This window comes from Zingiber officinale, chromosome 4B, assembly GCF_018446385.1.
Source record: "Zingiber officinale cultivar Zhangliang chromosome 4B, Zo_v1.1, whole genome shotgun sequence".
In the NCBI taxonomy this organism is placed as follows: domain Eukaryota; kingdom Viridiplantae; phylum Streptophyta; class Magnoliopsida; order Zingiberales; family Zingiberaceae; genus Zingiber; species Zingiber officinale.
The window spans coordinates 10,250,265-10,310,307 of NC_055993.1; the positions used below are offsets into that span (position 1 = coordinate 10,250,265).

The following is a 60,043-nucleotide window of genomic DNA, read 5'->3' on the forward strand; positions in this document are numbered from 1 at the left end:
CTGGGAGCCTGGACTGGGCTAAACCAGCCTCGACCAGGGCGCGAGCCTGAGGCGTCCTGCCTGCCCCGAGGGGTTCGGGCCCTCAAAGCCCGTCCGAGTGCCTGGAGTCTAGGCGCCCGAACCACAATCAACTTGTTGGCTTTTTGTTCGGGTCTTCCGCTTCGACTCCGCTCGCTTGGGTGATTTTGGTCATCCGGAATAGGGCTCACCTGAACCCATTTGTCGTTCTTCTCGATCAGTCTTCTGCTCTGGCTTCTCGTCCCTCGGAAATATCGTGCGCCTCCTTCTCATCTGCCAACATACTTTTCCGCAACGCCTCATCTCTCAAACGCACCGAGCCCGTCGACTCTTTCCCGTGCCATCCTTCTCGCTAGCTACATCTTTCGCTCGACTTCCTGTGCTCCTAAGTTCTTGCACACCTAGACACAAGGCATCAAAAGACAATAGGACCTAACTCTAACTTGGTTGATTAAATCAAAATTACTACGGGGTACTTACAATCTCCTCCTTTTTGATGTGAACAAACTAAGTTAAGTTAGTGTAACAAAAAAACAAATAATGGTAAGGTAACAAGTATAAATTTTGCAATTAAAAAAATGTACAAAAATCAACATGTTACCTTTTTTCTAGACTTAACCTCTACTTCTCCTCATTTGATCACATTAAAAATAAGGGTATACCATGAAAGTAACTTGAAATAAGTTTAAAACAAAGTCTAAAGGATAAAAAATAAGTGACTAGTATCTACAAAAATCAACAAGTTTAAATTTTAAAAATCTAGATTTTTACTATTTATAAACAATTTTTGAATAAATAATTTTAGAATTATGTTTAATTATTCAAAAATTTTGAAAATTTTTGCAACAGGTAAGCAGATATTTTCAAAGTTGTGATAAAATTTTCATGAAATTATGAATTATTGATTTATAATTTATCTTCTACAAAAAGTTAAATTTATAAAAAAAATATTTAAAAATGGTTTCCAAGCTCAAAAAAATCATGAAATTTTTTTGAAAGTGTAATAGAGCAAGTATTTTTACAGAAAAGTTATTTTTCAAAAATTGAATGAAAATCAAATTTTTAATATTTAAAATCTGATTTGTGTAGAAAAAATCATAGAAAACTAATACAGTGAAAAAAAAACTCAAATTTTTTTTCTTTGATCAATAACATAATAAGTGTAGGTGCAGCGGAGATCGACAAGAGGGGGGTGAATTGCTGTAAACAAAAAATAAAAACACCCTCCTCGGATTTCAACTCAGAACAAATGCAGTAGTAAAATAATAGAGACAGAAAATAAAAGCAGAAACAGAATTTTTAACCTGGTTACAACCAAGAGGGTTGTTAATCCAGAGCAGTGAAAAGCGCACTAAGAAAATTCTCCTTTGCTGAAGGCGGAGAAGCCTTTTACACTCTAATGGCTCAGAACTACTGCTAGGAAATGCTTACAGAGTTGAATGTAGAAGTTGTTGTGAATCCCTAGCTCCAGGGGCCTTTAAATAGCCTCTGGAAATCTGATCTCGAGGGTCCAAGGCGCCTCTAATAGGGGTCCAAGGCGCCTCCAAGAGGTGAGCGGATAAAACTTTATCCGCAGCTTGAAACGGTCACTTTGACCTGTTGAAGGTGCCTTCAAGCTGGAGGCGCCTCCAAGAGGCTTGGAGGTGCCTCCAAGCTGGCAGCTCCAATTCCAGCTTGCTTTCTCCAACTTCCGACGCTCCGTTCTTTTGGGTGATTGCGGCCAACCGGAATAGGGCTCACCCGAACCTAATTCCCGGCCTTCTCCTCGAGCAGCCTTCCGTCCCGGCTTAACGCCCCTCAAACGCCGCGCACGCTCTTCACGCCCACCGGAGTACTCTTCCGCAGCTCTCTCGTCCTTCGGATGCACCGAGCCCGTCGGCTCCCTTCCCGTGTCGTCCTTCTCGCTAGCTGCGTCTTCCTCTCGACTTCCTGTGCTCCTAAGCTCCTGCACACTCAGACACATAGATCAAACACAGCAGGACCTAACCAACTTGGTTGATCACATCAAAACTACCACGGGGTCCAACAATAAGAGTTTACAAAAAAATGAATTTTGCAAAAATTACTTTGAGAATTATTTTTAAATTTTAAAAAAATTGTTAAAAAATTCATAAAAATAATTTAAAAGTTAAAAAAATAAAATTTTTCTTACAGATAAGTAATGAAATTCTCTTTCTTAAAAAATTAAATTCTAATTACTTTCTCATAGAAATAATGCAAAGTAATTTATTTAATTAATTCTAAGTAAACAATAAAAAATTAAATTAATTAAAAGTATGACATGCATTAAAATTTAATTTAAGCACGATTTTGGAAATCAATATAGGTTCCTACAAACTAAATTAACCAAGAATTTTCTAGGAACATATTTTTTTGATAATTTTCTAATTTGACCCTTATTGTATCTAAATTGCCAATTTAATCCTTAATACTTTTTGAAATTTTAAATATCAATATTCGAACATGTAGAATTCTTTAGATTCTCTATTTCTATTTCTAATTTTTAGTTTGTCGAAGTCTTCTAATCGACAAGATGTTGCTAAGGTTCCTTTTAATTCATTAGTTTTTTACTAATTTTTTTATTATCTATTTCTAATTTATAGAAATTTTTTGATAAAATTTTAATAAATTTAAATAAATGATAAAGAGGTAGAGATCGTAACTGACTTACCTTGTTGATCTTTGATGCTCCCCCTGTAGAGCTGCTTTCTTCTGACGTTGCTCACCTTTCTTCAATGCCTTCGATGCTCATCTTAGATAAGCTCGCTTTGTCTTCTTCTTCTTGGTGACTTGCCATCAATGCAAGTTCCGCATGGGCTCCGATCTCTGACTCTAATGACTTTTTGTCCCACGTCGCCTTTAAGTTTTTGTGCTTTGTTTGGGTCAGCTTCTTGTCTTTTTCCTTGTTCTTTAATTTTGGACAGTTATCTTTGTCGTATCCTTCTTCATTGCAGTGGTAGCATTTACCCTTTTTTTCCTTCTTTTACCTTGCACTTGATTAAACTTATTAGCCTTAAATTTCTTTTTAAATTTCCTTACCATGAACGTTGTTTTGTCATCGTAAAGGGATGTTTCGGACTTTGCTTCATCCATTTTTGCCTTCGGGCAATGTTCTGCATCGTCTTCTTCTTTAGATCTGCATATCTAGATTCGTGAATTTCAAATGTCGAAAACAATTCTTCTAAATTACTTTCCTCTAAGTCCCTAGACCCTAGAGATGAAATATGCATCTACTAGAGTTGACCATTCAGGAGTTCTAGGAAATGCATTAAACGCATACCTTAGTAAATCTCGGTTGGTTATCTTTTCTTCGAGATTCATGAGTCCGATGATGAGTTCTATGATTCTCGAGTGGAGGTGTGCAATGGTTTTGCCTTCTTCTAACCGGAGGTGCTGATCTGGTTCCGGAGCAGGTCTTGTCTCGCGAGTTTTGCCTCCGAGATCCCTTCGTATAGTTCCAGAAATTTATCCAAGTGTTCTTTAGCTGACTCGTAGGTTTTGATCTGGTTGACTTCTTATGGCGGTAACACACTCAGTAGATGGAATTCTGCCTTACCATTTACTATGAAATCAACTTGCTCTTTTTTCATCCAATGATGTTCTTCTTTGCCCTTTGGTGCTATAAAATCATACTTTATTATAATTAATCATTCAAAATCTATTTGAAGAATATCTCTATCTTCTTTTTTTAGTTTGTAAAATCCCCATCGAACTTTGATGGATTGATGCTTGGTCCAACCATCATCTTCTGTGCTTCAGTCAGTAGTTAGTCCTTCTGAAGTTGTTGGACTCTGATACCACTTGTTGGTCTTTTACGACCGGCAAAAGGAGGGTGAATTTCCCTGCACGATAAAAACAAGAAATATCTTTCTCGATCTTTGAACTTGATTAAAATAAACACTTAAAAAAAGTTAAGAAGCTAATTAACAAAAAGAAAGTGTTGGTGCAATATCCCTCAGGTCAAGGGTGACCTGGTTAACCAAGTTGAGTCTTGGTTAGGGTTTAGATGTTTGACAATAAGACATCAATCGAAGAAGAGTCAAGTAGGTCAAGGTTGACCGGATACTTGACTGGGAAGTCCTAACTGGCATGTTAGGCAGAAGGAAGTCCTAGTGAGTGAAACTAGGCAGAAGGAAATCCTGGTGAGTGAAGCCAGGTGAAAGTCCTAGTGAGTGAAGCTAGGCAGAAGGAAATCCTGGTGAGTGAAGCCAGGTGAAAGTCCTAGTGAGTGAAGCTAGGCAGAAGGAAATCCTGGTGAGTGAAGCCAGGTGAAAGTCCTAGTGAGTGAAGCTAGGCAGAATGAAAACCCTAGTGAGTGAAACTAGGCAGAAGGAAATCCTGGTGAGTGAAGCCAGGTGAAAGTCCTAGTGAGTGAAGCTAGGCAGAAGGAAATCCTGGTGAGTGAAGCCAGGTGAAAGTCCTAGTGAGTGAAGCTAGGCAGAAGGAAATCCTGGTAAGTGAAGCCAGGTGAAAGTCCTAGTGAGTGAAGCTAGGCAGAATGAAAACCCTAGTGAGTGAAGCTAGGTGAAAGTCCTGGTGAGTGAAGCCAGGTGAAAGTCCTAGTGAGTGAAGCTAGGTGAAAGTCCTGGTGAGTGAAGCCAGGTGAAAGTCCTAGTGAGTGAAACTAGGCAGATGGAAAACCCTAGTGAGTGAAGCTAGGTGAAAGTCCTGGTGAGTGAAGCCAGGCAAGGAAGGAAATCCAGATGGATCAAGGATGATCGGACATCTGGTGTTGGGAAGTCCAAGTAGGTCAAAGGGATTGACTGGATACTTGGCAAGGAAGGAAATCCAGATGGATCAAGGATGATCGGACATCTGGTGTTGGGAAGTCCAAGTAGGTCAAAGGGATTGACTGGATACTTGGCAAGGAAGGAAGTCCAGATGGATCAAGGATGATCGGACATCTGGTGTTGGGAAGTCCAAGTAGGTCAAAGGGATTGACTGGATACTTGGCAAGGAAGGAAGTCCAGATGGGTCAAGGTTGACCAGACATCTAGTGGAAGTCCAAGTAGGTCAATGGAGTGACCGGATACTTGGCACGACGAGTAAAAGTCCAAGTGGGTCAAAGGGATTGACCGGACACTTGGTGGGGAGTCCTAGCAGGTCAAGGGAGTGACCAGATGCGAGGCATGATGTACCAACAGGTCAAGGTTGACCGGATGTTGGTGAGGGAGGTTTGGGACTTGGTTTTGGGCAAAAACCAAGTGCTGGATCGATCCGTGGATCGATCCAGGATGTGGATCGATCGATGGATCGATCCGGATCCAGGAGCTCGGATCGATCCGTGGATCGATCCAGAGGTCCCGATCGATCAGCGATCGATCGGGACGATCTGCTTCGCGCGATAGCGCTGGATCGATCCGTGGATCGATCCAGCGCTTTCGATCAGAAGCTCGGATCGATCCGTGGATCGATCAGCCGCTCGATCGATTCGGAACATTTGAATCGATCGGGATCCACCGTTGCGTCGGGTTTAAAGCCGCAGGCGGGCTTCGGCAGAACTTTAACGACAACTTCTCGATTCTCGCCAGCTCCTCCACGCTCACAAAGCTCGGATCGCCGGTTCTTGAAGGATCTTGGAAGCTCTCCAAGTCAAGAGGCGGATCAAAGCCAAGAAGAGAAGCTAGGGTTAGGGTTTGTACTCATTGTAAAGCTTGTAAGCTTCTATTTCTTGTACTCCTTCCCTTTCTTCTTGTATTGAGTCTTGTAGGGCTTCTCCGCCCTTGGTAGTTACCACAAAGGAGGTTTTATTTAGTGGAGGGTGTGTGCGTTGGTGTGGATCCTTGGATTAGTCACCTCTTGTGAGGTGGATACCAAGTAAAATCCTAGTGTTAGCGTTTTATGTTTGTTTCTGTATTTTCCGCTGCACATCCAAGAAGAAACAAGCAACGCCAAGCAACGAAGCGCACCAAGCGAACGCGACGAGCTATTCACCCCCCCTCTAGCTACTTTTGGTCCTAACAGAAAGAGGCACAGAGATTTACTTGGTTTGCAATTAGAGGATTGCTAATCCAAGACGTTGAAAGCTCATTATCAAATTTCTTTCCGGTGGAGAAGCCTCTTACAGTAGTTAAAGCACTAGATTAAGAAGCTAAACAGAATGAAAATTATTTACAAGTGTTGTGTTTAGCTACTAGGATCAGGGTTGTATTTATAGTCCTGATCCGGGCGCCTGGAAGGGTTCCAGGCACCTATGCGTGGATAAAACTTTATCCACGTCATAATGGATTGCAATAGCTTGCGACTCGATAAAGTTTCTAGTCTGGGCGCTTGGACCAGGTATGGGCGCTCGAATCGGGCAAAACCAACCTCAACCAGGGCGCGAACCTGGGGCGCCCTGGTTGCCCCGGGGTCCGGGCGCCTAGACCCCAATCAATTTCTAGTTGACTTTTCATCCAGGTATTCCGCTCCGGCTCCGCTAGCGTGAGTGATTTTAGCCATCTGGAATAGGGTTCACCCGAACCTATTTTTCAGCCTTTTCGAGCTCTCTTCTGCTCTGACTTCTCATCCCTCGAAAACGTGACGCGCCTTCTTCTAGTCCACCAGCATACTTTTCCGCAGCGCCTCATCCCTCGGACACACCGAACCCGTCAACTCTTTTCCGTGTCGTGCTTTTCGCTAACTGCGTCTTTGCTTGACTTCCTGTACTTCTAAATTTCTGCATACTTGGACATAAGACATCAAAACACAACAGGACCTAACTTTGACTTAGTGGATCACATCAAAATTACCACGGGGTACTTACAAATTTTTTATTATGAAAATAAATTTTGAAAGATTTAGGTGGCATTTGGTTATCTTTTAGGAATCAGAATGGAAATTAGAATCATAGTATTATGAAATGGGAATAAATATGAGCATGAATATCACTCTTAAAAATAATGTTCGGTTAGTTGAATATTTTCTATCAGAATGAACCTAATTTTTTTTTTTACCCTTAAAGAAAAATAAGAGAAAAAATTAGATATAAGAGAAAGTTGAATGTGAGAGAAAAATATGATGAGAGAAAAAGTATGATGTAAGAAAAAATATAATGAGAGAGAAAGTGTGATGGAAAAAAAAATGAAGAGTGGAAAAATATGATGAGAAAAATGGGGAAAGAGAGTGTGATAAGAGAGATTGAGGAGAGAGAAAGTACGATGAGAGAGAAAAAGTGTGATGGGAAAAAATGAAAAGAGAGAAAGTGTGATGAAAGAAAATGAAGAGAGAATGTGCGATGAGAGAGATTGAGAAAAGAGAAAGTATGATAAAAGTGAAAGCATGATGAGAGAGAAAGTGTGATAAAAAATAAGAAGAGAGTGCGTAATTGGAGAGAAAGTGTGATAAGAGAGAAAGTATAATGAAAGAGAATGAAGAAAGAGAAAATATGGTGGTATGGTGGCAACACCTCATGCACTTGCCACTAGACCGTCCCGAGTGAACTGAAAAAAGAGAAAATATGATGAGAGAAAATAAGGAAAGAGAGAGAATGATAGAGAAAGCGTGATGAGATAGAAAGAAGAAAGAGAAAGTATGATGATAGAGAAAGTGTAATGAGAGAATAAGGAAAGAGAAAGTATGATAAGAAAGAACAAAAAGAGAAAGTGATATGAAAGAAAAATTGAATAAATATATTGAAAGTATTTTCGTCTAAACTTAATTCTCATTCTCATTTTCATCAAAATCTAAGAGAGAAGATAAGTTTCATCAAGATCCATATTTTTAAATTTCATTTTAAAATTTTAATTTCATTTCCATCAACTAAATACAAAGTTCAAAAATGAATCTAATTTTTTATTTCTATACCATGTACCAAAAGTCACCTTAACTAAAAGATGATGAAATTAAATAGTGGAATGTTCTTTAACATGTAATCAAATTTATAATTAATTTATTTGTCCAAAACACCCGTTAAAATCAGGAATTTAATTTTTAGGATATTTTTATTTATTGTCGACGGTCCATTGCTTCAATCGTGAATTTGAGAATTTTACATTTATTGTATTGTTCAAGCTACTGACTCTCGATCTTCAACTTGAATGAATTATAGTTGAATGAATTAGACTATTTCCAAACCCACTCAAAAAAGAATTTAATTATTTAAGGCGTGTATACTTAAAATTCTGTCAACATGAAGAAGAAAAAACAAAAGTTGAAGGAATTTATGCATTTTCATTTTCGAAGATTATTGCGTTAAAAGTTTAAAAAATATAAATAATATTTAATTAATATATTTATTAAAATAAAAAATAATATCGTGTATCCCAGACGATTCGGTATTGTCAGTCTCGTAATAAAATAAATGGCATTTTGTTCTTGATATTCCTAAAATTTACGAGAGGAAACATCTGGAAAATACACAGCTCGTTAATTAATGTTTTTACGTTCCATATTACAAAAAAAAATTATTTACATTCTTCTAGGGCGACAAAAATAATCATATTCCTTGTCAGTGAAGATTTATTCCATTTTGTTTTTTCCTAAAATAATTTATAGAAAAACAAAATTTCCTTATATATAAGTTGCTTTTCGTAATTTTAATTTTAATTTTATTTCGTATTATTTATTGATGAAATCCACGCTTCTTCTTTCCCCACGTCATTTCCCATTTCCTCCTCCTTCCGCTCGTCCTCGGTACGGCGTCCGATACGTTTCCACATCTCCGATCTCCGATCTCTCCGTCGTGTCGATTGCTCGACTTCGGATCTCGAGTCTGGATCCCTCGTTCCCCGGCGAGGCGAGGATCGCTCTCAGTCGATCCGAATCGGCGCCAATCGGTTCATTGCGCTTCGTAGATCTCCTTCGCCTCTTATTGGGCCGAGAATTCAGTAGGTTGGATTCTGCTCGCCGATTCAGGTTCCAAGCCGATGAATTTCTGTGGGATTTTATCAATTTCTCTGTTTCTGACTTCTTAACCTTGCTGATTTTTTTTGATCGTTTCGATTCTTCAGGTCGGAACTGCCCCTTACGCTGGTGCGATTTGCATAAAGTTTCTATCTTTGGAGTGTTTTTGTCTTTGGGTGGATTGCGTGACTGGTTTGGGGTTCCGATGGTGGACTGCCGGGGTTTGATCGAGTTCTGCAGGGCCTTCGAGCAACATCAAAACATGGCCAACTCCCAGGCCTCGTCGGCGCAACGGAACGGCAATTCGAGGAGAAAGAGCAAATCTCTGAACCCCCTTTCCCATCCCTTCTGCGAGCACTCCGAATTCGCCGCCATCGACTTCGTGCTGCTGGTTTTGGTCCTTATCGCCCTCGTCGTCCTTGCCGTTCCCTACTTCAAGTTCATCTTCAGAGAGTCGTACGAGCTCCTGCCCGTGGCGATCGAAGTCATCAGCGAGGTTATGTATCAGGCCCCAATCGCTTATGCCGTGGGCCTTATCTTCATATTTGCCACCGCGGTTGTTGCCTGGGAATTATTGAGTTACCAGGCCAGAAAGTGTGGCAATCCCTACTGCAAAGGTCTGCGGAAAGCAGTGGAATTTGATATCCAGCTTGAGTCAGAGGAGTGCGTGAAATACTTGCCGCGATTCCCCAAGGATGCTTTTGGAACACGCTCCGTGGACTTGGGACAAGATCACAAGGAACTTGAAGCTGAGCTGAAGAAGATGGCACCTTTAAATGGGCGTACTGTTCTCACCTTTCGCTCCCCCTGTGGATGCCCCTTGGGAAGAATGGAGGTTTGGGGGGCGAAGAGAGCAAGAAGGATCAAAAAGTAGGCAATAATAGATGATACATTATCTATTACTAGATACTTTTTCTTCTGTTTTTCCCACAGCAAGAATAAAATAAAAGATTTACTATGGCATCTCAGGATCATACCAATTGTTCTTCATTCTAGATATGATTATTAGTACGACAGGTTGCTTTCCCCATATCATGAACAATCAGGTCTGATCCTTTATGCTATTCATAAATCATCAATAAAACGTTATGATTACTGAATATTCTCCTTTTCCTTCTTTTGTGTTCCCTATTTCTTTTAGCATTATTAAGAAACTATGTTGGATTTATTTTATTGAAATATCTGGAATACACTTGCTATTCACTGTTAGATGATGAATGGGAATAAGATACTTTCTAATGAAAGTAATTGTTTTACATGCTGCTGCTGCTGAGAATGCTGATACTTTATCTATATATATTTTTCAGTATTTACAGTCTGATCATACTAGTTTATAAAGACAATTTTTTTCCCTATTTCTTTCGCTCACTACTCAAGTCCATAAACAAGTTTTCAGATTACAATTCTGCATCTATAGCAGGTTCATAAACAGCATTTAGCCTGTATTTGCAATTATGCTCATGTAACACGGCCCTCCCACTTCACTAGTATTCAGCATGCAGGAGTTACTGCTTTCACTGTACATTCTTTTGTCAGGATACCATAAATGCCTCTTATGTTTCCACAAAAACTGATCTTGTTTGTCAGGTACAAAATGGCATTTAAATTGTAGGCCGATAGTCATAGCAGCTGATTAACCTTCACTGTTATTGATACTATATCTATAGTTTGTTTGATAAAGATGTTTGCATTGTGTGATACTGGCTCATGACCTGTTGGCTGAGACATTAAGTAATCAAGGATGTCAGCAAACTGCAGAAGAATGGGGCCAATGGGCAATGGATGAGACTCCAAAAGCAGGACTTCTACTTGCTCTTCTAACAATGATTGCACTGGATGGAATTGGTCTAATGACTAGAACATGTTCCATAAGTTTGATCAAGATGAGGAGAAAAATAGTGATCCTTGTTGACGTCGATGCTCATCTGAGTGTGCACCATTCTGAGAACATGACAGAGTCAAAGACAGCAAGGCTCTTCTTCGGAAAGAAGCTCAAGATTCAAATAAAATGGATCTGAACAAATCTTAGCTCAAGGAGGAAGAAACTTGGAAAATAAGAACAAAAGCATTAGGGCATTGCATCGGAAAGAATAAACGAATCCTCCTAGTCTTTCAAATCTCAACAATAGTCTTTCTTACATCCAAGAAACACACAAAAGTGCCCCCGCTATGGCCAGATGATCATTACATGGGGAGCTGCTATCAAGATGTTTAGAAGTCAATTTTTGACAGCAACGACGTGCTTGTCAGGTCACTGTTCAAAAGATTAAAAAAAATCATCCGTGATTTATCTCTCTACAACAAACTAACAAACTGTGGGACAAATTGCGTGGAACGTCTAGAATTAGCATATCACCTTTTGCCACCAAGAAACACACAAAGGCAGGAATTTTCTTGATCAATTGACTAAGCGGATCCTAAAGCAAAATCCCTCAGCATCCTGTCAACACATACAGAAATCCGATCACTAACAAAAAGGATAAACAAAGATGAGCTTCAAAGGTTAATGTAGACCACAAAACATCTAAAAAGAAGGGGAAAAAGGAGTGAAGGGGTTCATCCCATATGAGTATTAAAAACAAATACACCAATGAATGAGCAGGTGATGAAGAAAGGGCTAAAAAAGACAACAGAGCCTGGCGTCCTCGGCGTTCCTTCAAACCCTTTATAGAGGAAAAAAGATATGCAAATGCGAATAAGAAAAGATGGTTCCTTTTTGATAGCGGAAGATGGAAGAGTTGAAAAAGAACAGATTAGAAAAAGAAAGGGATTACCGTGGGTGTTCTTAGACGGTATTGAACTCGTTTCCTCCGATTTGAGAAAAGAAGAAAAAGAGCAGAGTTGTTGGGAAGGCACAGCCATGCAGCCTCTGTCCTCCTCTTTGCTGCGAGGATTGAATATTTTGGCATTTTTTAGCCACCGAAAAGAAATTCCACTGTTTATCTAAAGATTCCATAAAGTTAAGCTAAGGTTTGTGCTGTTTTTTTTTTTTGTCTAAATATAATCTTATATCTCCGGTGGTAAGACTTTGCTATTTTTAACCGAGGATCATAGAAGGAGCGGTGGTCGACGGAGGTGGAGTTGTAAAGATCAACGCCGTAAAAAATTCTATAATTTATCTCACAAATTATGTTAAAATGGTCTAAACCAGGCTACAAAACCCATTTTGCTACTATTTGTTTCATTCAAACAATATTAATTCATTTAAACAAAACCCATCCAACTTTTGCCTTGGCATCGAAGGTAAGAAATGCAAGTACTGCAGCCTTGGGTGTCTGTCTCAGAAATAAATGAGATTCTTGTTCATTGGCATGTGATCGTGTTTCAGATCATGAGAAAGCTTTTACTTCACTACGCGTTTTCTTGGATCCTTAACTATAGGACTTATGAGCTAATCTGCAGTCAAATCTGGATCACTGTAGCAAATCTACCATCACACTAAATCACTATAACAAAGAAGCAGACAAAGCAAAAAGGTGTGAGTGCTTTGATTGAGGGCGTCGGTGGCAGCTTGAATGATAAGGTGGAGTGATTTATTGCCAAATTTTCCCTTATAAATGTAACACACTGTGTTAGAACAGACAACAGATTGCTTGTAGGCACTGGTTACTTCTTCAGAAATGAAGATATCAGATGGAGTTCTTGTCTTCCTGGTCCTCATTTTGTTTGCTTCAATGGCAGCATCAACCATGGTTTAGTTACTTGCTCTCTCTCTCTCTATTTTCTTTCTTAGTTTATCTATTCAAACGAACTCTATTTGTTCATGTTGCAGGATGTGGCAGCTGAGGATCTGGGAGTGAACTTGGCTAAAAGGGTTAGTAAAGTAAAGATTTCACGCAGAATGGAACAAGACTACATGCATAATAATCTGACACTGTTTTTTTCTTGTTTAATTAGCAGCAGAAACACAAGCATTCTGGGTTTTCTCAAGCAGGTACCAAGTCTGCAACACATTTTCATAAATTAACAAATCTTGTTGAATCATCGTCCTTTTTGTTCTTAAGTTTACGATGTTTATGCTGTGTTTTTGCAGAGTGCCCTGGTGCCTGCCAATACAGATGCTCCAAGACAGCCTACAAGAAGCCTTGCTTGTTCTTTTGTCAGCAATGCTGCTTCAAGTGCCGGTGTGTGCCTCCAGGGACCTATGCTCACAAGGAGGTATGCCCATGTTACAATAACTGGAAGACCAAGAGAGGGGGGCCCAAGTGCCCTTGAAGATTCAATTTGAAGATCTAAAAAACTTCCCTCGGTTCTCAGTAACCATCTTAATATTACTGTTTCAAATGATGGAATTGTCCTAATATGAAGGCTTTGCATAATTCTATTGAGTTAAATCTATGAGTTTGCTTACCTTTGATCATCTATTCCATTTGATTTCATCTGATTCTTAAATCTTAACTATGATAAAGATTCCTGAAAAATTCAACACTTGTTCTGAAGACAAAGAACTTAGTATTCAGAATGAAATGATGGAGCCAGAGTTGTGCACCTCAAGCATTGACTTGGGAACTGAGATCAGAGAACCTGTATCTCTTCCATCAGGCATTGGTTCTTGATCATCAGGCACTGGCCATCCTCTGGGATGCCCGGGAAAACCAAGCCGACTTTAGTGAGATTCTTCATGTACTGAAGGAATCGTAGCTTTCCATGGCTCAAGATTTTGATTTAGTAACAGCTAAACTGAGATCAAGGTTCAGTATGGTCCGTGTGAACTTACACTTTAATAGCTGCGAATTTTATTTCAGAGATTGCCTGACTGCTTTTGTTTTAAGAATGGATTCTTCAAATGATGCATGAATCACGGTCACATTCACAGGTGTTGAATGATCGTGCGAGGGCCATCTCATCTTTCCTACCATCACATTAATGGACCGTAACGTCTTCCAAGCTATGATCCAAGAATTGAGTAAATGAAGCATTTAAACCTTTGAGCTCCGACCTGCACTTCCATCATCAATTATATTAAAGTTCTTTGATCCAAAAAATTTCATTAAAAGCAGTCGAATGCTTCATAGTTCTATAAATTGAGACCAATTTCCAAAACCTCGCAATTACGGTGTTATTTTGCTTTGATCTATACGATGTGCGCGATGCGGGGCCGTCTTCCTCTGATGTTGCCGGCGATCGTCGCCGCCGTCATCTCGTGCGCGATTTTTGGCGGCAGAGGGCAAGGGCCGGCGTCGGCACCGTCGGTGGACGATTGCACGGACGCCTTCCTCAACATGACGGGATGCTTGTCCTACGCCAGAGTCGGCAGCAATGACACGGCGCCCGGCGGCGACTGCTGCCCCGAGCTAGCTGGGCTCATCGACTCCGACCCCATCTGCCTCTGCGAGCTCCTCGCCGGCGGGGCCGAGAGCTTCGGCATCGCCGTTGACAACGCCAGGGCCCTCCGACTCCCCTCCCTCTGCCGCCTCGACGCGCCGCCGGTGAGCTTGTGCTCAGGTGGGAAACACGCGTGAAAGCTGTAATTTCTCTGTTTGCTGCAATGAATTCGACTTTTGACTTCTTCGATGTTGCAGATATAGGAATTCCAGTTGCAAGTCCGGCGACTGCTATTTCACCGGCTCCCGAAAGTCCGACGACGGCCACCTCACCGGCTTCCTCCGGTGGCAGCCGGGAATCACCTGGTCAGATGGACTCGCCTATAATTTTTTTTTTTTCACAACATTAAATTGGAAGTTTATGCTTATTCCAATTCATGGCCACCAATTTCATACGACTTCATCGGTGCTTGAACGTTTTCTTAGGATCCACGCCTGCATCAAGCGCGCAGAAACTCGACGGAGGACATGGAGCTGCTGCAGAGCTTGCCGTGACCGCCGCCGCTTTATCGTTTATTGTCACCGTCATTGAAATCTTTTAAAAGATTTATGTCTCCCTTAATTATTGTACGTTGGACAATTGGAGAAAATGGAAAAAAGACCTAAATTTTTAAAAAAACTAATTCAGACCTAACTCTTGAGTTGACCGTTGGTCATCTCATATTTCTAAATAAAAAATGAAAGCTTTCTAGATGAGTTGGTTAGAAAATTATGATACTTCGTATATCCACGTGCACAATCTTAATTATTGAGTCTGAGTCTAGACTCCCAACTATTGAGTTTGAATATCAACTCCTAATTTTCTATTGAGTTTGAGTATCAACTCCTAATTTTTTAGTGTAGACTTTCGATTGTCAAGTCCGAGTGTGACTCTCGAGTCTCAACTCCCACGTGTAGACTCTTAATTGTCGAATGTAGACTCCTGACTACATAATACAGACTCCTCCAATTCAAGTACAAACTCCCGACTTCGAGTATAGACTCTTGACTCCGAGTGTTGAAAGAAGATGTCAAGATTTACTTTCAAATAGTTTCCTTAAAATAGAATTGTCCTCCTTCGGTTATGCTTTTAAGATTATGATGGACGTCTGTTCTCCATGGTACAATGGTAAAATCATGTACATAACTAAACATTAGTTATTCATGACAAATTGAAAAAGTACTCGATTACTATCATAGGTAAACCATCGAATGTAAATGTACGACAAAGAGAAGATTTAGAGAACGAAGATAAATGTAGATTCTCTTCTTTATTATAACTTTCCCTTCTGCGTCTCTCCTCCTCAAGCCCATGGTCTCCTTGTATAGGAGTATCATCCCCCATTTATATTAAACGCCGAGTAAAGATCATTCAAAATATAATCATTACCCTTTTGAGCAATGCCCCGACTGGTCCAACATTCGACGTGCGTAAATTGTACTTATATACGAATCAACTTAATTAATCTGGACCTTTAATTTACATCCCCTATCCATGCATGAGAAGAAGCTCCTCCACATGTATTTGCTCACATCGTACCTGCATCGATGAGGACTAAAACTTCTAGTGTAGGACTAAAACTCATTCAAATGAAATCTCTTCTTCCACCTCTGCTTTTCCATTAACATTTCTAACGATATAATCATTCAGTAACTTAAATTTGTGCCCCCAAATTAGCCGCCGTCCATCGATGAGAAAAAAAAACTTCCTTAAGTCTTCTTTCGTGTCTCGAAAACAAGAGAACCCAACTTCCTAATACATCACGAAAACAAAAGCTCAAAACACGTATCTCATGCTTGAGACCATACACTAATTTTCCAAAAGCAATCAACAGGTGTATCACCACCCTTCCAGTTCCCCCCCTCAACCCACCTCGCCTACTACCATTCTTGAGTCCGCAAAGGAGCGAGCATAGTCGCCTTTGCCACCATTCTTGAGTCCACAAAGATGTAAACTTTAGCAGCATTTCTCCTTCCTCCATCCCATTTGACTCAAGAGACATTGAAGAGGACCTCCACATTGTCCTCAAACCCGCCTTCGTCGGAGAAGAAGCTCTGCAGATCGCTCAGTTGAGGGAGAGAGCAGACGTCGAAGCACTCGTCCATTAAAGGGCTCCAAGTGATCATGTCCTCTGCTGCAACATCATGATCCATGCAGTACTCCGATACCTGCATGGCCTGAGGCGCTTCGCATCTCGCTTCTTGGAGCTCCTCTGGAGGAGCAGTAGCACTACTTGCAGGATATGACTTTGGGCATTTTAAATAGCAACTGACGTCGAAGTTGGTGATTGCATTGGGACCTCTGTACTTGATCGCAGCAAGGTCATAAGCTTGGGCTGCCTCCTCCTCAGTACCTGCAAGTAGAAGATATGTGTTGATGGACAAGATTATGAACTGAATACTATTGACTAAGAGAACATACTGAAAGTTCCCAAGTATAGGTATTTATTGCCAAAAACTCTTCCGATCCTCGCCTCCCATCGTCCGTTATGGTGATGCCTGTCAAACTCCAGCCATGTCGACAAATGAGTAGACCTCAAGGCCTCAAATTGAACGTGTACTCAACAAACTAAAGGTCTAAATATCAATAAGCTCAATGGCAATTAACAGTTAACCTGGCCACTCCACGGTACTTGGAAACACCTCTCGAGAAACCATTGCTCCTGCGCCTGAGAGAAGCCAAGTACTCTTCCTTTGACATGCTCTGCATCTCCTTGTACTCCTTTGAATATGTATCGAACTGCATTCAATACATGACCAGTTCTTATTAACCACAAAATAGAGTATCTAATTGATCTATGAACAAAATTAGTTTGACAATAAATCTTTCAATGATTTCGTATACGAACGTACTGGAAAATTCAGAGCAGTTTCCGAACCCCAGTACTTGAGGGCAGCAAGATCGTATGTGTGAGCTGCTGCTGCCTCAGCATCATATGCCCCTGCACCAAACCAACTCGTAAATCAAATACCAATCTGATATGGAGACCATATCATATCATGAACTTTGTTTTTACACTTGAATCATCAAGGACTGTAATTTCCCCCACTCTAGATGCCAAGTTAGGCATCAGATAGATAGTAGGCATTGATCTTATGGAGTTTTCCTTCTTATTTTAATCATTGTTCTTGTATTTACGTGTTAGGATTCTTCATGGGTGGTTTGCATAATATTCTTTTAATTTTTTGCTTCATAGTATTGTTCCTTTAGTTCATGCTTGGGATTATAATGTTTGCCAAATTTTTTTGCATGATTCATGCTTAGTTAATCCTTGTTGGTTAACGTTACAGCATTTCTAGTCATTTACACGACATCAACTTGGAGCGACATAACCCCTTTGTTCTAGATAATTCTGCAAACTAAGATTTCATAATTTCCTGAATTAGAAAAATTCGTTGCCCCTAGCTTTTAATTAGGACTAATGATCTTGAGAGATTGCATTAGAAACAGAAACAATTAGCAAGCTCACATTACTTGAAAATACAACCCAAGATTTTCAAACTATAACTTAAATATCTGAAGACCTGAACTAGGTAAGATGGTGAAATTAGAAACTGTGGTAAGTTAAGGTTTGAGTTAGGCAGATTCATATCCAATTGAGGAGGAACAGAACATCACCTTCAAAACCAAAGATGGCCAATACGAGTAGCAGGTTATGGCCTTCAGGTTAACCGATGCTTCATGCTTACTCCACATTTCGTGAGTTAACCACACCAATAGTTATGCCTCCAAAGGGGAAAAAAAATCTCACCGACATACCATGTGATGATATTCTGATTGAAACCAAATAAGCACACTTTCTATCGGCGCCCTTTGAGAAGAGAAGATATATAACATGACACATTGGTGTAAATGTAAATTCTCTTAAGATATGAGCTGCAACTGTCATGGCCTGCTTAGATTAAGAAACTGACTCATTAACTTATCAGGCTCAACCTCCAGTCTAAAATGTTTAAATCTAATCTGTATAAAGTTTCTGAAGTTTCTTTATTAAACTCACTGCTCAGGCATTGTTACTTTGGCTGTGTTCAGACATTCAAGCATTGCTAGATCCAATCTACATGCTAAAGAATTCTCAGGCACAAATCTTGGTTGCCATTTAGTGTTTCTCCTTACTTGCTATTTGTTTGTTTGATTTCTTCTTGAGCAATTTGGTCGGTGTTTTCATGCTTCTCATAGGAAAAGCAATACAATACATCGAACACACAAAGGAACCATCAAACGGTCAAGAGACAAGCATTCATTTATTATAGGAAAAGAAAGGCTGGGACTTGTAAGCAGTGACTAACCTAAATAAACTAATAGCGATCGACATCAGACCACCAATCCATGATCCATCCACATGCATGTCCCCAGACAAGATCCGAGCAAAAAGAAAGGGCAAAGAACAGAAATGTCAGCACAAAATAAAAACAAATAGCAAGCAGTAAATAATCATATATACAATTAACTAGTGCCTGTAAAATTGCAACCCCTAGAAATTGCGTTGAATCCACATCATCCTAACCTTGTCTTCCTTTCTTCTTCTGAATCGGGTTCCAGCAATGCCTGTCCCACAGGTGAGCTTCATATCTCCCAGTCCATCTATGCCTTGAGACATGCATCCAAATCCAGCAATTAAATCAAATTCCTTTCTTTTCATGCTATCTTCTCAACAGCAGACTTAATTAAATTACCTGGTGACACCTCTGAAAGAAGAGCTTCTCTTCCCATTGGCATTTGCATTACCATTGCCATTCTCCAGGCTCAGGTCTTTCTTGGGGCGCCTGGGCTTTCTTAATGGCAGAGAAGGAGAATTGGAAGAGGTGGGAGGAGAGGTTTTCATTGATTTAGCGAGTGAACAGTGGAGGGAGAAGGGTTTGGTGTTAGAGAGTGCTCACTTGTTTGAAGCGGCACTGAAAGTGCGCATATATATAGAACCTTTAACCATGGGTTTGCAATGACAACTCACACAGCTCGCTCGTTTGAGGAGGCATTTGTTTTTTAACTGAGGGGGTTTGGAACCATGGTTAATTAAAGGGATGTCAGGCGGAGCCAAGTGGCTTGAGGAAAAGCTGTTGAATTCATGGAGGTGGAGAAGAGATCAACACTTGGCTCCAAGGCTTGCCATGCTCCCATAGGACTTGGTTTTCCGATGGCAAGAACCTTTCTCACACTCTATTCCTACTATCATGTCGTGTAATTATATCAACTCAGACAGAGAAGACAAGTGAGAGAATGAACCTGTTTTTTTATGATAAAAAATATACAGAATGCAAAATAATAATAAGAAGAAGAAAAAACAAGGAAAGACGAGTGAGGAGATAAAAACAAATTAGTCAGCATGGTGAGATAGTTTAGGCATGCCGGTTAACAAGTACACGCATGTTGATACAGACATGTTCTGTGATTTCTCGATGGAAGGGATGTTTTAAAAAAAAAAAAAAATCATCATCGCAATAGATGATTACTCTTTACTCTTTTCCAAGTGGAGTGAATGACTTCATTAGCCATTTCCAATACGAGCACAGATCTCCCGGATTTTTTTTATTTTTTTTATTTTTTATTTTTATGATTCAGAGGATGTGTCATTCATATTTGTGATCAGATTGTGATCGTGATCCGGTCACAAATAATTATGATCCCTTTATGGGTTCACCATCCCCATCAGATTATAATTTTTATTCAGAGCGAGCGGCCGGAGACCATTCGAAGGTCTCTAGTGATGGATAAGTGACCAGGTTACTAGGCGCCGAGTGAGGGTGTCCTCCGGATGGCCTCCGGCCGCCCGCTCTAAACAAAATCTATAATATGATGAGGATGATGAACCCAGAAAGGGATCACAACAATTTACAGCCGGATCACGGTGGCGATCCAACCACAAATGCGAGTGACACATTCCCTGGACCACAAAAAGTGGCCCAAGAGATCCTGCCTCTTCCAATACATAACATTATATTTGATATAATTTTGACATCGAAATGATACAATTTCAATATCAAACACTATTTGAGCTCCAATCCATCTACATATCACACCAAAAAAATATTCTTAATAATATTTTTATACGATAATTATTATATTTAAAATTAATATTTTATAGGTTATTTTTTTTTAAAATTCAATATCCAACTAATATATATATAATTTTTATTTTTAATGGGTAATGTATTTTACATTAATGCATATCAAAAAATTTAATATTTTATTGTATTATTTTTATGAAATTAGTGATATAATTTATAATTATAATTAAAAGATATTAAATAAATTTAAAATAATAATTTTAATAAATTAAATATTTACAAATATACATAATAAAATTTAAATATGATATTAAATACACTTAATTTAAATTTATAATAAATAATAATTATATTTAAATATCTAAGTAAATACAAAAGAAAATAATAATTATAAATTAATTACATTTGATTTTATTAATTGTATAATAAAATTAACAAAAAAATAAAAACTCTCTCACACTAAATTTGGTGATGTGAATAGTGCATCATCAAAGATGGTGTTGTACTATTCATGGGACCGGATCTTCTAGACCAGGAATTCCTGGTCCCCTCCTGGACCACAACCCTCATGTAAAACTGGTATCCTCACGTGCAACGCATGTGCACACGCCAGCGCCCAAAAGCCAAAAGCCGCCCCTCCAGCGTCGAAGCCCTAGACTCCAGCGTCGAAGCGTCGCCTCCCTCCAGCGCCGAAGCCCTAGCCCCGTTGCCTCCCTCCCTCCCTCCAGCACCTCTCCTCCCGCGACCTCCAGCGCCGACCTCCATCGCGACGACCTCCAGCGACCTCCCTCCTGCGGCCTCCAACATTGCGACGACCTCCCTCCAGCGACCTTCGCGACCTCCAGCCCCCGCGACGACCTCCAGCGGCCCCCTCCAGCGACCTCCGCAACCTCCAGTGCATCACCAACCTCCCTCCCGCTGCCTCTACCTCCAGTGCATCGCCGACCTCCAGCCGCCTCCATACAAAGTGTTCTTAGTTTCCCTAACGTACACGTCAATACTTTATCTCTATATAGCTCTTAATCAGATTGCCCTATTTATCAGTTAAGTCTTACAAAGTGTTCCTATTTAGACTTGAACAATCACCAACTTACATCATGGCTTTTTTTTCACTTTTTAATTCTGTACCTTACTTGTTCTACGCTAGTAGTGTTTCACAAGCAGTCGCATGTGCATCTTTTAGCAATTGTTCAATTTGGATCCATGCTTTTCCCTTGCAGTTTATTTTCCTAGCTATTTTGAGAGAGATGTTTGCTTCTGACACAATAATGCATTTCAACCAAGTTCAAATAGTAATTTGTTGAATTTTTTACGGACAAAACCCTGATGAGATACAGGAGATGTTAATTGAGTATAGACTTCTTGTAAAAGGTTCATCAAAACAAACTAATACTGATATGCAAATGATTTTTAACAAAATTGAGTCCAAATTTGATGTTTGCTTCTGACACAATATGATATTTTTAGAAGTTTTTTGAATTGCGACTGATATGCAATTTGTGCTCACCATCAAGATAAGGTTTCAGCTTGGACTCTAACCATGGAGGATGAATCTACGAGTTATCGTCATTTGAACTTTGAAGAAAATGAAGCTAGTCAGGAAGGTGATTTTGATGTTATTGATGAAAGTAATAAGATTCATATTTGAAATGTATGGAGTTTCAATATATCGAATTTTACTTTTTATATATTTTTCTTTGTTTGTTTGATTTTATATGCTTAAACATTGAAACAGATTTGAATATACCACAATTGGGGTTGGAATTTGATACAGAAGAACTGGTATCCTCACGTGCAACGCATGTGCACACGCCAACGTCCAAAAGCCAAAAGCCGCCCCTCCAGCGTCGAAGCATCAAAGCCCTAGCCTCCAACGTTGAAGCGTCGCCTCCCTCCAGCACCGAAGCCCTAGCCTCATTACCTCCCTCCCTCCTGCAGCGTCGAAGCCCTAGCCCCGTCGCCTCCCTCTAGCGCCGAAGCCCTAGCCTCGTTGCCTCCCTCCCTCCCTCCCTCCCTCCAACACCTCCCCTCCCACGACCTCCAGCGTCGACCTCCAACGTCGTTGCCCTCCAGCGACCTCCCTATTGTGTCGTCGACGTCCAGGGGCCTCCAACGACTTCCCTGCTGCGTCGCCGACGCCCTCGCCGACCGCCCTACCGCGTCTTCCTGAACGCGACCTCCCTCCCTCGAGCTCTGCAACCTCCGACGGCCTACCGTGTCTTCCCGAACGCGACCTCCCTCCCCCGAGCTCTGCGACCAAGGGCGTAGCCAAGGCTGGGCTTTGCTGGGCTCTAGCCCAGTGCAGCCTAGCAATACCCAGTAATTTTAGGCCTCATCCAATAAGCAGCTTAATAATTTTAGGTCTCAATTTTACTATGTTGGGCTGGGTTTTACTGGGCTTAGCATTTTTAGCCCAGGATAATTATTCAACCTGGCTGAGTTTTACTGGGCTCAGCATTTTTAGCCCAGGATCATTATTGAACCTGGCTACGCCATTGTCTGCGACCGTGTTAGCAGATTTAATCCGTTTCCATTTCTCAGTTTCTTTTTTTGTTGTTGTGCTACAACTACTAATTGATTTCCACAAGTTTAATTATTGTAGTTACTAGTGATTTTGAACTTTGCCCTGAATAGAAAATGTATGGTCTTTAAAAGGTTGAGGTCTCAGTTCGATGATTTCATGCATGACCAAACTCTCTAATTTTTTTATTTTTGTAAAAAAAAAATGGTATCAGGTAGATGGATGATGATGGAGTGAATTTGGGTGCTAATATTTTGAGTTGCTGACCAGTTACCAAGCTTAGTGATGTGCTGTTTTTTGTGTTGTTGTTGAAAAACTTGTCATTTATTCTTGTTTGTGATGTTTAAACTTGTCATTTATTTTGAGTTTGAGTTGCTGTTACCCAATCCTTTAAACTATAGTTGATTTAGTTAAAGGGTGTTGGCTTTGGGGATTTTGTTAGATTCTGTGATGTTTATATGATCTGTGGAGCAGAATGTTTACGATTCTTAGTTTGTAAAAGCAATGCATGCTTTAATGAATTCGACTCATGATATGTTGATATGAGCAATAGGTAGTAAGTGTTCTATTTTATATAGGAATGTGTTCTATTGGCCTTTATTAGGATTTAATTTCCAGATCTGAATTTTTGTGAAGTATGTTCATAAGTTCAGTCTCCTTTGTTTAGATATGGTCTTGTACATGTTCGGATATGCATCACTACAAAATGGTAGGATGTAATCCAAGATCACCATATCATGATATCTTATCATTAATAAATTTGGACACATGCTAGGTTTAAGAGAATAGTTGATATACATGCTTTAATATAATTACCTTTACAAATTGTCATGTTTGAATTAAGTTATAATATATGCATCAGTACTAAATGATAGGGGATGATCATAAGGTGGAATTTGACAAACATGACAAACTTATAGCATATTAGTATCTACCATCAACATGTCTAGAAACTTATAGTGCAGTTGCAAGGAGCTTGATATGTCAATTATTCTTATTATGTCAATTATTCTTATTTGTGATGCTGATCCTTCTCAGAAGCAATCCTTTAAACTATAGTTGATTTAGTTAAAGGTATTACAATTCATGTTAGATGCCCCTTGAGTTATTATTTTTTAAATGTCTTAATTTGATTATCTGATTCATAGGCAGTTTTGATTATCAAATTAAATATCTTAATTTGATTATATAATTTATGTCTTTTTTTGCATGTTAGTGTTGTTCAGGTACAAGGAAAGAAAATCATGGCAACTGGCTCTTCATCAGCATCATCTTTCACTCGAAGACGTATGAACGATGAGCAATGTGACACTCCGCACATATTATGTCATTGTGGGTTATGAGCTACTCTCCAAACATCATGGACGGAATCTAATCCAGGAAGGCGATTTTTTTCATGTCCAAAATATAGAATAAGTTTTCGTTATATCAACACGGTATTGTGAGTTTTTTAATTATTGAGTTTTGATTAAGTTGATTTGAAATTCAGCAAAGGGGATGTGTCTTCTTCTCATGGCATGCCCCAGAACTGTCAGAGAGAAGTAAGACAATTATTAATGAGTTTAAGAAGAATAACAAAAAATTAAAGTTAGAGATCAATGAATTGAAGAAAGGTACAAGTTACGGGGGTGCATGTGAATATAATGATGTTATGGATGATGAGAACAACAATAATGTAATTATGCAGTTGAGTGATGAAATATATTCATTGAATATGAAATTTAGAGTTGTTATCGTTGTAGTTGTATGTACTTGGATTGTGATGATGAGTATGTGGTTGATATAACATATTTTGTGATGTAACTTGACAGTGATTTACACCATTGTTCAGTTTTCCAATATACTTAATAACAAAATGCATATATACACCATGTTTAGTTGCTTTTTACCGACAGTGATTTGAGATCTGGAATTAGAGTGCCATTGAGGCTTCCAGTAGCAAATCTGCTTGAGAGCAAAAGCATCTGATTTTTATCTGTTTGCGCTCATCGTTCTACTAGTACTAGAGTGAAAATACGGGGGAGGGTGGTTGTTCTCTAGGATTCACCATTGCTGCATCTAAGCTGCACAAACAAGGAAAAATATCAGTTCATCTATTATTGAAAGGTTTAATATGTCTTTGTTCCTAGAACGTGAGATGCTGATGGTTTGGAAGTAAACCAGTTCCGACTTTATAGTGAGGAACACAACAATACCATGTGGCAACAAGAAATGCCAGTAACAAACGGATTTGAGGGAGAACAACTAATATTCAAAGTCAGAGATTAGTAGTCTACTATGAATGTTGCGTAAGAGGCTGAGATAGGGCTATTCAAATTAAACCAACAATTAGACACTTGTAACTTTTCTTGAGAAGCATGTAGTCACATTTTAATTAACACAAACCTTCTTTTTCATCGGATCAGAAGTGGTCTTCGTTGCCTCTTTCTTTATGCATCCATAGAAAAACACCAACCATCATTACTAGTACCATATAACGCCAGCCATCAACAACACTACCATCACTTGAACAAAACTCCATCAAATATAGAAACCAAGTACAAAACTCCATAATATGATATGAAGAAAACAAACATATACCTTCATACATCAGCACTCCATCAACCATTACATAACTCTATGAATTAGAAAACTATCAAACATCACAAAGCACACAACATCACCATAAACAACTATCCGAAAAACACATGCTCCACCTTCTTTCAAGACAAACTCACAATTCCATAAAAGACATCAACATATAGTAACACCAACCAGAATGCTAGCTATACACCATATCTCATCCACTTATCACCATAAAATAATATCATCACAAGATCTCCACATTCTAAAATGTTTACATAAGTAGAATCTTTACAAACAAATCCTCCAAAAAACAACAATTGCACACCAAAGTTTAGCTCACTAAAATGTTTACATCAGTAGAAACTTCATGCATTAATTTTCACAATATAAGAGAAATTTAGCCCATCAAAAATCTCCAGCTTCCAAAATTTACAAAAACCTGCAAATGCACAACAACACTTAAAATTCCAACATTGCATATATACTTTAATCACCATACCTTTGTACTAACTACATTGTGGTAAAAATAACTACCTTTTGTAGCATTATTCCAGGTAATTTGTCGGAAAATAACCAAGATGAGATGATTGACGCACCTATAACATAATAGTAAAGCATTATCAAGTATATACTCAACCGCAAACTATTAAAAAAAAATCAAAGCAAAAAAACCACTATACCTTTTGTAGCATTATTCCAGGTAATTTGTCGGAAAATTACCAAGATGAGATGGTTGATGCACCTATGACATAAGAGTATCAAGTGTATACTCAACTGTAAACTATTTAAAAAACCAAGCTAAATTACTAAATGGTCTAATCAGCTAACTATAGCATTAGTAATCAGCTAACTACAGCATCAGTGAAAGTAATTCAAGTTGCAATCAGTGCAGCAATGGCAAATGCAGCTAGCTATAGTATCAGTGAAAGCATTTCCAGTTGCAATCAGTGCAGCAATGGCAAATGCAGTAATCTACTAATAATAGCATCAGTAATCAGCTAACTACAACATCAGTGAAAGTAATTCAAGTTGCAATCAGTGCAGCAATGGCAAATGCAGCTAACTATAGCATTAGTGAAAGCATTTCCAGTTGCAATCAATGCAGCAATGGAGAACATGGAAGTAATAGTGTTGTACAAGTAGGAGGAATGAATATTGAGGGTGCTAATGGTATTACAGGTAATTCAACTTTTTCTTTTTTAGCTTTATCAAGTAATAATGTGAAAGATTGTGAACTTGTATTAAAAATAAATACCTAAGAAAGTTGTGATGCCAATAATGGTGGGAATTGAGTCTCAATCATACTAACACTATCAACGGAGCTACCAATTGTTGGCACGTAATTTATAGGCTAAAACAAAAAAAATTATATACAGTTAACAACAAATAATACCAAATAAATAAAAATTTGAAAGTTATAGAGTAGAAACCATTACAATCGTTGAAGCTTGATTTGTTTTACTCGATGCTTTTCTTTTCCTTGAAGTCTTCTCTAACCCACCTTTCAACCTTTTACCTGAGACTGTTTTCTTCTTGGTTTTAATTCCTTTCACTCCAGTAGAGTTCCCTTCACCATAATTAAATTCCCAAGATTCTTGGCTCACTTTTGAATGTTGAATATTAGATTCATTAACTTGTAACTTATCATCCACCATCTTACACAAGCTCAACATAACATCTTTAACAACCTTGTAAGTGTCATCTCTTTCTGTTGCCTTGGTAACCAACTGAACATTCAACCCACACAAATCTTTGTATCGTATGTTTTGAAGTACTTTTGGATCCAAACTAGCATTGTTGGCCATTGAATCATTAACTCCAAAATATTCAAGTTTTTCTTTTCTTGTCCACCTTTTCAGTACATACTGACTTGGGATCTTCATGATATTATTCCACGTAAATATTTTCAGAATATGAGAACACAAAATTCCAGCAAATTCATATTTTCTGCAACTACACTCAATTTTTTCAGACTTCTTATCAAGTGTAACTATATGATGGTTTCTTTTTTTGTGAGAAGTAACTTTATATTTTGTAAATGTATCAACATCCTCACATATTTCAAGACTAGAATCATGAGATAAGCACCACTCTTGTTAAAAACACTTGTATACCTCAGGAGTATAAATTTCACTAGCATGCTTTAAAATCTCAATTGAAAACATTAAATATGGAACAGTTGCACTTGATCTGAAATCAGCTTTTAATTCCTCATATCAACGATCATCAAGGAGTCTTTGGAAGTGATTGAAGAAGTCTAAAAACTTATGTTTATAAGTGACATATTTTTTCACAATACTATTTATACTCTCACTTCTTTGGGTTGTAGTCATATCTGCACAAAACATTTGTCGTCCATATACTAAAGCTCATTTTTCCTTTATATTATACATGCGCCTCAACCAATCATTGTCTTCAAGTGCATACTTGGCCAACATCATGTTCCATGATGAAATAAAATCTTCCTCTTCATCAAAATCATATACATAAGAGGCAAAATCTTTAGCAAAGTCTCTAAATTGAGAAAAAAACTCCACTCAAATGTATGATAGCATTTTGATAAATGTGTCAAATGCACAAATGATGATGTGTTTCAGGCCATCTAGAAGCTAATGCCTTTGTCATTGCTGCATCTTGATCTGTAAGAATAGTAGTTGGTTTTTTCTCACCCATAGCTTTAGTTAATGTATTAAACAATCACTCAAAATTCAAACTAGTTTCATCATATAATAAAGTAGCATCAAAAAGTATCGATTGTTTATGATGATTTATACCCACAAACAACGCAATTGGTCAACCTTCATTGTTTTTTTTGTAGGTTGTGTCAAAGCAAACAACATCTCCAAAAGTAGCATAATCAGCTCTCATCTTAGCATCAGGCCAAAAAATATTAGTAATATATCAAATCATCTTCATCAACTTGAATAGCATAAAAAAAATTAGGATCATCAAACTGCATTTGCTGCAAATACTCCAATACTCCCCCTTATCCCCAACTCACATATTTATTGTTCTTTTGGATCGCAAGTAGTTTTTGTAATCCTCAGGAATAAATCCTAAATTTTCCCTCCCACCTACTTGTCTCACCATAAAATCATGAGATGCTTTTGGGGGGATTCCCATATCACTTGCAATCTCAATATGTTTCGCTGCAGAAAAAGATATATTTCTATGACTTCTATAGAGGTGAGTTTTGTTTGGACTTGAGAGATAATGATTATGCTCTTTAACAAATTGCATCACAGTAAAGTTACTCTTTTTTTCGATTACTAATCTTCATTTTAGCCTCACAACCAAACCTAGTTTCATCACGACTTGCTTTGACATAAAGACCTCGTTTGTCTTTTCCTCTTTTGCCTTGGGCACAACAATAAAAAACTCTATCAAGTAATTTATCCGATTTATCATTGTGGATTTTTCCTCTCCTTACGCCAAATCCAACTTTTTTAGCATATGCCAAATAAAATTGATATGCATCTTCTTCTGTATCAAATTCCAACCCCAATTGTGGTATATCCAAATCTGTTTCAATGTTTAAGCCTATAAAATCAAACAAACAAAGAAAAATGTATAAAAAGTAAATTTCGATATATTGAAACTCCATACATTCCCAATATGAATCTTATTACCTTCATCAATAACATCAAAGTCACCTTCCTGACTAGCTTCATTTTCTTCAAAGTTCAAATGATGACAACTTGTAGATTCACCCTCCATGGTTAGAGTCCAAGCTGAAACCTTATCTTGATGGTGAGCACAAACTGCATATCAGTCACAATTCAAAAAACTTCTAAAAAAAATCATATTATGTCAGAAGCAAATATCAAATTCGGACTCAATTTTGTTAAAAATCATTTGCATATCAGTATTAGTTTGTTTTGATGAATCTTTTACAGGAAGTCCATACTCAATTAACATCTCCTGTATCTCATCAGGGTTTTGTAATCGTAAAAAATTCAACAAATTACTATTTGAACTTGGTTGAAATCCATTATTGTGTCAGAAGCAAACATCTCTCTCAAAACAGCTAGGAAAATAAACTGCAAGGGAAAAGCATGGATCCAAATTGAACAATTGCTAAAAGATGCACATGCGACTGCTTGTGAAACACTACTAGCGTAGAACATGCAAGGTACAGAATTAAAAAGTGAAAAAAAGCCATGATGTAAGTTGGTGATTGTTCAAGTCTAAATAAGAACACTTTGTAAGACTCAACTGATAAATAGGGCAATCTGATTAAGAGCTATATAGAGATAAAGTATTGACGTGTGCGTTGGGGAAACTAGGAACACTTTGTAGGGAGGCGGCTGGAGGTCGGCGATGCACTGGAGGTGGAGGCAGCGGGAGGGAGGTCGGCGATGCACTGGAAGTTGCGGAGGTCGCTGGAGGGGGCCGATGGAGGTCGTCGCGGGGCTGGAAGTCGCGAAGGTCACTGGAGGCCACAGGAGGGAGGTCGCCGCGATGCTGGAGGCCGCAGGAGGGAGGTCACCACGATGCTGGAGGCCGCTGGAGGTCATCGCGATGGAGGTCGGCGCTGGAGGTCGCGGGAGGGGAGGTGCTGGAGGGAGGGAGGGAGGGAGGCAATGGGGCTAGGGCTTCGGCGCTGGAGGGAGGCGACGGGGCTAGGGCTTCGACGCTGGAGGGAGGGAGGGAGGCAACGGGGCTTCGGCGCTGGAGGGAGGCGACTCTTCGACACTGGAGGGGCGACTTTTGGCTTTTAGACGCTGGCGTGTGCACATGCGTTGCACGTGAGGATACCAATTTTATATGAGGGTTGTGGTCTAGGGGGGATCGAGAATTCCTGGTCCAGAAGATCCGGTCCCACTATACACTATATTTGGTGTGAAATTTAGTGTATGGATTGAAATATTTTGAGGCTAATTTGATACCAAATTTGATGTTTTGATGATTGATTGGCAATGGTCTTAATAATATTCACTTTGATCAATTTAAACTTTATTCTTGCTCAGTTAAACAAGAAATATTCTCTTATAACAAATTCAGAAATATAAAAGTGGAATAAATCAGTTTGAAAGTATATTAAAGAAGATAGGATGCATATTTAATAATAGTCAAAATAAAAATGTATTAACCATCGAAATTAATCAATCTACACCATGAGCCCCCACCCCCAAAAAAAATCAACGAAAATAATCTGAAAAAATATGCGAAAATTCTGAAATATAATGAACAAAGTAGATCGAGTACAAAAGTGCAATATGGTGGGTGTTCACCATACATCGAGATATTTACTTCGATATTTGATGGGGTTGCAATCATCTAAAAGGCAGTTTAAGAGGCAAACAAACAAGCCCACGCAAAATATGCAACACCATAAGAGCATGCGTTCTCTGTCATAAATAATCTACTTTCCTGTAAAGTTAACAAGAACATGAAATGAAGATATATGAGGGCAATAATATGAAAATACTTCCAATATATAATGCTCTACAATTGTACAGTTTGATGTGAAGCAGCTTCAGTGCATGATCTACTTACTCTTCTGGCAGTTATTATGTACATTGTACAATGAATGCATACATAGTGATTTTTGTAGACTTTAGATACATTTCTGAATTTAGCTGAAATTTGTACATAGTGAATATTACATATATTGTATTACAATAATGATACACACTGTGTAGAAGTCGAGGATGTAGAAGCTAATGGTTAGTTAACTTTAACATTGAGCTCACACCATGGCAAAGTTGAGCCTCATAACTGTTGTTCCATCTTCCCCAAAAAATAATGAAAGGGCGGTTGAGAAAAATAAAGAAAACAGAGATTGGACTTTTCCAATGTGACTTAGATAATCACTAAAGATTGAATTGAACAAGCATCCGATGATACAACTGTATACACTTTGAAAAGAATAGGCTTTTATATTTAGCAAAGCAAAATTATAGTTAAAATAACATTACTTTTACATATGTACAAGAAATTATTCCTCTAGCTCTTGCCTACCAAATGGAATAGGCATAACCATCAGGTATATTTTTTAAGAGAAAAAAAATCACATGCTAAGCATAAGAGACAAATGAGAAACAGTACAAGAACATAGCCAACTAACCAATTAATGATAGGATAAGGTACAATAAGCATGAACAAAAACAATCAAATCAAATAAGCAATTGAATTTGGATTTTAGATGAAGAGTACAGAACAGAAAGGTAGGAAGGCATGCGGAAAAACTTTAGAATATCAATATGCATTGAAGTTCAGAAATCTAAATAAAGAAATGCCAAACCAAATTTCTAGTAACAAGATTATGATGAAATTGTTTTCTAGTTAAAAATGAAAGAAATCCAACGGCCACATCCAACAAAGGGAATAAAAAACAAAAGCATAATCCAAGTCCTATTAGATAATGTGTCTCCATAGTTTAAATAATGTTAAGGCTGACAATAATGGAAATAGTATAATATAACTCGACCTGAAACATGAACTGCATTCACAGAATTTGGAACTAACAGTAGAATAATCATGAATGCGTGACACAACTCAATTTGTTTATCAAATATATTAATCTTTAAAATATTTAACAACTTTCAACCACATAGAAATTATTTCTGAAAAAGTTCAACCAATGTCAGATCACAAAATTTATTTCAAAGGAAAAAACTACTTGTATAGTGTTATATTGATAGAGCCGACTATTCAATTATGAGACGCATAACACAACGAACATGGAATGTAAAGAAAACATATGGCACTTTTGAGCACAACATCTAATGGATGGGCATCAGAGAGAACGTATTAAGGGAAATAAGGGATAAAAACCATACCTCTACTTATTCATTCAATATTTAAAAGAAACTGCACGTACTCTGAGGAATTTCAAGGTGAAACTACTTGGTTCAGTACAAATACCTCCCAAACTGCAGCTAATTGGGAAACTGACTATAACCACGACTTACATAATCACTTAACTGATTCACTCCTCTGCAAATCAATACTTTCAACCTTGGAACCTGCAGATACACCATTATCAATCAACCTCTGTTTCTCTTCTCCCTTCTCTACTTCTACCTTTTGTGACCCAGTCAGTCTCGCGAGTAACACAAATGACATCCCACCCAATACATTATTCAAGCACCTCAAAACCAGTACTGAAGTCTTAAATCCGGCCGGCGGCAACACTTTGTCCAATACGAACTCCAACCCATTCAGAGTTTGATAACGGAAGTTACTGCTCAAACCCATGTGCAATGCCCAAGTGCCTGAGTTCAGCAGCGTAGGCGGGGGCTTATTGGGGACCTCAAACTCGGGATCCATTCTCTTGCGCAGAGCAATCAATCCATTTGAGATAGCTGTCCCTACGAGCCCAGCGGCAAATCCAACAGCCGCAAAGGTCGCACCTTTATAAACAAGAGTGCCGAGACGTGATAACAGAGAGTAGGACCCTGGCTCGAACATGTGGCCGGTGGGGCAGGAAGCAAACACTCCAGGGAGGGCGGAGGATGCGGCGACGGTGGCGGAGGTAGGTGCGAGAAGGTACATTAGGACGAAATTGAGAATTGATCCAACCACGAGGGTGGAAAAGACAAAGTCAAGCTCGTGGAGGCCGAAGTTGGGGCGGGACGCCATGTCGCCGAGGACGCAGGCGCTCACGCCCACGAGTTCTTCCATGAGGACCTTGAAGGGAAACTTTGGATCGGCCGAAACCCTCGCCCGCCAACCCTCTAGAAAAATATCGAGCGGGCTGGAATAATGGGAGCGCTCCTCGTCGTGATGGTCGCCGGGAGTTCCATCAGAGCCAGATCCTCCGCTGCCGCCTCCCGGGGGTCCACCAGAGTGAATGTTATCGCCAGATCCTCCTCCAAGGGAGAGGAGGTCGGAGGAGGAGAGAGCTCGTGGAAGGTTAGGCTTCGAGAGAGTAAAGCGGAGGGAGCACAAATCGCGAAAGGTGTTGTGGGCAGAGATGAGAAGAGGGGCGGAGGGGAGACGACTGCCGGCGGGAATGTCGGCAGCGTGAGGATTGGGGTGGGAGAAGCGAAGCTGGACGGCCATGGCGGATTGGAGTCTCCAGAAAATGGATGGAGAGGGGCTTTATATAGACAAGAAAATGGATGGAAAAATAAAGGAGTAAAGAAAATAATGAAAAAAAAGGAGTGGAAAAATGCAAAAAGCCGTGAGCGGAGAATGAAATTGTGACCGATTTTCTAGATTTTTTTTTTTTTTTTTTTTTTTTTTTTTTTTTTTTGTAGATCGCGATATGTGGAAGGGAAATTATACGAATTGCCAGTTTTTTTTTAGAGTTATTTAGGGTTTTAATTTTACAATTTAAGGATGATGTTATATTATTAAACATATAAAATTTTTCAAAATGAACAGAAACAGTAGCAGTGGCAGAAGAATTCACGATGATTAGATTTTCATAGTCCAAGAAAGCCCAAAACCTTCACCTTCACACTGCAATCCCTGCTGAGGATTACGGCGTTCTCCCTCATCCCGTCGACCGTAACCTCGCACCTCACTTTCACCTTGATCGTCCAGCTCCTGACGGCGCCGAATTTGACCCTCACAGGCACCTTCACGCTCACCTCCAGCGGCACCCTTCCCTGCCTCTGCGCGGCCGTCAGCGCCTGCTCCACCTCCGCCGCCAGCCTTAACCCCGTTCCCCGCAGCTCCGTCACGAAGACCGTCTCGTTCCTAGGAGGCTGGTAGAAGGCCGGCCACTTCCCCTCGCACAGCGTCACGCCGTCGTACGACGCCGTGATGTCGCTTCCGTCGCCGTAGTAGATGCCGACCTTCTTGTTGCGTTGGTTGTCGGCGCGGACGGCGACGTCGAAGACCGGCGAGAGGGTGGCGGCGCTGAGGTTGAAGGAGGAGATGGAGAGGTAGTCGACGGTGTAGCGTGGCGCGCGGGGGCGGAAGACGAGGTAGAGGACGCCGGCCGCGACTGCGAGGAGGAAGAGGAGGGCGACGAGCCAGGCGAGGCAGAGGCAGCATCGGCTGCGGCGGCAGGAGGCGCGACGGGCGTAGACTTTGGCTAGGTGGGCGTTTCCGGGCGGAGGCTGTCGGAGGATCACGTCCTTAGGGACCTGGACGACGTAGGTTCCGGGAGGCGGAGTGGGTTTGCGGACGGGAAGACTGCAGGTGGTCGAGGATGCAGTGGAACGAGGATTCTCCGGTGCGTCAGGCGTCGCCGACTCCTGCACCTTCATGGGGTGGACGCGGTCGGCCATCGCTGCCGGATGGAACAATCAAATCAAAGGAAAGCTACCATCATTAGCAACTCCAGTGAAATCCCAGATCACTTGGCATATAAAGATGAATCTAACTGGAAGGGAGAGTTGGAAGAGAAATCGACTAGAAATTAATCTAAGAACTTCCATGCTTTGATTCCCCTTCCAAATAATACCCACTTTCCGTATCTTAAAAAAGGGGCAAAGTACGTACTTGAAGAACTTGACATTTTAAAGAATCGCTGAAGAAGAAAGAGGTGATTGATTACCTGAAAGAGTCCCGAACTCAAAACTCCTTTATCAGCAAGAACAAGAGAAGTGAAGATCCCTAATGGAGTCGAACATTTCCAAGAACATGCTCTTCTTAAATCGATGGCGAGTGAAGAAGCGAAATGGTCTCGAGCGCGCTCTGTTTGTCGCCGTCAACGAAGCGGTCAACGACGACACGAGCTTTTCGTGCTCACGCGATGATCAGGTGCGGGGCCCCGATGGCTGTCGCCTCGTTAAGTTCACTCGTCCGCATAGGACTTCCACATGCGGAGTATCCAAATCTCCGCCGTCGGAACATCCATCGTTCACGCGCTCGCCGTCCGATCAGAAACTAGTAAGCCTTCGACAGCACGGCAACAGTGCCGCGTCGGACGCGGTTGCTAATTTGAGCGTCCCGACTTGACGCAGGGAAAATATATTTATAAATTAAAATAATTATAAATTTTATGCTTAAAATGGGTTTATCTCTAGTTTGAATATTATTCTTTTTATCTTTTATTATTATAACAAAGCACATTAAATTATGGGATCAATTTATATTTGAATAAATCTATCATCATAGAAAGGATTTTTTTTCAAAAATATACATGTGCCAAATTGATTCATATTATTAACCTCTAACCTAAACTTGTTATCTTAACTTGCTTTTTGATTGGATTTGGTATAAGCAGTTTTTAATAGTTTAATTATCCTGGCAACAGTTTTTATAATAAACTTAAAATATTACCAGCATATTAATAAGACAAAATAATTATTTCTATATATATATATATATATATATTAAAAAAAGTATTAAGTAATATATGAAAGAAAAAATTATACCATATGATAGAATGATAATGCACATCAATCAATTGATACTAATTAATCAAATGATGTTATTCAATTTAATTGATATAATCAAATTTTAAATTTAAAAATCATGATCGAATAAATTAAAATAATTAAAATTTAAAAAAAAAAATAAAACCATCACTGCATGCCATATGACAGACATGCATTAATTGCCTGCAAAGTCTTCCTTTTGATTCATTCCAAGGAATCAAAATCAACGAGAATTAGGAAATCCGCAAAGACACTTCCAAAATCTATCTCTGCAGTCTGCTCATCATTTTCTACTAGTCAATTTTCTAATAAATACACGTTAACTGCTCCTCTTCACAAATGTCAAACCACAGCAAAACCAGGAGCGCATGAGTCTGACTGTTTCTCCAATCCAAAGTAAGCAAGAAAAACCAAGGCCAAAAGTTAAGTAAATCATCTCAATCGTGTTGAAATTTTCAAGATGAACTTCCAAACGTGACGAAAGAAAAGAAGTGTAAACTGGTTTGGTTAATGGTTGTTCAGATTATGGTCATAAAGCTGTGGGTTCTACTTCATTTTCACAGTAGTCATCATCATAATCTCATGGAGAAAACCAACGTATCACATCATTGGAGATAAAATTTCCAAGTTTCATTTTAACTACAGGACGTGATATATGATGCTAAATCATACAAATGAATTAGCGTTGGCAAGTTTCTATGAAGCACAAAATACTGGAAGCCACTTATACTGTATAAAATCACATCCATGGTCATGAAATGGATGGTTGGAAAACTTGTAATTCATTTTAAACAATACATACACTGCCTAGCCCAGCAGATAGCCGGACTTGGAAAAAGGTCAAAAAACAGACGCGAATAAGATTGTTATCAGGTAACAAACTGTTAAAATACAAACCTATTTGGGAAGAGAAAAATTACATTGCAAAAACAAAAATTTACACACAAAAAAGGTTACCAGAAGAATAAGACAATGCACTACCAAATAAGAAACTGCACCAAAATCTCAAGGACTGGAGAAACGTCTTGATGAGAATGCCTGAGTTTCTACCTGAAAGTTCATATAACCAGTTGTGTGAAGAAAATTTGCACACCCTGAGATGAGAAACAAACCAAAAACAATATTCATAACCTTGTTCTTCTTATGTGATACCTTCTTCACAATCCTTGGAACTTGAACTGAAGACAGAACAGCAATTCACAATTTTCCTTACTTTCTGAAACTAACAAGCATTTGACCCAGAAATATCCTCTACCGTTTCTGCACCTATATTTTATCATCAGCATTTGAGCTAGTTTCCTTAGCTAAAGCAAAGCCAATTTCATCCCTCGACTGTACCTCAAGAACCTCATCTGATTCCCTTCCCATTGCTATTTCAGCTCTTGTATTTTCACCATCTATGATTGAGCTAGTTTTCGTTGCTGTAGCTTTCTTGGAACCAAAACCAGTCTCCCTCATTAGCTGTACCTCAAGAACCTTATTTTCCAACTCCCTTTCAGTTGCATTAGCTTCTACAGATCCATCTAAATGCTGTCTAACAGCAGAAGCTATGTCTTCCACAGACTTTGCTTCAATAACAAGCATATCAGATTGTATCTCATTTGTGTATAGATGCTCAAGAACCTGGAAATTGTCCACTCCTACTTCGTGGTCAATGGGTTCCTGAGAATTATCTGCAGTTTCCATATTGCTTGTACTTTCTGAATGCTGTCTAAAAGCCGAGGCTATGTCCTCAACAGATTTTGCTTCAATAATGAACATATCCGATTGCATCTCATTTGCAACTAGATTCTCTGGATCCTGTAAATTAACCTCTCCAACTTCATGATTTACAGGTTCCTGAGTATTACATTTTGTTTCAATTGGTTCTAGGTTATCATTGCCTGTGCTTTCTGAATGCTGTCTAAAAGCCAAGGCTATGTCTTCAACAGATTTTGCTTCAATAATGAGCATATCCGATTCATTTACAACTGGATTCCCAGGACCCTGTAAATTATCCACTCTGACGTCGTAGTTTATAGATTCATGGATATTATCTGGGGTTATATTGCTTGTGCTTTCTAAATGCTGTCTAAAGGCCAAGGCTATATCTTCAACAGAATTAGCTTCAACAACCAACATATCAGATTGTATATTCTTTACTACTAGGTTCTCTGCATCATGTAAATTATCCTCTCCAGCTTCATGATTCAAAGGCTCCTGAATAATATCACTGGTTTCCACTGGTTCTGGGCCCGTATCACTAATGCTATCTGAATAATGGCTTAAAGCCAAGGCTTTGTCTTCAACACATTTTGCTTCAATAACAAACATATCTGTTTGCATTTCATTTGTGAATAGATTCTCTGGACCCTGTAAATTATCGACTCCGACTTCAAGGCTTATAGGTTCCTGAATATTCTTTGTGGTTTCTACTTCTGGGGTTTTATTGGTCGCACTTTCAGAATGCTGTCTAAAAGCCAAGGCTATGTCTTCCACGGATTTTGCTTCAACAATGGACATATCTGATTGTATAGTTGCTTCAACAACGGACATATCTGATTGTATAGTATCTGCGATTCGATTTTCTTGACCTTGTAAATTATCCAGTCGAACCTCATGGTTTACAGGCTCGTGAATATTGTCAGGGGTTTCTATTGGTACAGGGGCTTTATTGCTTGTGCCTTCTGAAAGCTGGTTAAAAGCCAACGCAATGTCTTCGACAGAATTTGCTTCAACAAATAACATATCTGATTGTGCATCCTTGGCAACTAGTACACCATCTAAAGTACCCTCTCTGACATCATGATATGAAGGTTCCTCAATAATGTCAATGGTTTCCACTGGTCCTAGGGTTTTGTCGTTTGTGCTTTCTGAAAGGTGGCTAAAAGCCAAGGCTATGTCTTCAACTGATTTAGCTTCAACAAAGGACATATCTGATTGTATATACTTCTTAGCTAGATGCTCCGGATTCTGTAAACTCACTTCCGCAAGTATATCATAACTAGCTCCAGATGGTTGGTTGTCTGGCTTCTCAGCAGTCAGAGTGGACTTACTTTCAGAAACTTGAAACTTTCCAGATTCATGCATGAGGGAATTTGAGGAACCAGAGATAACATCCTTAGACTGCCCATTCATGTGAAATACCAACTCTGATGCACGAAGATCAGATGGAAGTTCTTCTGTGATTGAATACTCATTTTCATCCAACCTCATTGGCAGGTTCACATCCATACCATTAGTATGAAAAGAAATTGGATACACCTCATCGGATTCCTCATCAGAACTAGTTATGATTTTCAGCTTCATCTGTGGAACATCTGAGTGCAAACTTTCAGTCGTTTTCTCAAATGGCTTCACAGATAAACTTAATTCAGGAGCTTCATTTTCCAAAACAAAATTCACTGAAGGAATGCTGTCAAGACCTTCACCTGCATGCACAAAAAATGTTGAAAAGAACCCAAATAAAATTTCTGATATGCTAGTAGAATATTTCAATTGTTTGGTTACCATTGTCACCTTCAAATGAATGTGATGCAGCTTCTGTGACATTATATTCGCCAGCTCCAGCAATTAGGTCATTCACTACAATGAGCTTATCATCTCCACCAAACTCAGGAACACTAGATGCATGCTCAGTTTTCTTTTCTGCAATATCAGCTAAAACCACTTCTTTCGAGGTTTGAATTGCATGATCCATGTTATCAGGATCAAGTTTGGCAAGAGATGATATTTCTGTTTCATCATGGAATTCTTGTTCATCTAGCTTTCTACTATCTTCCTGATTTGTGGGTGCATCAGATTCTGAAATGAAACTTACTCTCGATTCACTCATGTCACTGAATTCTCTTTGAAAACTAGAACCTCCCTCTGGATCCAACTTCTCAACATCAAAATAGGGCTTCAGTCTTGAATGTCGAGTCTCTTGTTGACGCTGCCTTCTTCCCAAACTAAAGGTTTCATTCCTTCTAAATGTAACCTCACGATGTGGGGCAGAGACAAAACCTTGTTGACCCCAAATCTCACCTGTAAGGCTTTTATCTTGTTCTTGCTGGTCGTAGAATAGATCAAAAGGATTTCTTCTTGGTAACAAGGATGATGGAGCAGAGCCTGGAATTGGTGGTAAACCCATCATTTCCTCTGACTCATATGGACTATCAAAGGGATTCCCTCTTGGTGCTGATACTGGTGGAACATGAATACCATAGTGTGATTCATTCATGCTGAGAAAAGATTCATTACCATCCATGTCAATAAGATTTCTGTCCATAACATGTGTCTGATTCTTCCCCGCTTTCCGTTTTGCAATTAAACTTTCTAACCTCTGATTCCTCTCTAATTCGGAAGAGCCAATATCAAGGACATTCTTCTGATCATCTTCTGTCCATTTGATGGCAGCTTCAATCCCATCATCATTCTCCGGTGCTTCATCATCCTCCTCCTCCCCATGGTTTTGAGCTTCTTCATCTGTACTGAGGGCATCAATTTCGTCAAGTGATGATGCTTCAGAGGCTACATCCAGCTTCGAATTAGAATCATGCTGAGCATGTTCAGAATTTAAAAGAGGGTGAAGCTCATCAAGCATCAGAATAATGTCAGCTGCGGAAGCATCTGGAGAGGAATTCTCTGACCTATCAGAATCAGTATCTGTAGGGGCTTTTTGATCTTCAATTGAAAGCCATGGCAATCCAATAGAAGGGTCTAAATGGTACCGTGATGAGGGTTCACCATTCTCCAACTTAAGGCTCTTGCTTGCTAGTTTATCTGTCACACCAAAATAACTTGTACTTTCATCAGTCTCAGCTACACCTGTAGCCACCTTTTCGATGCCATTATCTTTGTCATTGGAACCCTCTTGCCCTAGAATTTCTTCTACCTGAATCCCTTTGTCCTTAGAAAAATTCCTTTTCTTTAATTCCTCATCTAATGATTTTGTCTCCGTTGTAGTATCAAGATCTTCATCTCCATCTGATGCAGGATAGATACTCTCATCTGCATTGGCTTTTTCTCCACATAGAATTGCCTCTGTGGTGGCAATTTCCTCATTGTAATTTCTATTCTCCACAAGGCCCTCAACAATTAATTTATCATCCTTGACATAAACATAATCAGTAGGGCTCCGAATTTCAGTAGAAAACATTTCATGAAAGTTTTTCTCCTCTTCCTCGATTTCAGGAATATTTGGTTCTCCAAAGCTTAGAAGCAGTCCAAGAAGAACAGTCGTGCACGCAATGACAGGAGTAGATGAAAACAAGAAAGCAAACAGAAAAGGAGAAAATCTGTACAATGCAAGCAAGAAAAACATTGCACCAAACACAAAAGGATGACGACAAGCAGATCTATAGGTAGTTCGGATGCATGACATAGTTAATCTTCCAAAAGATGCTCCGATTTCTTTTCTGCAGGTCGCCATGTATTTTTTCTTCTCTTTTGCAATAATCTGCGCAGGAAGACGACATAAAAAATATATATATATAAATAGTAGCCTAGCTGGTTCTCAAGAAGCAAAAATATATTGGATGGGATATAATACTATATTTCATGATCAAACAGTAGTATAGAAACTCAGGAACCATTATGGAAATCTCATTCCAGAAACTAACAAAGAAGACAACATTGAATATTCGAGAGAAAAAGAGTGCAAATATCATGTTATGTTTCACAATTTGAAAAATATAGCCCAACTTCTCACCAACAAAAGAACCATAAATCATAAATGTATCAAATAATGCAGGAAAAAAAATCTAGGTTTTGTATATATCAATAGCCTTTTTTCTTTTATCATGTTTGTATACATATGTAAATAAAGGTGAATTTATTTTTAGCATGCTGACATAAAAAAAAAAAAAGAAAACAATATATTCACACAGAAAAATAGTTGAAATAATCATCCATTGGACAAAGGTTTGGCAAATGAAATTACAACTAAAGCCCCAAGTAAGGGCATCTCCAATGGTTAGAGCTCTAAATGAGTTTTTTTTTCAGGATCCCAATATGCCACATCAACAATATGAAAGCTCATTGAAATAACGTCAATGGTTAAAGCTCTAAATGAGCTTTCTTATGATCCAATTCATAGCATGAGTTGCATGACTTCTTACATATTGCATCATATTCGAGACAAAAGAGCAGGTTTGTGTTTTCACTACTGCTCTTAAACTACAAACCTCAAACCTCACCTCTACAATGGTTCATGACTTTTTATTCAGCTTTTTAGATTTTACAAACTTCTCATAAACCTTGCATTGGAGATGCCCCTAATCCTCTCTGCTCACAGAAATTAAACTCACACAAAGCAAGAAAAACGTATCTTTTACATCTTTTAAGTTTTCTATAATCAACACGGACCATTAGTTGGAACTTGGAAGTCTAGTCTACTAGAGATGCTATGGAGTATCGAGAACAGGAACGGATTTCAGGACATTGAAAAAGTCGCCGTTCGTTGACTGATTAAAATGAACTGCATTTTGAGAGATGAACACCTCCTAAAACTGAGAGAACGATTCCATTCCTACCCTTTCCTATTATTGATCTCAGTTATATCATATACTATAGTCAGATCAATAAGAGAGAGAAATCAGGCAAAATCCCCAAAACCTGATACACATGATACAAAAAACACATTTCTAGGTGGAAAGCCAAAGAGAAAGTAAAGCCCAAGTAAAAGATCCGACCTTTCCGTATCAGAACACTTCCGAGTGCTACAAGAATCTCGCAGATTTAACTCACAAAGGTGAGAAAAAAAAAACAGAGGGGGAGAAAGCGCACCACGACGGGGCGATCAAATTCAGGTCTTGCTATGCCAAAAGGACCAGGATCCGGCGATCGAAGCAATAAATTAACTTGAGCAGCCAAGTGAGATCAAGGAGAAGAACCCTAATCAGATGAGAAACGAGGAGGGCGATTCCCAACGAGGCGGAAAAGCGAAACAAAAGCCTGCCTTGCTTCCTCACGTCTACCCCCGGATTGGACGACCGAGCCTGGAAGAGGAAAGGTTCAAAAGCGAGAGTGGCCTTCCACTGAAGATTTTATACAACTATTTTGACAGTTAATTAAATTCCAATTGGAAAAGTAGTGTTCCGCCAAGGGAGACTATTATTCCATAATATTTATTATGTATACGTTTTCATGTATTTATTATCCAAATTTATAAATTTTATGAGGCAATAATAATCGTTAACTTGTTTCTTTTGCACTATATTCCATATAAAAATCCTTAAATTTAGAGTAATGAAGTTCGATTTTTTTATGTTTTATTTTTTATTTTTGGTCTTTTTCCAGATTATGCATTTCTTTGATAATCATCAAAAACATTTTTAAAAAAAAATTGTCAAAGAAGAGGGTTTACGACCAATCAATAAGTGATAGCAAAAGACAAATATATTCATCCTCAATGTATCTTAGGTTAATATGAAGAAAATAAATTATGAGTGATTACTATCCTTTAGAATAGTGACTGATCCTGTCCGAACCAGAAGTCAGCAGACGCTGGGCACGTGACGCTCCAAGGCTCGCTGATGTAGGTCTCCAACTAGTGTCGAGATGCTCCGGCTATCCTGCACAGAAGTCGAGCCGGGAAGGGGATTCCCAGCGACGACCCTCCGACGCTCAAGTCAGGTAAATCACGATGAACAAGGTGGCTCCAGAAGTCTCAGAGTACATACCATCCTCCCCTGTCGATGAAACCTGAGGTTCTTTATATAGAGCTGTGAAAGGTTCGGGCACGTGTACCAAGGTGCATAAGTGTCCCCTGTCCTATCCTAGGTATGCGGCTGTCAGAAAGCTTACCTGACCCATATCGCTACAGTCAAAGCATGCCCTCGATGGGACAGCAGAATCCCCTGTCACAAGATTTGGAGCATGACACACACGTGAAACCTACAGGTTGTTGGAGAAAGAAATCCTCTGGCCATTTCCTTTGCTCCAAACTTGTAGTCCGAGCGGAAAGATACCTAAACATCCGACCGGACATCCGCAGTGGTTTACTTGTGCTTTGTGGAGACTAACAAACAGGGGTGCTTTATGACTGTGATCGGTCAAAAGGTCAGCTCGGCCCATGACCTTTTTAACTGAGCGTCGGAACCCCGATTTGACAGGGTGCCTACCAACTATGAGTGCAAACCGGCCGGACCTTTCCGGGTACTCGATTCCATCGGCCGGCCGGCAGTCCAATCGGACCGGCCCTCTATGGCCGTCCGTCCGGTCGGACCACATTCTCCTCTGGGTGGGCGGCTGTTCCGGTGACTTCCACTTGGCGTTGACTTTGCAAGAAAAAAGGGGGGGGCCCGCTCTTACTACCGGATCACTTGCCTTCCCTTCAAGTCTAGTCGAAGGAGGCGAATAGTCTGACTGACTGGACTGTGAGTCTAGCCGAACGGCTCATCCATGCTAATATTCTACGCCCGGTCAGCGGCGGAGATATCCTTGAATGAATCAATGATGGCTTTTGCCGGATCTCCTCGCGTTCTGCGTCAATCTTCGACATCAATGTCGATCATACCTTCAATAAATGCTACGAATGATTGACTGCCACGTGGAGCAATGCCATCAGAGGACGGAGGCGGTTGCATGGCATTTTGATGTAACCGAAGCAATTCGAAATAAACGGCTAGATGTATGCATTGATTCCCGTGACCTGGATCCGACGGTGGGGGCCGACCGGCCCTCACACTATAAATTCCTCGTTTCCTTCTCATCTTCGCACGCCTCCGTTACCTCTACTGTTGCTCTCTGCGTTGCGGGGCTCCGGCGATCTTGTTGCTGCCTTCTGACGCTTTCCGGCGCCTTTCCTCGATTCATCTCCCCTCAGTAAGGTTTTAGATCTCTCATTTTTCCTTTCCGATATCTAATTCGCACTTCTGCTCTAGTTTTTGAAACTCCATTTCCCCGTCTTTGAAACTTCCTTTTTGATTTCTTCTGTCCCGATCATGGCCAGTTCTTCTCATCCCGAAGAACAATCCTTAGGCCCATGGTATACTACCATGCGATCTCGTTTCGAACAACGGGATTTTGATATTTTGGCTGACAATTTCGAAATCCCCGAGGATATCGAAGTTCGCCTAGCTGGTCCTGCCGCTCGGCCTCACAGACCACCGCGCGGCGGTTTCTGCGCCGGTCTGCGGTTCCCCGTCCATCCTTTTATAGCAGACGTCTGCAATTATTTTGGCGTGCCGCTCGGAAGTTTAGTACCAAACACCTTCCGTCTCCTCTGCGGCGTTGTCGTTTTGTTCAAGATTCACAACATTCCCCTCCGACCGGAGGTCTTCTTTTATTTCTATTATCCTAAGCAAGCCGAGCCGGGCACCTTTATGTTCCAAGCTCGGCCCGGTTTGGTCTTCTTCAATAAACTACCCACTTCCAATAAACATTGGAAGGACTATTATTTCTACCTCCGCATGCCCAGTCAGCCAAACTTTCCGACCCAGTGGCAAGTCAGTCTACCTCCCCCTCCCGAACTGAAGAAATTCAAGACCCGACCGGAATATCTTCACGCCGCAAATGTACTAGCCGGTCTACGACTTGACATCAACAAGCTTCTTCACGAGGGAGTGATGTACATTTTTGGGCTGAGTCCTATACGGACCCCGCTTCCGACCGGCTTCGGTAAGAACTTTGCTTTGGCACTTGCTTTAATTGCTAACTGATTTCTTTTTCTCTTCGTGCAGCTGACATCGTCATGGACTCGGTGATGGCCGGCGTTCTAAAGAGAAAGGCAGCAGCGCTGGAGGCTGTGGCGGCAAAAGAAATGAAGGCGCTGGGTATTCAGCCGGTCGGTTCTCACGAAGGAGAAAGCGGCACCCAGGCTGAATCGGCCGCTCAGGCCTCTCAACAGCATGTGGACAGCGGCGCTACCCCCTCCAGGGAACCAACGGCCCCCGAGGAAGGGTCCGTTCGGGAGGAGGATCAGCCGCTGCAAAAGAGACGCCGAGTGGAGACCCCGCTACGCTCGGCTACCTCTGCGGTCCAACCCTCTGACCGGGCCGCCTCGACTGCGAAAGGGAAAGCGCCGGTGCCTGAGACCATTTCATCTGACCGGACGCCTTCTGATTGGGACGAGCTGACTGCTCCGGTCGAGGCCACTCCGGTCGACACTCTCCCCCCCGCTCGCCGTTCAGTCCAACGTTCGACCATCCATTCGCGGTCTTCTGCGCCAGCTTCTGATCCCGGTCGGGCGATCCCTGGTCACGGCCGCACAATACGGGTTACTCTTCACCTTCCGACTGAAGAGTTGCTGCCAGAAGCTGACCGGACGACCGTGCCCGAGCACACTGTTACTTTGAAAGGGCCCCTCGCCGAGATGTGGGCCGACGCTCGGGCGCGCGTAGCACTGATCCCTCTCCAGAACTTAGCCAATAGCCACATGCAAGCGGCTACGGGGGTAAGTTCTTCGTTGTTTTTTGTTTTACCTAAAATATTTCCGCTCGGCTTCTAACAACTGCGACTTCTTGTTTCAGAGGTGGGTGGAAGAGATAGCAGTTTCCAACCGTCTGGCTATGGCGGACGAGGAGATAAGGCAACTGCGGGCGGCAGGTGGTCCGAGCGGCTCCCAAGGACCTTCCTACTCCGAGCTGCAAAAAGAGCTGAAGAAAACTCAAACTCTGCTAGCTGCTGAGCAGAAGAAAACAGCTGATCAGGCCCACGCCCTAGCCGAGTCCGAGCGACAGGTCAAGTCGCTTGACACAAAGATAACTCTGGCCACCACCCGGAAGAACACAGCCATCTCCGATCTGGAGAAGAAAAACGTGGAGGCCCGGGGCCTGGAGTTGAAGATAAAGGAGCTGACGGAGCAGCTCGATCGGGAGAAGGCAGGCCGCTCGGCCGATGCGGAGAAGATTGAACGTCTGAATGAGGCCCTGACAAGCTCCCAGGCAACCTTCAAGGAATACCAGGATGCCGAGCCGAGCCGAGTCGCCGCTCTCCGACAAAGTTACATCCGATCGCCCGAGTTCTCGGAAAAAATTTGCGAGCGGATGTACTCGGCTTTCGACCTGGCAATTACGGCCACTATGACCTATCTGAAGTCGAAGGGCCTTCTTCCGGAGTCCACCAATATTCCGGCCGGCGATCAAGTGGAGCTCCTGAGCAACATTCCGAGGGACCTCTACGACTACATCGAGTAATTTTTGTAATTTCGCAGCTCGGCTGAACATGAACCTTTTTGTACTTAGGCCGCTCGACCTAAGGTTCTAATTTTAATGAAATGCTTTCCTTTCGTGTACTCTATCTTTTTGCACTGTTCCCTGGCTGACACTTGTACGGTCCGCTCGTCTTCTATCACATCATACCTTGGGCATTCGAGGTGCATTCTTCCAGAATGAAGTGTTTTCCCCAGCTCTCCCGTCCGGCCGAATATCAATCTGGGCTGCTGGCCAGAATCGCTCGCTATAAGCCGATCCGAACCTTTTTTACCTCGAGTCCGATCGGAAAATAGCTTCGGTCTGACAATCGGCGGGGAATACGAATGATCGCAGTGTCGACGATATTCCGTTCGGATTATTTATAGACGCCGGCTCGTCTCTTGATCTTTAACGACGGTGCTCGTCGATCTTCCGCTCGGAGGGTTTATAGACGCCGGCTCGTCTCTTGATCTTTAACGACGGTGCTCGTTGATCTTCCGCTCGGAGGGTTTATAGACGCCGGCTCGTCTCTTGATCTTTAACGACGGTGCTCGTCGGTCTTCCGCTCGGAGGGTTTATAGACGCCGGCTCGTCTCGTGATCTTTAACGACGGTGCTCGTCGGTCTTCCGCTCGGAGGGTTTATAGACGCCGGCTCGTCTCTTGATCTTTAACGACGGTGCTCGTCGATCTTCCGCTCGGAGGGTTTACGCCGCCTCGTCTCTTGACCTTTAACGACGGTGCTCGTCGGGCTCCGGCCCGGAGGGTTTATGGACGCCTGCTCGTCTCTTGATCTTTAACGACGGTGCTCGTCGGTCTTCCGCTCGGAGGGTTTATAGACGCCGGCTCGTCTCTTGATCTTTAACGACGGTGCTCGTCGGTCTTCCGCCGGAGGGTTTATAGACGCCGGCTCGTCTCTTGATCTTTAACGACGGTGCTCGTCGGTCTTCCGCTCGGAGGGTTTATAGACGCCGGCTCGTCTCTTGATCTTTAACGACGGTGCTCGTCGGTCTTCCGCTCGGAGGGTTTATAGACGCCGGCTCGTCTCTTGATCTTTAACGACGGTGCTCGTCGGTCTTCCGCCGGAGGGTTTATAGACGCCGGCTCGTCTCTTGATCTTTAACGACGGTGCTCGTCGGTCTTCCGCTCGGAGGGTTTATAGACGCCGGCTCGTCTCTTGATCTTTAACGACGGTGCTCGTCGGTCTTCCGCTCGGAGGGTTTATAGACGCCGGCTCGTCTCTTGATCTTTAACGACGGTGCTCGTCGGTCTTCCGCTCGGAGGGTTTATAGACGCCGGCTCGTCTCTTGATCTTTAACGACGGTGCTCGTCGGTCTTCCGCTCGGAGTTGCTCTTCGCCTTTCCCCCAGCTTGGATAATGCCCTCCTGGCCGCACGGCTCAGGATCTACTTCATCGAGTATTTAGGCTCGGATAATATACCTCCGTCTGAAGGGCACGGGGCCTTCGATCTTCGAGCGTTTGGCTCGACCCATTTACTTCCGGCCGAACGGCACGGGTTATTTGCTTACAAATCTTAACCACATAAACCTCCCGACCGATCGGCTCGGGGGCCTTCGCGCTACGATGATAATGCCTTATATTCGCTCCTTTGACTTTTCATCTCTGCATTTCAAGTATTTAGTCGGAAAATGAAATACACAGGGTGATTTATAGTGATACACCTTTCACCCCGCCCGGTAAGGCTGGAGGTGGTTCGCGCTCCACGGTCTATCTAGCTGCCGTCCGTCCTCATCCTCCAGATAATACGCGCCCGAGCGGAGCTTTTCGATGATTTTGAAAGGGCCTGCCCATGGCGCTTCAAGCTTGCCGACGTCGCCGACCGGCTTGATTTTCTTCCAGACGAGATCGCCGACTTGGAACGATCTGGGAATTACGCGCCGGTTGTAGTTTTGCTTCACCCGCTGACGGTACGCCATCAGTCGAACGGACGCCTTTGCCCTCTCCTCTTCTACCAAGTCCAGCTCCATGTTTCTTCGTTCGGTGTTGTCATCATCATAGTTCTGGATCCTGGCTGACTCAACGCCTACTTCGACCGGTATGACAGCCTCACCGCCGTATACCAAATGGAACGGTGTGACTCCCGTCCCTTCTTTTGGCGTCGTTCGGATAGCCCACAAGACGCTCGGCACCTCGTCCGGCCAACTCCCTCCCAAATGGTCGAGCCGAGTGCGCAGAATACGAAGAATTTCCCGGTTGGCGACTTCAGCTTGACCGTTGCTCTGAGGATAGGCCACGGACGTGAAATGTTGCTCAATGCCGTAGCTTTGGCACCAATCCTCCAACATCTTCCCTGTGAACTGCCGCCCGTTGTCGGACACCAATCGGCGAGGGATGCCGAACCGACAAATGATGTGCTGCCAGATAAATTTTTTAACCATTTGCTCAGTGATCTTTGCCAGCGGCTCGGCCTCCACCCACTTGGAGAAGTAATCTACCGCCACTAGTAAAAATTTCCTCTGCCCGGTCGCCGTCGGAAATGGACCCACAATATCCATTCCCCACTGATCGAACGGACATGAGATGGTTGATGCCTTCATCTCCTCTGCCGGTCGGTGGGAGAAGTTGTGATACTTCTGGCATGAAAGGCATGTAGATACTGTCCGAGCGGCATCTGCTTGTAAAGTTGGCCAAAAGTATCCGGCCAAGAGGATCTTCTTGGCTAACGAGCGTCCGCCCGGATGACCTCCACATGATCCTTGATGTACTTCCTGGAGGATGTAAGATGAGTCCTCCGAGCTTACACATTTTAGCAGAGGACGTGAGAAAGCTTTCTTGTAAAGCTGATCTCCGATGAGTGTAAACCGACCGGCTCTTCTTCTGAGGAGCCGGGCTGCATATTCATCGGATGGTGTGGTGCCCGAACGGAGGAATTCTATAATAGGTGTCCTCCAGTCACTTGGAAACGCGAGGCCTTGCATCCGGTCGACATGCGCCACCATCAGCGTTTTTTCAATTGGCTGCTGAATGGCGATCGGCGTTATTGAGCTCGCGAGTTTGGCCAACTCATCGGCCGCCTGGTTCTCCGTTCGGGGAATCTTCTGAATAAGCACCTCTCGGAAAGTAGCTTTGAGTTTCTCAAAGGCCTCAGCGTAGAGTTTAAGCCGAACACAGTTGATTTCAAAGGTGCCGGAAAGTTGCTGAGCGGCCAACTGTGAATCCGAATGGAGAGTTACCCGACCGGCCCCCACATGTCGTGCCGCCTGTAATCCGGCTATAAGGGCCTCATACTCTGCCTCATTGTTGGTGGCCTTGTAGTCCAGCCGGACGGATAGGTGCATCTTTTCTTCTTGCGGTGAGATAAGTAATATCCCAATCCCGCTTCCGAGTCGAGTGGAAGACCCATCCACATATATCTTCCACAGAGCTTCCGGCTCGGGCCTCTGCACTTCGGTCACAAAATCAGCCAAGGATTGGGCTTTAATCGCCGAGCGGGGCTGGTACTGGATGTCAAACTCGCTTAATTCTGTCGTCCACTTGATAAGCCGTCCGGACGCTTCTGGATTCAACAGGACTCTTCCGAGTGGACTGTTCGTCCGGACAATGATTGTGTGGGCCAAGAAATACGGTCGAAGGCGCCGAGCGGCTAGAACCAATGCAAAGGCCAACTTCTCGAGCCCGGTGTAGCGAGATTCAGCATCTTTCAAAATATGGCTCAGAAAATACACCGGCTGCTCTTCGCCGCTCGCCCTCACAAGTGCTGAGCCTACAGCATGCTCAGTTGACGACAAATACATATACAGTGACTCACCTCCGATCGGCTTGGCCAGTACAGGCAGGGAATTCAGATATGTTTTCAACTCTTCAAATGCTCGGTCACACTCTTCGTTCCACTGGAACTTAGTAGCTCTGCGTAGGATCTTGAAGAATGGCAGGCTCCGGTCGGCAGTTTTGGAGATGAATCTGGACAAAGCAGTTATCCGACCGGTCAACCGTTGCACTTCCCTTGTGTTTCTGGGAGGAAGCATGTCTTGCAGAGCTTTCACCTTGTTGGGATTTGCTTCGATCCCCCGCTCGGTCACTATATACCCCAAGAAACGCCCTCCTTTAGCTCCGAACAGGCATTTCTGGGGATTTAGCTTGACTCCATATTTGCGCAGTGTTCGGAAGGTTTCTTCCATATCCTTGAAAAGATCGGCCGCTCGGACGGATTTGATAAGAATGTCGTCCACGTAAACTTCCAGGTTCCGCCCGATCTGCTCCTTGAATACCTTGTTCATCAAGCGCTGATAGGTGGCCCCGGCATTCTTCAATCCGAACGGCATCACATTGTAGCAATATGTGCCGTCGGACGTTACGAAGCTCACCTTTTCTTGATCTTCGCGGGCGAGCGGTACCTGGTGATAGCCCTGGTAGGCGTCGAGCATGCAAATTAACTCACAGCCGGCCGTAGAGTCCACCAGCTGATCTATCCGGGGCAGAGGATAAAGATCTTTGGGACATGCTTTGTTTAAGTCCCGAAAGTCAATGCAAACTCGCCACTTGCCGCCCGGCTTGGAGACCAATACCACGTTGGCTAGCCAGCTCGGGAACTGCACCTCGCGTATGTGGCCGGCCTCCAGAAGTTTCTCTACTTCCGCCCGGATTATGGCATTCTGCTCGGCGCTAAAATCTCTTTTTTTCTGCTTTACTGGCCGAGCGTCAGGTCGGACATGCAACTCATGTTGCGCTAGGCTAGGCGAAATTCCGGGCAACTCGTGTGTCGACCAAACAAAGACATCATGATTTTGCTGGAGGCATTGGATCAGCTTCTTCTTCTGTTTTTCCTCTAGATCTGAGGCGATGAAAGTGGTGGCCTCCGATCGGGTCGGATGGATCTGAACTTCCTCCTTTTCATCATAAATTAAAGCAGGAGGTTTCTCGGTTATGGCGTGTACCTCGATTCGGGGGGCCTTCCGAGCGGAAGAAGCTTCTGCTCGGATCATCTCTATATAGCAACGCCGAGTTGCTAGTTGATCTCCCCGCACTTCTCCAACTTTGTCCTCCACGGGAAATTTTATCTTCTGGTGGAAGGTTGAGACAACCGCTCGGAATTCGCCGAGCGCCGGTCGTCCCAAAATGACGTTGTAGGATGAGGGAGAGTCAACCACCACGAAGTTTGTTGTCCTGGTCCTCCTGAGCGGCTCTTCTCCCAGCGAGGTGGCCAACCGGATTTGTCCGACCGGCTGAACTTCATTGCCCGTAAACCCGTAGAGCGGGGTCGTCATTGGAAGCAGCTCGGCTCGATCAATTTGCAGCTGATCGAACGCCTTCTTGAATAGTATGTTGACCGAGCTCCCTGTGTCAACAAATATGCGGTGAATGGTGTAATTTGCTATTACCGCTTTAATGAGCAGCGCGTCGTCATGGGGTACTTCTACTCCTTCCAAGTCTCCGGGCCCGAAAGTGATTTCCGGTCCACTTGCCCGCTCTTGGCTACAGCCGACCGTATGGATCTGCAGCTGCCGAACGCCTGCCTTTCTTGCTCGGTTGGAGTCTCCTCCGGTCGGCCCACCAGCAATAACGTTGATTTCGCCCCGGGAAGTATTGCTCCTGTTTTCTTCCTCCCGAGTGGATGGTCGGGACCGTTCCCTGGACGTCCGGCGACTCTCCTGTCTTGGGGATCTATGTCGGTCGGACGTATGGTGATGTCGCCTCTCTATGCGGGTCCGGTCGGCTTCCTGGGTCCTTTGCCTCGTGTTGAGGGGAGGAGACCGTCGTTCGGCTTTCCGGGGAACAGGATTGGACACAAAGGGAAGGCTTCGGCAATCCCTCGTGTTGTGCGTATCCGTTTGGTGGAATTTGCAGAACATTGGGGTCCACCTCTTCTTTGGCTTGGGCCGAGCGGCAGCCACTTCTTGCACGTGCGATCTGGTGTGGGAGATCGAATTGCTTCGGCCCTTGGTCCTCTGGGTGGTTGCTGAGCGGCGTGCTGCTTCTTCCACGTTTATGTATTCGTTGGCCCGATGTAGCATGTGATCATAGTCTCGGGGCGGCTTTCGGATGAGCGACCTGAAGAAGTCCCCATCAACAAGGCCTTGTGTGAAGGCGTTCATCATCGTTTCCGATGTGGCTGTTGGGATGTCCATCGCCACTTGGTTGAATCGCTGGATGTAAGCTCGAAGCGATTCTTTTGGTTCTTGCTTGATGGCGAACAAGCTAACGCTTGTTTTCTGATAACGCCGACTGCTGGCGAAGTGGTGGAGGAAGGCCGTTCGGAAGTCCTTGAAGCTTGTGATGGATCCGTCCGGCAGTCTACGGAACCACCGCTGAGCCGATCCCGAGAGCGTGGTAAGGAAGACTCGGCACTTCACTCCATCAGTGTATTGGTGGAGCGTGGCGGTATTATCAAACTTACCCAAATGATCATCCGGGTCCGTTGTTCCATTATACTCGCCGATCGTAGGGGGCACGTAGTGCTTGGGCAGAGGATCTCGCAGAATGGCTTCCGAAAATTGACGGTTGGTCCGCTCGGGAGATGAGTCCGTCCGGGGAGCTTTCCCCTTCCTGTCATCCCGCCTTGGCATTTCATCTGAGGAAGATCCTATATCTCTTCGGGCTGGCGTGGCTCCAGGGGTGCGAAATAAGGCCCGGTGGAATGCGACGGTGGCTGGAGGTGCTTCCGCTCGGCCCCCCGACGCGGACGTTGCTTGTTGCTCCGCCCGCTCGGCGGATGCTTTTTGCTTTTGCTCCACGAGTTTGGCGGCCCTTATCTCGACCAGAGCGTCGAGTTCCTCCCTTGAAAGCGTCACCGTGTGCTGTCGTCCAGCCTCGTCCATTGTCTCTGCTCGGATGCAGGAGCGTTCCCACAGACGGCGCCAATTTGACTGTCCGAACCGAAGTCGTGACGCTGGGCACGTGGCGCTCCAAGGCTCGCTGATGTAGGTCTCCAACTAGTGTCGAGATGCTCCGGCTATCTCGCACGAAGTCGAGCCGGGAAGGGATTCCCAGCGACGACCCTCCGACGCTCAAGTCGGGTAAATCACGATGAACAAGGTGGCTCCAAAGTCTTACCATCCTCCTGTCGATGAAACCCGAGGTTCTTTATATAGAGTGTGAAAGGTTCGCACGTGTACCAAGGTGCATAAGTGTCCCTGTCCTATCCTAGGTATGCGGCTGTCGAAAGCTTACCCGTCCTTTCCTAGGCACGCCGCTGGGCAGAATCCCCTGTCACAAGATTTGGAGCATGACACACACGTGAAACCTACAGGTTGTTGGAGAAAGAAATCCTCTGGCCATTTCCTTTGCTCCAAACTTGTAGTCCGAGCGGAAAGATACCTAAACATCCGACCGGACATCCGCAGTGGTTTACTTGTGCTTTGTGGAGACTAACAAACAGGGGTGCTTTATGACTGTGATCGGTCAAAAGGTCAGCTCGGCCCATGACCTTTTTAACTGAGCGTCGGAACCCCGATTTGACAGGGTGCCTACCAACTATGAGTGCAAACCGGCCGGACCTTTCCGGGTACTCGATTCCATCGGCCGGCCGGCAGTCCAATCGGACCGGCCCTCTATGGCCGTCCGTCCGGTCGGACCACATTCTCCTCTGGGTGGGCGGCTGTTCCGGTGACTTCCACTTGGCATTGACTTTGCAAGAAAAAAGGGGGGGGGCCCGCTCTTACTACCGGATCAGTGACTAACACATAAGGAAGGTAATTATCTCGACTTTATTGAGATTTAAACCTTATACTTTATGATGACAATATCTCATATGCTACCCATTAGATCGTCCCTATGGGACTACGACCTACCAATATAAAAAATGATTAACTAGGCTGGATAACGTCAAGCCTGGGGTGATTGATCCGGTCCCACAGAAATTTCTCACTGGTCATCAGGGTAAATCGAGAAATGCTCACAGCGGATATGTCAAGAGCCTAACATCTTTTAGTTGTGTACCCCATTTAAAATTTTTTTTTTTACAAATTTATCATAACTAAGATTCAAACTATAAATAACTATATAACAATTTAAATATTCTATTATTGCACTATAGTCACAAGACATACGGCCTATCAATAAAGGTTTGATGGGGAGTGGCATAATTTTAATTATTAGGTGACCTGGTGACCGATGATCACATGGTGTGAAAGGAGGTTTAGTGGCCGCGACAAAGGGAGGTTTAGTGGCCGCGACAAAGGTAGTATTTAAGGATTCTTAATTTTAATGACTTAATAAATGAATTGTTTTAATAGACATTTAACTTGAACACTAAATTGATTAATTGTTTATTGTAAATATGTTTTTATTTATGCTGACGATTGGTAGGAAATTTTAGTAAAATTTAATTGGTCATTTCAGAATTAATCGGTTCTAAGTTTGATATTTGATGCCAACTAAATAAAGAAATTAAGATTTAGGATTTAACCCTAAACCCTAGGAAGCTTGATATCTGGTATCAACTAAATAAATAAATTAAGATTTAGGATTTAACCCTAAACCCTAGGAAGCTTGATATCTGGTATCAACTAAATAAATAAATTAATGTTTAGGACTTAACCCTAAACCCTGGGACAAGAGACTAGATTCTCTGGTTCACTTTTTATGGACTAGTGGATGATTCATAATGTAATTGTGGTCGGATCGATGTCATAATTTGATTGTAATTGATTGTGATTTCTTCATGCGTTCACATTCCCATCTAGATTATAGTTTAGGTCAGGGTGAGCATTTGGAGGCCGCCCTCGCTCTATGCCCAGCAGCTCGGCCATCCGCCCACCTCGGTGGCCTCCGACCATCCATCCTGACCTAAACTATAATCTAAATAGAAAGATAAACTCAGGAAGATATCGTAACTAATTATAGATGAATTTTGATTGTGATCTAACCATAATTATATTATGTGGCAAAAAAGACGAAATTGCTCGCCCCCAACGCCCTCGCCGCACCCGACCCCAGGTCATCACGAGGGAGGTAAATCACGATAGTCGAGAGGGCAAAGTGGTGGTGAGGTGAATTGCACAAGGTCCGAAGATTTACGCCTCGACAGTCCTGTGATTTGACCCCCTGACCTCATGTGATAAGCATACCATTATTTACCATCTCAGATAACCCGTGGGATCAACCGTTATTATATCATGGTGGCAAAATTTAATATCTCGGATAACCCGTGGGATCAACCGTTATTATATCATAGTGGCAAAAGGCGAATACGCTTGCCCTCAGCGCCTCCGTCAATCCGTCCCAAGGTCAACACGGAGGAGGTAAATCACGGGTGGCTACTAGCCTTTGGAATAGTGACTAGCACATAAGGGAGACATGTAGTTCGGTTTTACTGAGATTCGAATCCCAGACCTTATGATGACAATATCTCATGTGCTAGCAATTAGACTTATATGAGGGGACAACCGGTTATTATATTATGAATCTAAGGATCCTTGATCCGGAGACAATGATATATAATGTTTTCTTACTTTTTTAATATATAAGGATCAAGTCTCAAACTAACGGATTAATAGACGTCAGCCGGACAGGTCGGGCCAATTCATTATAAATTAAACTTAATTTTTTTTTTGAGTAGATTAGAACCTATGTGGAGAATGTGGATCCACGTGTCCTCATCATATGGCATACAATAATCATAAAACTATGAATCACTGAAAATTGTTTTTTAAAAAAAATATAAAAACTGGAATTATTGTTCATGAATCATAATTCTCAAATGCACAAGGGAATCTCATGTGTCACAGTCAAAACAAACTTCCAACAGAAAGCTAAATATTGAAAGTTTCACGAACGTGCTCAAAAAAGTAGAGAAAAAAGCTAAAACAAAACATAAACTTTTGTTTTTTGCACATAGATCACTACAGTACTCTGACAATTGCACAAATGATTGTTTTTCTTTTTCTATAGTTTGTCTCTATATTCATCATTGTTAACTATTTATATATCATTTCAAGTTTTTTTGAATAACTTCTGGCTTCTGTTCTATTGCTTGGAGAAAGTCAGATAGTGAGTTGAAGAGTGCCATCTAGTTTCTTATACTCTTCAGATTTTTAGCTACTTTCATTCAATGTTATCTCTTCGGAGGAGGGTAAAACTTGATGATGAATCCCCTGCTTAATTTCTGGTTCTGACAAAGAAGGTAACTCAGAAACATCAAGCTCCTTAGATTTTAACATCTCGCGTGATGCCGGTCCGTTCTCGACCAAGAACTCTATCGCCGAGCATTCTCCAGTTCTATCAGCCTCCTTTGGGTTTGAGTTTACTTTATCTGCAAAGGATGAGACTTCAATGAATGACAATGGAATTTTGTGTTTAATTTTGCATAATTACAACATCTCTGAACAAGTATATCTTTCACCTGAAATATTGACAGTTTCATCAGGTGCTGAATCTGAATTGGACTCATCAGTCCATGAAGGACTATTGTTGTCAGCAAGTTCCACAATTTGAGCCGCCACCTCTTTCACAGCATTACAATTTACAGGCATTGGATTCGACGAAAGAGTAGATTCTTCGAGATCTTGCAAGCTTCCTGGATCGTGCACGATAGAGTTGTCGGCCTCCTTGTCGACATGAGTAATCGGCGAACTGGATACCGACATCGATTCCTGACTGCTCTCATCTTGAACTACTCCAAAGTCTTCAATGACATGAGCTTCCTGCAGCTTGTTTTGGTCCATAGGATTCTTCAATTCAGGCCTGTCTGTATATGCAATGAGCGAACTCGATACCGATTCTTGGCTACTATCATCTCGAATTGCATCTTCAGAAGCTCCAGCTTCGTGATCATTGTTTATCTCCATCTGGCTCATCACAAATTCAGCATCCATCGGGTGGACATGCCCAGCAAGTTCTTGAGGAAGGTCTTCTTGAAGATCAGTCACTGAAACTGTATCAGATTCAGATGTGAAACAAAACATGGAATCACGGACTTCTTTAGTCTCTTTATTTTGTTGCTTGAAGTTTTCGTAAAACGAAACGCCAATCGTGAAGCTCTCGTGCCTCCTGTACACATCACGCTGGGGGAGAGTAACCGAGCTTTTGTGGCCTGGATTTTCGCCGTCTTCTTCTTCCGCGGAATGAAGATCGAAAAGGTTAAATCTGGGCAAGAGTCTGGAAGGAGCTGAACCAGGAAGTGAATCGTCAAAATCAAAAGGAAGATCAAAAGGATTCCTTTTTGTACCAACACTGATGTATGGCAGTGCCTGATCCGCATTATCATCCGAGTCTGTCAAATTTCTCTCCATTGCTTTCCTCGCTTTCCGTTTGGCTATCAGACTCTCCAATCGTCGGCTCCTTTCGTGTTCAGAGTCCCCGAGGTCCATGAGGTTCCTCTGATCATCTGCAGTCCAACTAATAGAAACTCTGTTCCTCTCATTCTTCTCCTCTCTTGCCCCTTCAACATCTTCATCGTCCTTCTTCCCGGATTCCACCAGATGGTTCTGTTCGGCCGCTGCATCTTTCAACTTCTCCTCGGAAAACTGCGGGTCGACTTGGTCCTCCATCCACGCACCGTTTACTTCAGAATCGAAACGATCGTCTCCATGCTCAACGCAGCACCACGGCGAACCCAAACATGACTCGGCATTGTCATGATTTTCTGATGACTGTTGGGTATCTTCAGTTTCAGAAATCTTATTGGCATGATCTTCATCGGGAGAGCTGCTGGAAGAAACGGAAGTGGCACTGGTTGGATTGGCATCGTCCTCTTTGAATCCTTTATCATCCGGAGCAATTGCTTTTACTGTCATGCCCTTAAAAGTCCTCCTACTTCTGATGTTGGGATTGGATCTGAAACTTTCCACCTTTCTGACTCTGATTACGTCCCTTTTGCCCAACTCAAGCTTCATAGAGCTTTTGCGAGCTAATTTCTCATTTTTGTCTTTTTTGAGGACACTATTTGTCTTACCAAATCTCAGAAGCATCACGAGCAAAAGAACAGTGAAAATGACGAGAACGACGAAGGGTTTTAAAAGAAGAATAAATGGTGGAAGAAATAACTTGCAAAGGGTAATCAAGAAGCATGTTGCACCGAGAAAGAAAGGATAATAGTAAGCACAAGTCCAATTTATTTTCCCGGACATTATTTTGGGCACAGATTTCTCAGATTTAATTACTGAATCTTCTTTTCTTTTGTTCTATTTTGGTAATCTGCAAAGCAAGCGAAAACAAATAAAATAAATAAAGAATCTTCTTTAATGTTGTTATCTTTCTACAATAAATTTGTCAAAGAAAGGAACCTTAATTAATCTTGCTTCTTTTAAGAAATTGTCAAAATTTGAATCCATTAAAATCTGAATACCAAGATTGATAAGAATCTTAAGCATGGGAAAAAATAAATAAATTATAGCAAATCTTATTGCAACAAATTAATGATGATTCGCTACGTACCTTGACAGGAGCATTGTTTCCAAAGAACCGAAAATAGTTGAAATTAAGAAGATGGAAAAGAGAGAAAGAGAAGGTAATAGGAGTTCCTTAAATATATCTTAATTAATTCACGATGGATATTAATAGGCCAATTTGAATGGTGGTCAGAAGAATGGGAGAGTATTGAGTTTAAATGAAGCTACCGACCATGTGGCAGAGTTCTATTAATCATATAAAATGGGTTCAAAATTAGATATGCTCCTTAAATTAATTAATTACTTTTATTTTATCAATCTATTTCATGAAGTAGCTTCGGACTTAGAAGATTTCTCCTTCATTTAAATTTATACCTTTATTTTTTATGTTAAAACACCTTTAATCCCATGTGTTTTTTATCTCGTAGCATTTTATCGCCTTGTTTAAAAAATAACATTTAATCTCTTTGGACCAAAAGTCAAATGTGAGAAATCTTGTAAAAGATAATTATATAATTATCTATTTTTAACATTTTTTTAATAATAACATTAAGAGGAAAAAAAACATATTGAATTGATTATTATATCCTTCGGTATAAATCTTCACAAAAAAATTTGTGAATTCATACATGCCATAATATAAACAATAGAAAAGCAATAATTCTGAAAGGGATAATCAGCCAAAAACTCATTTCATCGTCCTCATCAAGTAAAAAAAGTTAAAATTCTAAATTGATGAATCAAAATCAAATAAAAATATAATACAATGAAGTAGGAGTGATTTTGGTTCATCAATTTAGAATTTTAGTCTTTTTTTTTAAAAAAAAATTGATGAAGATGCTAGAATGAATTTTTGACTGATTATTTTTTTTAAAGTTATTATTTTTTTATTATTTATGTAGGTGTATATATAAATTTTACGAGACTTTTTACGGAAGGATATAATAGTCATTTTAATATATTTTTTCCTCTTGATATTATTATTAAAAATTAATAAAATGACAATGACACTATTGTTTTATTCTTTCTATGTTAAAATATAATCATCAATTCAATATATTTTTTCCTATTAAAATTATTATTAAAAAATGATAAAAAATAAAAGAAAGGGTACAATTATCTTTTATTAGATTTTTTCTTTA

The 60,043-nt window shown here is 41.6% G+C and overlaps 6 protein-coding genes across 11 annotated transcripts; 2 read left to right on the top strand and 4 right to left on the bottom strand.

Moving 5' to 3' along the window:
- Positions 1 to 8,572: 8,572 nt before the first annotated feature.
- Positions 8,573 to 9,798, top strand: LOC121974678 (uncharacterized protein At5g19025-like). Its single transcript, XM_042525836.1, has 2 exons — positions 8,573 to 8,853; positions 8,949 to 9,798. The coding sequence occupies exon 2, from the start codon at positions 9,047 to 9,049 to the stop codon at positions 9,713 to 9,715; it is 669 nt and encodes a 222-aa protein (XP_042381770.1). The 5' UTR covers positions 8,573 to 8,853; positions 8,949 to 9,046; the 3' UTR covers positions 9,716 to 9,798.
- A 2,273-nt stretch (positions 9,799 to 12,071) lies between these two features.
- LOC121974679 (gibberellin-regulated protein 12-like) lies at positions 12,072 to 14,786 on the top strand. 3 transcript variants are annotated; one of them, XM_042525837.1, is made up of 7 exons: positions 12,072 to 12,533; positions 12,614 to 12,655; positions 12,742 to 12,775; positions 12,875 to 12,999; positions 13,658 to 14,286; positions 14,364 to 14,471; positions 14,592 to 14,786. In XM_042525837.1, exons 5-7 carry the CDS (start codon positions 13,923 to 13,925, stop codon positions 14,705 to 14,707), a joined length of 588 nt encoding a protein of 195 aa, XP_042381771.1. In that variant the 5' UTR covers positions 12,072 to 12,533; positions 12,614 to 12,655; positions 12,742 to 12,775; positions 12,875 to 12,999; positions 13,658 to 13,922; the 3' UTR covers positions 14,708 to 14,786. The 3 variants fall into 3 exon arrangements, with proteins under 3 accessions (XP_042381771.1, XP_042381773.1, XP_042381772.1); XM_042525839.1 differs by lacking the exons at positions 14,364 to 14,471; positions 14,592 to 14,786 and having other exon boundaries at positions 12,343 to 12,533; positions 12,739 to 12,775; positions 13,658 to 14,078; XM_042525838.1 differs by lacking the exons at positions 13,658 to 14,286; positions 14,364 to 14,471; positions 14,592 to 14,786 and having other exon boundaries at positions 12,343 to 12,533; positions 12,739 to 12,775; positions 12,875 to 13,205.
- Positions 14,787 to 15,868: 1,082 nt separating this feature from the next.
- Positions 15,869 to 19,021, bottom strand: LOC121977382 (ethylene-responsive transcription factor WRI1-like). The gene is made up of 7 exons (XM_042529967.1): positions 18,822 to 19,021; positions 18,653 to 18,735; positions 18,435 to 18,443; positions 16,998 to 17,086; positions 16,760 to 16,884; positions 16,567 to 16,643; positions 15,869 to 16,498 (listed from the first exon to the last, which is right to left on the bottom strand). The coding sequence occupies exons 1-7, from the start codon at positions 18,968 to 18,970 to the stop codon at positions 16,137 to 16,139; spliced, it is 894 nt and encodes a 297-aa protein (XP_042385901.1). The 5' UTR covers positions 18,971 to 19,021; the 3' UTR covers positions 15,869 to 16,136.
- A 12,985-nt stretch (positions 19,022 to 32,006) lies between these two features.
- LOC121974681 (protein RETICULATA-RELATED 3, chloroplastic-like) lies at positions 32,007 to 33,335 on the bottom strand. Its single transcript, XM_042525840.1, has one exon. The coding sequence runs from the start codon at positions 33,244 to 33,246 to the stop codon at positions 32,158 to 32,160; it is 1,089 nt and encodes a 362-aa protein (XP_042381774.1). The 5' UTR covers positions 33,247 to 33,335; the 3' UTR covers positions 32,007 to 32,157.
- Positions 33,336 to 33,510: 175 nt separating this feature from the next.
- On the bottom strand, positions 33,511 to 34,851 carry LOC121974682 (NDR1/HIN1-like protein 13). The gene is made up of 2 exons (XM_042525842.1): positions 34,694 to 34,851; positions 33,511 to 34,426 (listed from the first exon to the last, which is right to left on the bottom strand). Exon 2 carries the CDS (start codon positions 34,422 to 34,424, stop codon positions 33,612 to 33,614), a length of 813 nt encoding a protein of 270 aa, XP_042381776.1. The 5' UTR covers positions 34,425 to 34,426; positions 34,694 to 34,851; the 3' UTR covers positions 33,511 to 33,611.
- A 1,382-nt stretch (positions 34,852 to 36,233) lies between these two features.
- Positions 36,234 to 42,507, bottom strand: LOC121974683. Of its 4 annotated transcripts, none has more exons than XR_006110072.1 (4): positions 42,267 to 42,507; positions 39,009 to 40,938; positions 36,672 to 38,929; positions 36,234 to 36,569 (listed from the first exon to the last, which is right to left on the bottom strand). XR_006110072.1 is itself a non-coding variant. In XM_042525844.1 (3 exons), exons 2-3 carry the CDS (start codon positions 40,909 to 40,911, stop codon positions 36,786 to 36,788), a joined length of 4,038 nt encoding a protein of 1,345 aa, XP_042381778.1. In that variant the 5' UTR covers positions 40,912 to 40,938; positions 42,267 to 42,507; the 3' UTR covers positions 36,234 to 36,785. The 4 variants fall into 4 exon arrangements, 2 of the variants coding, with proteins under 2 accessions (XP_042381778.1, XP_042381777.1); XR_006110071.1 differs by having other exon boundaries at positions 36,651 to 38,929; XM_042525844.1 differs by having other exon boundaries at positions 36,234 to 38,929; positions 39,018 to 40,938.
- Between the last annotated feature and the right edge of the window lie 17,536 nt (positions 42,508 to 60,043).

What these genes read in the sequence shown, in the direction of transcription:
- LOC121974678 (XM_042525836.1), top strand. Translation starts at nt 9,047, where the DNA reads ATGGTGGACTGCCGGGGTTTGATCGAGTTCTGCAGGGCCTTCGAGCAA.
- LOC121974679 (XM_042525837.1), top strand. Translation starts at nt 13,923, where the DNA reads ATGTGCGCGATGCGGGGCCGTCTTCCTCTGATGTTGCCGGCGATCGTC. An exon ending in GCCGGTGAGCTTGTGCTCAG is followed by an intron (nt 14,287 to 14,363) that starts GTGGGAAACACG and finishes TCGATGTTGCAG; the next exon opens with ATATAGGAATTCCAGTTGCA. An exon ending in TGGCAGCCGGGAATCACCTG is followed by an intron (nt 14,472 to 14,591) that starts GTCAGATGGACT and finishes ACGTTTTCTTAG; the next exon opens with GATCCACGCCTGCATCAAGC.
- LOC121977382 (XM_042529967.1), bottom strand. Translation starts at nt 18,970, where the DNA reads ATGAAAACCTCTCCTCCCACCTCTTCCAATTCTCCTTCTCTGCCATTA. An exon ending in AAACTGCTCTGAATTTTCCA is followed by an intron (nt 16,885 to 16,997) that starts GTACGTTCGTAT and finishes TATTGAATGCAG; the next exon opens with TTCGATACATATTCAAAGGA. An exon ending in CCTATACTTGGGAACTTTCA is followed by an intron (nt 16,499 to 16,566) that starts GTATGTTCTCTT and finishes TTCTACTTGCAG; the next exon opens with GTACTGAGGAGGAGGCAGCC.
- LOC121974681 (XM_042525840.1), bottom strand. Translation starts at nt 33,246, where the DNA reads ATGGCCGTCCAGCTTCGCTTCTCCCACCCCAATCCTCACGCTGCCGAC.
- LOC121974682 (XM_042525842.1), bottom strand. Translation starts at nt 34,424, where the DNA reads ATGGCCGACCGCGTCCACCCCATGAAGGTGCAGGAGTCGGCGACGCCT.
- LOC121974683 (XM_042525843.1), bottom strand. Translation starts at nt 40,911, where the DNA reads ATGGCGACCTGCAGAAAAGAAATCGGAGCATCTTTTGGAAGATTAACT. An exon ending in TTCATTTGAAGGTGACAATG is followed by an intron (nt 38,930 to 39,008) that starts GTAACCAAACAA and finishes TTGTGCATGCAG; the next exon opens with GTGAAGGTCTTGACAGCATT.